The 72,089-nt window shown below is 35.6% G+C and overlaps 3 protein-coding genes across 3 annotated transcripts; 2 read left to right on the top strand and 1 right to left on the bottom strand.

The window, feature by feature from the left end:
- Positions 1-37,851: 37,851 nt before the first annotated feature.
- LOC116115975 (coiled-coil domain-containing protein SCD2-like) lies at positions 37,852-50,416 on the top strand. The gene is made up of 21 exons (XM_031402096.1): positions 37,852-38,194; positions 38,572-38,715; positions 39,127-39,264; positions 39,663-39,779; positions 40,169-40,318; positions 41,248-41,397; positions 42,175-42,330; positions 42,939-43,216; positions 43,815-43,890; positions 44,135-44,176; positions 44,536-44,598; positions 45,817-45,858; positions 45,953-46,063; positions 46,157-46,217; positions 47,324-47,437; positions 47,583-47,704; positions 48,112-48,172; positions 48,496-48,537; positions 48,806-48,846; positions 49,689-49,815; positions 50,304-50,416. Exons 1-21 carry the CDS (start codon positions 37,898-37,900, stop codon positions 50,414-50,416), a joined length of 2,445 nt encoding a protein of 814 aa, XP_031257956.1. The 5' UTR covers positions 37,852-37,897.
- A 2,989-nt stretch (positions 50,417-53,405) lies between these two features.
- Positions 53,406-56,034, top strand: LOC116115977 (protein CANDIDATE G-PROTEIN COUPLED RECEPTOR 2-like). The gene is made up of 6 exons (XM_031402097.1): positions 53,406-53,800; positions 54,401-54,592; positions 54,941-55,103; positions 55,190-55,292; positions 55,389-55,470; positions 55,626-56,034. The coding sequence occupies exons 1-6, from the start codon at positions 53,483-53,485 to the stop codon at positions 55,701-55,703; spliced, it is 936 nt and encodes a 311-aa protein (XP_031257957.1). The 5' UTR covers positions 53,406-53,482; the 3' UTR covers positions 55,704-56,034.
- Positions 56,035-57,057: 1,023 nt separating this feature from the next.
- Positions 57,058-59,015, bottom strand: LOC116115978 (acyl carrier protein 1, chloroplastic-like). Its single transcript, XM_031402098.1, has 4 exons — positions 58,859-59,015; positions 58,188-58,298; positions 57,587-57,709; positions 57,058-57,399 (listed from the first exon to the last, which is right to left on the bottom strand). The coding sequence occupies exons 1-4, from the start codon at positions 58,901-58,903 to the stop codon at positions 57,271-57,273; spliced, it is 408 nt and encodes a 135-aa protein (XP_031257958.1). The 5' UTR covers positions 58,904-59,015; the 3' UTR covers positions 57,058-57,270.
- Positions 59,016-72,089: the final 13,074 nt, after the last annotated feature.

Here is a 72,089-nt window from a genome sequence, read left to right as displayed (position 1 = left end):
TGAGGATCTATCTGAGGTGTCGGTTGACCAGAGCGAGCCGAGCAGAGTGTTAAGGATTACGAGCAATCTCAACCCCCAACTTGCCACCGAACTGACCAGTTTCCTTAGAGAGAATATTAATGTGTTCGCATGGTCGCATGCAGATATGGTTGGGATCAACTCGAATATTATTTGCCATGCCTTGAACATCGATAATGAAGCCAAGCCAGTTTGCCAGAAGAGAACAGCATTGCATTTGGAGCGATATGCTGCCTTGAAAATTAAGGTAGATAATCTCATTTGGAACGGATCCATCCAAGAAGCGCTCTATTCGAGCTGGTTTCCCAACCTAGTTCTAGTAAAGAAGCCCAACGGCAAATGGCGGACCTGTGTCGACTTCACCGACCTCAACAAAGTATGCCCAAAAGATAGTTTTCCCCTTCCCAAGATTGACCAGCTCGTAGATGCCACCTCCGAGCACGAGCTGTTGAGTTTTATAAATGCATACTCGGGATACAATTAAATCCTGATGTACGCGCCAAATAAAGAGCATGCCTCCTTTGTGACAGATCAGGGGCTATATTGCTACAGGGTTATGCCTTTCGGCCTCAAGAACGCTGGTGCAACTTACCAGCAGCTAGTTAACCGAATGTTCTCAAAGCAGATCGGGAAGTCGATGGAGGTCTATGTAGATGACATGTTGGTCAAGTCGCATGTTGCTTCAGATCACATAGTGTATCTCGCTGAGATGTTCGACATCCTCTGGAAATATAGAATGAAGCTAAGCCCTCTCAAGTGCTTATTCGGAGTGTCCTCACGAAAATTCCTGGGATACATGGTTAGCTAGAGGGGAATAAAGATCAACCCTGAGAAAATCCAAGCTCTCCTCGATATGAAAAGCCGGACCAACAAAACACAGGTTATGAGCCTCAATAGGCGAATAGCGGCACTCAGTCGCTTCATATCGAGGGCAACAGATCGCTGCTTGTCATTCTTCAATGTACTAAGGGCCAACAAGAAGTTTGAGTGGACTCCCGAGTGCAAATAGGCGTTCCAAAGTATTAAAAAACACCTCGGGAAGCCACCTCTTCTGTCTAAACCTCTCCCGCAAGAGATCATCCTCTTGTATCTGTCCATCTCTTAGTTCGTGGTTAGTGCAGCCTTAGTTCGGGAAGAAAACATAGTCCAATGGCCAATGTATTACACAAGCAAGCATCTGTCAGATGCCGAGATGTGGTATCCAGAAATGGAACTATTAGCTTATGCCCTACTAATCGCTTCTACAAAGTTGCGACCTTACTTCCACGCCCATACGATCCATGTAATGACCAATTACCCGCTCAGGCAAGTCCTCCAGAAACTAGAGGCATCGGGTAAGTTGCTTAAATGGGCTATAGAACTAAGTCAGTTCGATCTGAAGTACAGACCGAAAGCAACCATTAAAGGGCAGGCCATTGCTGACTTCATATAAGAATTCTCATACCATCCGACGAATTAGTCAGAGCAATAGCCCAAGAAAGTCATTCAGGAAATTGCCCAAAATCTATCGACCTGGAGCCTCTACGTCGATGGATCATCGAACAAAAAAAGGGCCGAGGCAGGTCTTCTCCTTTTGAGTCCCGAAGGGATTCGCATTCATGGCATTCTCCGACTCGGTTTCAAGGCGACCAATAATGAGGCCGAGTATGAAGCTCTGCTCGCTGGACTACAGTTGGCCAGAGAAATGGGTTCAACCGTGATCAGCATCCATAGCAACGCCATGCTGGTCGTTAACCAGATTTTGAGGGAGTACCAAGCCAAAAAAGAAAACATGATCAACTATCTGAAGAAAGCTAAGGCCGTACTCGAGCCGATCAAGCACTTCACGATCACACAGATTTCTAGAGATAACAACTATGTGGCAGATGCCTTGGCAAGGATAGCCTCGTCGTTGGATTCAGATGCACCAGAAAGCATTCCTGTTCGGTTCATCGAGACCCTTAGTATTAGCTTGATCGAACAGGCCATGAATGTAACAGAATCAGTTTCCTGGATGACCCCTATCATTCAGTATCTCAGAGATGGGACCTTGCCCAACGACAATGTTGAGGCAAGGACCCTGCGAACAAGATCTGCTTGTTACACCCTCATTAGAGACTAGTTGTACAGGCAAAGGTTTAGCGCCCCTCTCATCTGATGTGTAACCAGCGAAGAGGCAGATTACATCATGAGGGAGATACATGAAGAGATCTGTGGTAATCACACCGCCGCACGATCTCTCGCCAACAAAGTTGTTCGTCAAGGGTACTACTGGCCCCTAATCCAAGAGGACACATACAACTTTGCCAAAAGGTGTGACAAGTGCCAACAGTTCGCAAACATACCGTGAGCTCCTTCCCACCAACTGATAACCATGACCAGCCCTTGACCATTCTCCATGTGGGGCATCGACCTCATTGGTCCCATGCCAATTTGTAAAAAGGGAGTCAAGTATGCCGTGGTCGTAGTGGATTACTTCACCAAGTGGGTCAAAGTAGAACCGTTAGCTGCGATCACGACCAGAAAGCTCAAGGACTTCGTCTTCAAGAACATTGTGTGCCGCTATGGGATTCCTCATACTCTCATCTTAGACAATGGTAAACAGTTAGATAATGAAGAGTTCAAGCAGTTTTGCAATGAGCTGGGTATTCATAAAAAATTTGCCTCAGTTGTAAGACCGCAAGCAAATGGCCAAGTTGAAGCTGTCAACAAAACCATCAAGCACACTTTGAAAGCAAAACTTGGCGCAGCCAAGGGGAATTAGGCCGATGACCTTCCCAAAGTCCTATGGGCATACAGGACAACTCCGAGAACCTCTACCTCAGAAACCACTTTTTTGCTAGCATATGGCCGCGAAGTGATGATCCCTATGGAGGTAGGAACCAGTTCACTTCAGAGAGACCCGTACAACGAAGCCGACAATGAAGTGCTTATGCACGCAAGTCTAGACCTAATTGAAGAACGTCGCAGCAAAGCTCAACTAAGAATAACAGCCTATCAGCAATGCACGAAAAGGTTCTTCGACTCTAAGGTCAGAAGAAGAGACTTCCAGGTCGACGACCTTGTTTTGAAGAAAGTTCTTCTCGGTACTAGAGAACCAAGTACGGGAGTTTTGGGACCAAACTAGGAAGGCCTAGACCGCATCGCCAAAGTAATAAGACCGGGGACTTACCATCTCAAAAGGCTGAATGGTTCCAAAGTACCCCGAGCTTTGAATGTTGAGCATCTCCAACCTTATTATCAGTAATTACGAACTCGATTATGTCCTTGTAAAGGTCAGTCTTAATTTTTGCAATCTTCGTAGTAGCAAGTGTACAATTCTGATAATTTGTAATCATTTTCCCATATATACAATTATGTTCCTATAAACTTGTACCAATATTATTGAAAACAGTTAGAATACGATCTCATATGTAAAGAACGCGGAAATTGTAAATACTCATGAAAAATTGTGAAAAGCAATATCTTTATTTATGAAAAAGGGAAGTACATAAGCATAAAAGAAGAAAACAAGAGAAGCATATCACTGATCCTCGTCCCCAGGCTGGTCGTCAGCCGTCTGATTGGACGTAGGCTCCTTTGGAATGAACTTTGGGTATTCCCCTTCCACGTCAGGTCCCCGAGTCGCTTTTTTAGCTTCGGCTTGCTCCGTGGAAGCAAGCTTGTTTTGGTACGCATCAGGGAGGTCGGACAAATCCATCTCAAGATTCCTCAAAAGAAGGGCAAAGATGGACTGAATCGTCCATTTTGTAACCCTATTCTCGATCTTCGCCTCTTGCTGTTGCATCTTCGCAGTTAGCAAAGTGACGCGACCTCGAGTAAAGTGGAGCTCGGCCTCAAGCGTTGACCACTGCTTCTCAGTATTCTCCCACAGCTTGCCCCTTTCCTGCTCTGCTCGCGAGGCCTACTCAGAGGCCGCTTTTAGCTCCTAGTCTTTCTCACCAGCCTCTCTAATGAGTCTGGCCACCGTCCTCCAAAGCTCATTCATCTCCTCCCCATGCCTCTTCAACTCGACCTTCTGAAAGTCCACCGTGCGAAGAGCAACATTCCTCTCGTTCAAGCATTGGTTCGTCGAGATGGTGGATAAATCTTTCTCTATTTCAGCGATCACCAAGTCCCGCTTAAACCGCACATTCTCTTCTGTCATCTCCACCAATCCCTCAACAGCCCCGAGCTGGACCTTCTGTAGGGACAGGTGCATGGAGAGCAAGGCTTACATAGTGAAGAGAATGAAATTATTTATATCGCATAAGAAAATATCCTCGCCAAGGGCAGCTCGTTTAACTGGCTTAGGTGGTGAAAGGACGTGGTCATCAGGTCCATGGTAACGGAAGCCACGAACTGCTCGAAAGCCTTCACGAGCCCGCATTCAAGCAATACGAAGACTACCGACTGCAGATGGTCCAGTAGATGTCCCATTGACTCCAGGACGGGGGTGCCAATGCCAACAGCTGGTAAAGTCCCCCCTATCGGATCTTTTCACCAATGTGCTCCCACCGGAGGGACCGTTGGGAGCCGCTCTAACTGGTCCAGTGGTACCCCTTCGGGGGAAGGAAAATTGCCTTGGTCGTGGTGACTTGGGCACTCTAGGAGGCATGGTCGCTGCATATGAACACTGTTAGTAAAACAGTTTGCTATGCGAAGAGTCGAAAAGAAGTCAAGAAACTTACTTGGCGGGGTCTCTAAGGCCGCGTCTCGGTTGAAGAAACTGTATTTCCACAAATTCATGGTTGTCACGAGCAACCTCACATCGTGACTTGCTTCGGGCAGAAAACCGAAGGTTGTGATTCTGTCCGGGTCCTCGAGCAGCTCTAAACTGGTCATTTTGTTAACTACCAGAAAAATAAACAACTCGTTAGTGAAGGACAAATAAAGTCAATAAATTCGAAAGGAAAAAGAACCTACTCAGCTCCTAGAAGCGGCAAAGGCCGTCGTGATGAAATAAAAAGAACTTCATCTCATACAGTCCTACATTACTCAGGTAACTGTGTATCCCCGCTTCTAAGATAGTTCGCCTGGACAAGTAGTAGGAATCCTTGTCTTTGCTCTTTTTTAGAATATATGAGCAACCGAGCTCTACTGCGGTCAGCTCACCCAACCTATTCTCACGGCACGCGATGTACATGGCAACGACAATCATGTACTCGTTCGGTGTGAGCTGTATTGGCGCGATCCCGAAGTGATCGAGGACCGACCTGACAAAGGGGTGGAAATGGATCAACCCCCACCCTTGAAAATGTCCTCAGAGATCGCGGCCAACCCTCGTGGCAGATACCAAGCTGTGTGTGTTCTATCGCGGAAGACCTCCACGCTGATAGCGTATTGGTCTACCACCCTTTCAAGCTCTTCCTCGGTAAGTACCGAGAAGATCTCTTGAATGGGACCTGTAAGAGCATCCTGCGTGGGTGAACTGGTCCCTTTCTCGACTCTAGTCGTTGAGGGGTCCATTCTCATGCGGTCTGTAAAAGCGACAAGTAGGGAACCATTCAGTCCTCGTACACTACCTCGTACGATGACGTGGAGGAGAAAATAAATATTTCCTCCCTAAACCCTAGGAAAACCCTAACAGAATACTTAAAGGGCCACCACCAATGGACCTGACCCAACGGAGGATATTTCATCTTCGATGAGCTACCAACAGACAATCGTCACATGGCGACTGTCGAAAGCAAAATCAAACCAAAAATAGGAGAAGGGAATCGTTTTTACCTCTTGAAATGAGAAAGATTGGCTCTTCTGCTCCGAATATCAGACAAACACAACTCTAGAAAGCAAAGAACCATGATTCACGAAAGTTTGTTGCTCTCTCTGAGAATGAAAGTACTGTGACTTTGCCTGAAGAGAGCTTGGGGTTTATATAGCTGAGGAAGTGGCGCTTTGATTTCTTGAAGTCAAACGATGTTTGGGCGGAAAATGCATCTGACCTTTGATTGTGACCACGTGTCACAAATCAGCGAGGAAGAGTGACCGTCATCCCTTTCCGTTGAAACGCCCAAGTGATGACACGTTTTCCCTCCTCCACATTTAATGCGCCCACGTCCGCATTTAATGCTCCGATAAGAAATGTTGTTTCAGCATGGCTCGCATTTAATGCACATGGCTGGCACTTATTACGCTTAAGACACGTCTGTCAGAGCAAAGGGTGCTTCATTTAATGCATCTGCTGCAAAATTGTAACGGATAACATCTGAGGAGGTCGTTATGAAAAACACTCTTCGTTTTGTAGGTTGCGAGGCGACACAACTCTTCAACCTTGTCTCACGTCGTTACGAAGCGATGTGATTCTTTGACCTTGATGGACATCAGCCACGAGGCAGCGACCATTTATTCTTTTGAAAGCTGCTAAGTGTAAACAGGTCGAGGATTCCATCCAGGTCGGAGTCATCATTATAGCACTAGATACCCAAATCCAGGTCGCTAACTGTAAGGGCAAAGATCACCCCAGGTCGCATGCTAGGAGATGCCCCCTCGACCTCCTTCGCAATCAAGTCGCTTTGAATAGCATCTCTTCAAACACGTTAGATCAAGGCATTTATAATTTCCAAGGTTCGATTCCCAAACCTTAAAAATTAGGGGACTTCTGTTATGTCTGAAAAAGTAGGGTTGACGCAGAACCCAGTCAGCACAAGTGGTCAAAGTCTAGGCAAATCCTACAGCCATTCAGGCACGGCCACGTTGCATGCTAGCATGAGCAGCATGCTCCTGCCAGTGTAGTGGGTGCGCACCAGACTGTTCAGAGGCTGGAGGCCGTCCACGTGTCCAATCCCTATATGAAACTAGGAAATCACGCGAGTAGGTGAATAACGGGAACCAAAGAAGGATTTGCATGGTACCTGGCCCCTTTTTACGGATTTAGTAATCATTACCTCAATGTATCCACTATAAATAGAAAGTCTCTCTCCCGTTTGGGGCATTTGCTCATTTTTACTCTTGATTATCTATCTTCTCTCTGTAATAGTTCATTCTCTCTCTCTCTCATTTGTATTCTCAATACTCTAAAGTCGGCTCACTAAGCTGCGACCTGATCCTTCAAACATAAATACAATCAGTGGACGTAGGATTCGCTTGTTTAAGCATCCGAACCACTTTAAACATTGTCTTGCACCCATTTACATTCTCAATCCCCCATTCACGTGTGTCTTCTGGGCCAGCTCAGTATTTCACAGTGTGTTTAGTTGGTATCAAAATCACGCATCAACATATTGAAAGAAAAAAAAAGACCATGGTAGAACAAGAAAAAGAAAGACATATATAAGTTAAAATGGGAAAGAAGTAATAAAAGACGAAACAGAGACAAAGAGTTATTATACGTCTACTATTCTTTTCTAGTTTATATAAAGTATTAAAATTTCAAAAATATCCTTATATTTTTTCATAAATTTAATTTATCCTTTCTTGTTATATTAAAGTTTTTTTGGTAATTTAAAACTGCAAAACTCTTTTGCATTTTTTTAAACAAACAATTAACAAAAAAATTTATGAAAGTTCTACTCTTATAAGCACTATTCTAATAAGCTGTATTTCCACAAATTCTACTCGAATAAGCATACCAAACGGGCTTGACCCTTAGCCATCAAGAGTTAGATAGGTCTTATATTTTACTTATTTGATTGACGTTAGAATTTCAAATTTAAGTGGAATTAAGAAATTAGCTTTATAGAATTATTCTTGATGTGTTTTCATAATTTGAATGAATTATCATGATAATTCATAATAAATATTATCATTTTTTTATTATACATAAAATATGAATTTTTTATTTTTACTTATATTAAGACACTTAAAGCGTAGCTATCTCTCATGGATTGAATGAAATTAACTTGTATTTTTGTGGCCAAACTTGCTTTGAGTTGGACATGTTGATTTGAACAAGTTAGGAACCAACCATTAATGATTAATCGTGGTTGATTGATTCTCTCTCTCTCTCTTTTATATTACAAAAAAAAAATCTGCGGTTGAGATATATTTCTTATATTTATCTTTTTTTTTTTTATAAATCAATCATCATAATTTTATAATCTGCAAAATTTTAATAAGACCTTTGAGGCGAGGGTTAAGCTGTCGAATATGGGCCAACATAAAAAGATTTATAAAAGATACATGCATTGAAATGGATGAAAGAAGACATATATAAGACACATTTTCGTTTAAAATGGATAAACAAAAATGTGTGATAAAAAAAGAGGAATTTATCTTAAAAGACTTTTAATTATTTTATAACACACATTAAGAGCCAATTCACACGTTACTTCTTTATTTTGACATTTGTTGATACTTGATTTTAACACTAACGACTCACACGTGTAAAGTGTTAAGTGGACTTAGAAATGACACGTGATAAGGAAATATCAAATGAAACAATGAATGAGAAGTGATATTTAAAGTGGTTCGGATGCTCAAAAGCAAATTTTACATCAATTGTTATTGTATTAATAGATGGGTAAAATCAGGCTGCGTGCGGCAAACTGAGTTATAATCTAGAAAGAATACAAAAAGAGAGAAAATGTGTAAGCTATTTTAGACTAAGATTAGAATGAGAGGGGTGTCATCGGGAGAGTTCAAGGTAATGATTATAAGTCTGCAAGTGGGTAAGTGCCGTGCAAATCCTTCTTTCCGTTCCATTGGTTATCTGCACAAGAAATATCCTCAAATTGCATAGGGCCTGGGTGGGTGGATAATCCTTGACCACTTGCAAGTCTAGCATTCACCTGCTGCACTAACAAGAACCATACCTCTTCCGTCACCGCGCGACATGGCAGCCTCTGGACGGCACAAAACCTTCCCGAATCTTGATTGACTCTTGCTAACGAAAGTCCACGTCAGCCTTAACTTTACGGGCATAACAACATTCAAAATACATATTATGAGATAATTGATACAAAATACACGTTAAGAGTTCATATGTTACTTTTTTTATTAGACATCCGAGATACACGTTAAGATGTGATTCACATGCTACTTTTCGATTCTTAGACGAAAGATAAGAAGTCAAGGGTTAGTAATGAGACATTGGCACATCTTCTTGAAATATCTTAGAAAATAATTTATAATCGATTGAAAGAAAAAATAAAAGACCATGGAAGAACAAGAAAAAGAAAGACATATATAACTTAAAATGGGAGAGAGGTAATAAAAGAAGAAACAGAGACAAAGAGTTATTATAAGAGTTATTACAAGAGTTATTAAACGTCTACTATTCTTTTCTAGTTCATATAAAGTATTAAAATTTCAAAAATATCCTTATATTTTTTCATAAATTTAATTTATCCTTTCTTGTTATATTAAAGTTTTTTTTTGGTAATTTAAAACTGCAAAACTCTTTTGCATTTTTTTAAACAAACAATTAACAAAAAATTTATGAAAGTTCTACTCTTATAAGCACTATTTTAATAAGCTCTATTTCCATAAATTCTATTCAAATAAGCATACCAAACGGGCTTGACCCTTAGGGGGTGTTTGTCTAAGCTTATAAGCTGGTCAAACTTGCTTATAAGCTCTAAAATTTAGCTGACCTGTTTGTTTATAACTTTTTTGAGCTTATAAGCAAANTAAAAAAAATGGTCATATTTGAGAAATGAGCCAATATCTTTTGTCAGTTAGTAATGGAATCTTCTAGGCTCTACCGTTCTAGCATTCTATTGGCCATTTGGCCTTCACAGCTTCACCTACCTACCCCCGTTTTGTAGTAATCAATGAAAATTAACAGCCTCACGGCCCTCACCTTACCAATGGGAATCAACGGTTTTATTGGGCCTGGATTTGGGTGTTCGGATTTTGTGCTGGGCTCAACATATGGGCCTCCTTTAGCCCAATGATTGTTCATTCAGAATAATAAATTTTGTTATATTTTTATCAATCTATAAAACTATAAATAATTTATTTTACCGATCACCATTAAAATAAATGACAAATTTTAAATTATTTTTCATGGAGAACTTTTTTTTTTAACCAAGCAGATTATTTTTATAAAAATATTTATAAATTTAATTTATTAAAATCGACCAAAATATATATTGATATAATTTGCAGTCTGATTTAGATTTTAAGAAGTTATACCACCCAATCACATTCTCCATACTCTTAATATATTTTAGTACATAAAATCTTTGAATTAATCACCACTTATTTGTCTATAGTAAAAAAGCAATAAAAAAATTTAACATAATCTTTTGAGTTCGAGTCCCCACAATATTTAATAGAGTGGTTATGAGAGTTCTTATACGTGTAAGTTTAAGTTGGTCTAGACATTTCAATTATTTAAAAAAAAAAAAAAATCCTTTAGTATTCTATAAGGTTTTATCATTTTGATTAATGAATTAAGTGTAAAAATGTGTCAATCAAACAACATAAATATTATCAACATGATAATTAAAAGCGGTAAATTATTATTTCAGATAAACGATAAATTAAGGAAATCAATTAACTCTTTAATGTTTTTTTTTTTTTTTTCATATTTTCAGAGTCATTTACTGGCAATGTGTAAAATGGCAGTTGAATTGGACTTTTGGTCTGCCACCTACCCACACAAACGTGAAAAGCCGAAATTATTGGTTGCACATTTAGATTATAAATAAGTGGTGATTAAAAGATGAAGTTGATTTCTCATAAATTATTCACCACTCACAACCACACCATTTTAAACAATTCAATAAATTGCCACATGTCTAAATAATATCAGCTAATTTCTGAACAGTGTATCAAAGTCTAAAGGAAAAAATTTTAATATATAATTATATTATGATTGTGTTTTAATATCGTTGGATCCATTCTTTAGATTGAAATAATACTTTACATATAAGGATTCAAGGGTAAATATGTATGTTCTTGATATAATTATATCAGGACGTTTATTAATGGGATTGGTTTATTTCTCTGTCTTTATAGAGAATTGAATTTTAAAAATATTTTTCTTTTCTTTTGATTTAAAATTTTGGGATATTACATTATAGAATAACCTTATTTTCTTAGTGTGAGTCGAGATTAGACCAAAATACCATTTCTTAGCTTAAAAACCCAAAATGACCAACTGATATATCTGAGAAGTACGGAACACTGATCACTAGACAAGGATAAAAATATTCAATTTCATAATGTATATTAGTTTGTAAATTGAAAAATTCATAGTGATTTCATCTTTGTATCCTTAAGAATACAAGAAAACTATAATATGCGGTTCCGTGCATTATGGTTGATTTGGGTTTTGATTAGGAAAATCTAGTATTTATAATTAAGTCAATTATATTTAGCATTTATATTTGGGCCAATTTCTTTTTCTTTGGATATCTTGGGTCCGTTTGGTTTGTTATTTTGGATAGAATTTTAGAAATAGTATTGGGTAGTTGAGTAGTGTGATTATTACGAAGTAAAATTTAAAATACAAAAAAAAAATCTGCGGTTGAGATATATTTCTTATATTTATCTTTTTTTTTTTTATAAATCAATCATCATAATTTTATAATTTGCAAAATTTTAATAAGACCTTTGAGGCGAGGGTTAAGCTGTCGAATATGGGCCAACATAAAAAGATTTATAAAAGATGCATGCATTAAAATGGATGAAAGAAGACATATATAAGACACATTTTCGTTTAAAATGGATAAACAAAAATGTGTGATAAAAAAAGAGGAAGTTATCTTAAAAGACTTTTAATATTATTAACATATACGTACATGATTTTGTAACACACATTAAGAGCCAATTCACACGTTACTTTTTTATTTTGACATTCAAAATACATGTTATGAGATAATTGATATAAAATACACATTAAGAGGTGGTTCATATGTTACTTTTTTTATTTAGACATCCGAGATACACATTAAGATGTGGTTCACATGCTACTTTTCGATTGTTAGACGAAAGATAAGAAGTCAAGGGTTAGTAATGAAACGTTGGCACATCTTCTCGAAATGTCTTAGAAAAAAATTTATAATTGACTGAAAGAAAAAGTAAAAGACCATGGTAGAACAAGAAAAACAAAGACATACATAAGTTAAAATGGGAAAGAGGTAATAAAAGACGAAACAGAGACAAAGAGTTACTACAAGAGATAAGGGGTCCGTTTGGATTGTTATTTTGGATAGGATTTTGAAAATAGTATTGGGTAGTTGAGTAGGGTGATTATTACGAGGTAAAATTTAAAAATTAACCAAAATAAACCCTAGGTTTGCTAATTTAACTAAACACCCCCATATATAAAATTTTTGTAAAATGACAAAAACACCTCCACCCACCCATAGTGCCAGATTCCAGCCACCACCACCGAAATCTGGTTAGAATCTGACGTTACGATATAGACAGGTTGGATCTAACCGGTCGTGCATCGATCTAGCCTTCGACGGCTGCAAAAGGCTAGATCTGGCCATCAGCAACGGCCAAAGATATGGCCGTCATTGACTGTCAACGACGACCATTTCTTTGGCCGTCACTGACAGCCAAATTGGTGAATTACCGGCCAGTTTCAATCGTTTGTACTCCGTTGTGACAAATTTCAGCTACCACCGACGGTGCCGGAATCTGCCAACTATGGGTGGGTGGGGGTGTATTTGTTAATTTTTAAACTTTTTTTGGGGTGTTTAATTAAATTAATAAACTTAAGGGGTCTAAAAGTAATTGAATAAAATATACTAGTATTTCCTAAATAATGAAACAAATAGTTATTTTGAGAATAGGATTAGGAATAAGGTATGAAATAACAAACCAAACGGACCCTTTCATATCTACATTTTTAAATCTGGAGAAACACACTGGACTAAATTATGTATTATGGTTATTGTGCAATGCTGACTCATGAGTCATACTAAAATTATTGGGGCAAATGATTAAAAGGTCATATTGGCCTTAAATTTAACTAAAAGGTCATGCAGTTTTTTAGTCTTTACTAAATGACCTTATTTTTTATTAAAACAAACTAATAACAATTAAAAACTAATCATAGCTTAATTAGGATTAATAAAGTATTGTGTAATTTTTTAAAAATTATAATATGTCTCTAAAAACCTGAAATTCTTGCAAACAAACCCAAATATAACATCTTCTTCTTCTTCCTCCCGCCATTAACGCATCCTTCCCCTGGTTGCTGTTTATTCTAAGCTTCGTCTATATCTTCTTCTTCCTCTGCATCTTCTTCTTCCTCCTTCCTGTACATCTTCTTCTTCCCGCCATTAACACTATCCTCTTTCTCCGCCATTAACATCTTCTCTGCCACAAATCCTCATCCTCCTCCTCCTTTTGACATTTCTTCCAGGTATGTGTATCTCCCCTTTCCATTTTATATTTCGATTTACAAAGATTTACTGATGGATTGGGTTTGGGTTATGATTTTGATTTAGTTGTTTAGGTTGTTGGGTTGTGTTTGATGTAATGCAAGTTGAAATGAGTGAATTTTGTTGAATATTTTCTTGCATTATGGGTAGCTAGGGGTGGTAGCACCAACTATAGGTGGAGATGACTGAAAATGTGTTCTGGATATGATGGATCGCTTAAGCGATTTGGTATGTCTAGTATAATGCAGCAGATCATAGATCGCTTAAGCGATCAGGTATATGGCAGAAGATCGCTTAAGCACTCTGCTATAAGTCTAGTATATGGTAACAGATTGCTTAAGCGATCAGATAAATAACAGAAGATCGCTTAAGCGATTTAGTAAGCGATATACCAGATCGCTCAAGCGACTCTGCAGATGTTTTTTAAAATTGGTCAACCCTTAATACATCAGTTAAAAAAAAAAATTCTTGCATTATAGGTACTTGGCTATTATTAGACATTGGACAAGTTGTTTTGGATGTTGAATATTTTGGTGAGTGGATGAAGGAAGAAAGTTGCTGGAAGTGGATTAGGAAGAGCAAAGAACTTATACCAATTGTTGTGAGCACAGAGATTAGTTTTGATGAGTTGATTGAAGAAATAATTAGAAGAGGTGATTCGAGTTGCTTACGTAGTGATATAATTGTGAAGTGTGTTTTGAGCAGAGTTCTTGAACATTGTAAGGTACCTCCTGCTATATTAAAGTCGGATGAAGGTGTGAAGTTATATATGATTGATGTTGCCGATAATGGTTTGAGGTCGATTTTAAGGGTTTCTTTTGTAGATAAACTGTTGGAAGCTGGTTCAAAGGAAGGGGATAACGAGGAAGTTGGTGGAGAGAATGTTGGTTTTAATTTGAACTACGAGGGCATTGATTTCTTAGTTTAAAAATTAAGAGTTGGCAGTGATTTAGTGGTGACAAGGACACTGTAGAAGAGGTTGGTCATGTGCGGCAGAATGAAAATGTTAACGAGGAGGACCGCGTACATGTTCGTGCAAATGTAGAGATTCCTTTAAATACAGATTATGCAGAATGTGTAGTTTGTGAGGAAGAGAACACTATGGTCCTTTATGCAAGTTCAAAGGCGGCAATTGTAGGTAATAGTGAATCAGCTCATGTTTTTACTGATGGATTAGATTTACGCATAGGTTATTTATTTGACAACAAAAATGAAGTAGTGAGAAGCTAAAATTGGTTGCCGTGAGAGGTAATTTTGAGTTTATCACCAAAAAATCTAATTCATCGGTAGTGACGGTTGCATGTCATGACCGAAAGTGCAAGTGACTAGTTTATTGTAGAAGGTTGGCAGAGTCTGAAAAATTTATTGTTAGCACATATACCTGTGAGCACACATGTGGGTTGGGACATATTTTAGGTGAGCATCGACAAGCTTTCGATGATGTTATTGGACAATTTGTCAAAAGTCAGTTTATTGAAAGGAAAGGTTTATCTCCCAAGAACATTCAGAGACTTGTACGTACAGAGTTGTGATGCATTGTTAGTTACTAGAAATGCTAGAAAGGGAGACAACATGCATAAGATTTTGTGAGGGGCACGCCAGAGCACCAGTATACAGTATTAGAAGCGTACCGTTATATGCTTGAGTTGACAAACCAAGGTGGCAAGACGACTTTGAAGTGGGACAAGAATATGAGGTTTAATTATTTTTTTGTTGCTTATGGTGCTACTATAAGCGGTTTTGTGAACATGAGAAATGTGTTTTCTGTTGATGGTTGCTTTTTGACGGGAAAGTATGGAGGTACATTGTTGGTAGCCACTGCACAGGACAGCGAGAATCACACATATCCCATTGCATAGTGTGTGGTTGACTCTGAGAATGACAAGTCGTGGACTTGGTTTTTTCAGCAATTACGTACGATAATGCCTGACAGTGACAAGTTGTGCATAATATCTTATAGGCACAACCCTATAAAAAAAAAAAGGGATTGCCACTATTTTCCCTAAAGCACATCACAGATTCTGTATGAGGCACCTTGGTTAGAACTAAAACAAAAGTTTAAGTGTGCTGGCCTCCTTTAGACATACTACATGGCAACAAAAGCTTATCGAGTTGATGAGTTCGAGGAGAACTTTCGGCAAATCCGAATCAAAGATGATAGAATTGCTAAGTATCTTGAGCATGATGTTGGTTTCGACCGATAGAGTAGAGCTTACTTTCTTGGAAGAAGGTTTGATGTAATGACCATGAACATAGCCGAGTCCATAAATTCGAAGTTGTTAATAGAAAGAGAGTTTCCAATAGTTGCTCTTTTTGATGCAATCCAAAAGACATTGTCACGATGGTTTCATAAGTGTCGTACGAAGTTAGATAATTTTACCACAACCCTTGTTCCATCAACTAAAAAATTATTGCGAGAATATATAGAACTATCAAATGCATTGTTTGCCTATCCTGCTCATGCTCAAGAGTTCATCGTGCACGGCTATGGTCCAAATGCCCTAGTTAACCTTCTCAGTAAACTTGCAGCTGTAAAGGCTTGACATTCAACGTTTACCTTGTCTTCATGCACTTGCAGCACTAAAACACCAGCGGAAGTCGAATTTTGGTTCAAGAATTTACATGGAACTTAGCTCTCCTCTTTATATGGCAAATCACTACATGTTGGCTTATTCAAAAACGATATATCCAGCTTTTCCAGAAGAGCAGTGGCTGGTGATGGCAGAGTTGTTGATATTATCATCCATCTGCCATTCAAGAAGACAGAAAAGGGGAGAAAAAGAGTTAAGCGTATTCCATCAGCCTGTGAGATTCCCAAAAGGATGAATAACTGCTCAATTTGCAAGCAACCTAGACATAAGAGAAGCAGTTGTCAGAATCGATCACATACAAATCCAGAAAATTAGGTTCAAATTTATCAATAGCAAGAAAGCAAGCAATCTGTAGATAAGATCAAATCGCTTAAGTGACAAAAGATCACTTAAGGGATTGGCTATTATCTGTAGATCTAAACAGTAGACCGTTTAAGCGATATTAGGTCACTTAAGCGATCTAATATTCAGATCTGCAGATAACAAACGATCACTTAAGGGATTTGCTATTATCTGCAGATCTGAAGATTAGGTCACTTAAGCGACCTAAGATCACTTAAATGATCTGCTGCTTAGATCATATCTGAACACTAGATCGCTTAAGCGATCCTTGGTCGCTTAAGCAATCTGCTACTCAGATTAGATCTGGTGACCACTAGATCGCTTAAGCGACGTAAGGTCGCTTAAGCGATCTTTTCTTATATGCAGATCTGACAAGCAGATCGCTTAAGCAATCTGATGAAGTTATTATATTTATCTTTTGTGTTGCATGAAAATGATTTTAAATCCCTGTATTTCCAGGTATGTCATCAAGAAGAAGGATGAAATTGAGAGAGTTGCCAAGGCCAATCGTTGAAGAGTTGTTGTCTTTAATTTTTTATGTTTTAAATTTTATTGTTACCTTGAATAAATCATCCTTTATAACGTATTAAATCAAATTAATTATTTTTCGTTTTCATCCATTTTAAAAAGGGTTTAAGTAAATAAAATTTCACATATTACCTATATACGACATTAATTGCTGCCTAAAGAAGTAAGACATGCAAAATAAATATTATCAACATAATTGTCGTATCAAGTCAATCAATGAATCAATTTACTGAATTAGTCACGAGTTTGGGAACTTAGTAGAAATGTACCTCATTCCACAAATATGGATGGTTATGATTGAATATAGAGCTCACCCACAATACGGAATATAATTTCTCACTCAAACATGCATAATATCAAAAGATCGGCGAGATAAGAAGCAAAATGGCCTTGGTCGCTCAAGCGATCATTAATCGCTCAAGCAACCAAAGCCAAAATTGAAGAATCGCTTAAGTGATCTTGGTTCTGCTTGGACATGATTGCTTAAGCTATCTGCAATTGCTTAAGCGATCAAAGGTAAAAGTGAAGAATCGCTTAAGCGATCGTGCACCTAAGGTAACTTGATTCTACCTTGGACATGATCGCTTAAGTGACTAAGGGTCAAAGTGAAGAATCGCTTAAGCGATTGTGAACCTAGGGTAACTTGATTCTACCTTGGACATGATCGCTTAAGCGACCAAGGGTAAAAGTGAAACATCGCTTAAGTGATCTTGATCTTGGCTTGCACGTGATCGCTTAAGCGACTGAAAGTGATCGCTTAAGCGACTAAGGCTAAATATGTTGGATCACTTAAGAGAGGCCTAAAATCGCTTAAGCGATCCAGTATAGTTGATGACCTTTATTCGGCCTTTGACAAGATCGCGTAAGCAATTTATTAGCGATTAAGTGACCAAGGCTAAATAGACAAGATCACTTAAGCGAAACCATATATCGCTTAAACGATTAAGGGTAATTTACTTTGGTATTTTAAAAACATTAAAATGTGTATTATATAGAATCGTTATATACTTTAATATTCATTTTCCATGTTTATGTACAAAATAAAAGAATTAATTTGATTAAAATATAATTTTGAATAATAGTCCACTAAACTAATCGTGGACAGATCATGGTTCACTAAACTAATCGTACAGTCAAAATTGAAGCTTACTTCAATCTAATTATTCTCAAATACATCATCTATTTATGAAATGAGGTATGTTTCTACTAACGTGTCACGCTAGTGCGCTATGACATTCATCCATATATCATACGGTTTTAACCTTAATATGTGTTGATGGAATTAAGTTCCAAATAATCCTTCTTAATTGGCCTTAATAAGTGTTACTAACCGATGTCACTTAATATTAACGTTAATAATCATGTGATGTTGTGAACGTCTGAAGTTCACATTAACGTCACTTAATATGGGGTTAACAACCTACTCAAAAAAAAAAAGGAATCGTTTAAGCGATCTTATCATCACTTAAGCGATCAAGTGTTTATAAGCTTTCATCGCTTAAGCAATAATGTTAATCGCTTAAGCGATCTTGTGAAAGGCATAATAAAAATAATCTGAATACACTGGATCGCTTAAGAGATTTCATTTCTCACTTAAGCAATCCTGTATATTTAGCCTTATTCGCTTAAGCGATCACGTACAAGCAAGAATCAAGATCACTTAAGCGATGCTTCACTTTCACCCTTGGTCGCTTAAGCAATCATGCCCAGGGCAGAATCAAGATCACTTAAGCGATACTTCACTTTTACCCTTAGTCGCTTAAGTGATCTTCGATCACGTAAAAGGTAGAATCAAGATCTGCCCAGATGCATGATCGCTTAAGCGATTTACTGTCTCGCTTAAGCGATTCTTCGCTTTTACCCTTGGTCGCTTAAGCGATTTGGGATCACTTAAACAATCAAGTCGAAGGCATAATCAATATCTGCCCAGATGCAGGATCGCTTAATCGATTCTTCGCTTTTATCTTTGGTCACTTAAGCGATTTGGTCCTAGGCAGAATCAAGATCTGCCAAGATGCACGATCGCTTAAGCGATTTATAGTCTTGCTTAAGCGATTCTTCACTTTTACCCTTGGTCGCTTAAGCGATCAAGTCCAAAGCAGAATCAAGATCTGCCCAGATGCTCGATCGCTTAAGCAATTTATGGTCTTGCTTAAGCGATTCTTCACTTTTACCCTTGGTTGCTTAAGCGATTTGGTATCGCTTAAGCGATCAACTCTGAAGCAGAATCAAGATCTGCCCAGATGCAAGATCGCTTAAGCAATTTATGGTCTTGCTTAAGCGATTCTTCACTTTTACCTTTGATCACTTAAGCAATTTGGTGTCGCTTAAATGATCAAGTCCGAAGTACAATCAAGATCTACCTAGATGCATGATCGCTTAAGCGATTTATGGTCTCACTTAAACGATTCTTCACTTTTAACCTTGGTTGCTTAAGCGATTTTGGATCGCTTAAGCGATCAAGTCCATGGCAAAAAAAAGATCTGCATAGATACACGATCGCTTAAGTGATTTATTGTCTCGCTTAAGCGATCCTGTATAGAAAACCCTTGGTCGCTTAATCGATATATGTAGTCACTTATATATCGCTTAAGCGATCATGGGCAATACATATTTTTTCCAACTTTGCTCCTGAATTTTGACAAACTAAAATCACCCACATATTAATTCCATATTTTCTCCTGAATTTGACAACCTAATTGTATCAACACATCAATGCCATGTAACAAGAATACTAAATAAACTCAAACTCAAACTCAAAAGAGAGAAAGAAATACTTAATTGCTTTTGTACAAATCTAAAATGTGTCAATTACATTAAATTACAGCATTATATACAACAAATAAATGTCCTGTATACACCCAAAACAAAAGAAGGGTTGACAGTTTCCATCCCCCCTCTTCATCATTCTTTTCAGCCACTTCCCCATCCTCCAAAATTATCTAGCATACCTTCAGCATTAGCAACATTAGCAACAACTTATTTGTCTTCTTCTACAACACCCCTTTTAACATTATCTAGTCTGGGCCTTGGCCACAAAGTAAACATAACACCACAACCCAAATATCAACAGCCTGACGCCTAACAACACCAGTTGATCCAATTCAAGACAATCCAATTATTCAAGATAACCCAATAAGACAACATCACATAAACTATAAAGTGCTAAGTCCAACTTCCATACCTTTTGATGACAGCATTAACAATGACTTGGATTAGGTTTTGATCAGTCAAAAGGGATCCATATGCCCATGGAAGCACTCAACAGCCTAGCACTCCCTATAGTTGCTCATTATTTCATCATTCAAGCCGTCCATCGGGGTGTTGGTCATGTCGAACTCAATAAATTTTAGTGCATATGCGCCACAATTAGCGCTATAATAGGAGGAAGACATTAGCATTAGAATCAGCTTAGAGAATAATTGTATTATGTAAGTTTTATACAAAATTTACCTTGGGTCATTTGTCGGGACGAGAAGGCGCTTGAGTGGCCACTTTCCCATCAGCACTTCATCACCCAAGTGCTGAAACATCTCGCTATCGTGCAACAGCCGCAGGAACAATATACACAGTGGTTGCAACTCTGTCTCCAACTACCTCTCTCGACAAATACTTGGGTTACAGTCAAGGATCTGCAGCAAGCCCTCCTCTAGTAGCTCGACAACGGTTATCCAATGCATATCCTTGATGTTCGTGTTGCAGTATACTCTTTTAACGTTTGCCCAACTGTTCCCATATTTGGGCCTTTCCCCTAGTACGTATTGCATCATCTTGTCATCAAACTAAAAATCATCAAAGACACTGTCAAAGTCATCTATGGCCAATCTTTTCTGCTTGCCTCCCCTTGTTGCACCTCTACCATTGGCCTTTTTCATTAAAGTGTCATATGTAGTTACTAGCATTTGGCCAAAAGCCACATTGGTGATGGCATAGTGCAGATACAAAATATTACCATTACAGCTCTGTCATGGCCTCTTAAGTGCCAATAACTCATCGATGTGCTGCATCAAATAAAAACAACATGATAAGTATACAATACCACATGGAAAACATAAGCAAAAATAAGGAAAAATAAGAGAAAATAACTCACCGAGTCGTTGAGCCACCTGCCCATCGTTAACATCTTTCCAAACCATTCCTGGGGATAATCCTCAATCTTGCACTTCACATGCCCATCACTTCCAGAATCATTGTAATAGGCATAGAAGAGTTTTTTCTTTTCCTTATCTATTAGCCTATACAAGTCGACCTTTAACTCCTCCGTTTTCACTTGCCTACTTCCTCTTCCATTTTCACTTCCCGCCTTCCTCCGCCTTCCTCCATTTTCACTTCCCCACTTCCTCCGCCTTCCTCCTTACCTTCCTCCATTTTCACGGACTTCCTCATTTTTTTCTTTGTTTTTCTCTTCTTTCCATACGTTACTGCCGTGTAAGGAGAAATTACATGCTTACTCTTTCGGCTCTCTCTTTCATGCTCAAGTTGCACTTCAACCACTTTCAATACCCTACCAACTTCCTCCTCCACCCTACCAATTTTCTCCGCCACCCTATCAACTTTCTCTTCCACCCTTTTCATCCCCTCTTCCATCTTCTCAAACCTCTCATAAATGGCTATTATAAAACTCTCAAACAGACCATTTATGAGGTCAACCACCTCATTCTCTTGACCCTGACACCTCGACAAAGCGGTACTTGTTGTACCGGTTTGCCAATTGGGTAGAGGCGTACAAACCTCTTCATCCTCCTCCCTTCTACCGATTAGAGCTTCATTATTCTCGACGTCAACAACATTCTTAAGCAGTGGCCTTGTAACTACACTCACATGCATGACCCCTTCTAGTTCCCACATTAGGCGGTCTATCCCTTCATCTACTGTATCGTCCAGTGCTTTGAACGATGTAATATACTCCTTTCCCGCTTCACCTTAGTAGAGGTGAAGAAAGGACGGACGACTCCCTATAACAAGAAAAAAAATAAATCAAATTTAAGCAATATTTAAAAGCAAGTGCATATTCAAGAGATTAATCCTTTAATCTTACCCGAGCCGCTTGAATTTCCATGTCTATTTTGTCGTAATCCCAATAGGTACACTTCTCAATATGCCACCGCAACATCCTAGGAAATCATGTCCCGTAATAGATGTTTTCCCCCCCAAAACCTTTTTAGCCAAGTTATCGGCTACCCTACTCTTCTTTATTCTCTCTTACTCTTCCGCATCTAGAAATGCCCCACATCTTAAGCCTGTCATCAGGGCATATTTCATCATCCCAAAACGTAGTGGCTTCCCATCCACCACAAACCACATTTCATTTTTTGTTTTTTTTGGCTTTTAATTGAGTTCAGCAACATATAATGCACTCCGTGCCCCTAGAACGCCTTTTTCCAATTTTCTCCGATGTTCACAAAATAACCGAAACAACTCTCTTTAAATTGGTCCACACCCTTCTTTTGTTCCTATAAAATCTCCGTTATTCTCGTAAAAACTTGCCAACTCGACCTAACAATCACCCTTACGGGGAAGTACCCCTTATCACTTATAACTCTAACCTATAGTCTTTATAATTTATGCTTCAAAAAATCTGCACAATCGATATAACCTAAATATCAACAAAAAAAAGAAACCAAAACAACTAATAGGCTACCAATTTGGGGGATAGAGGGCACCAAGGAGTGGGTGTTTTTGGCCTCCAGAGGATCGAGGAACCCAATGCAAGCCCTATAGAGGCTGTTGTGGCAGGTTCCATGAGGTTGGAGGGCTGAGGATGACAAGAGGTGGTGGAATAGGGGGACTAGGGGGTTGCCCTGCAATAACCTCCCACAAACAACCTCCTCCCCCATCCTCTGGAACCCAAACAAAGCCACTCCCCCGATGTTCGCTAACTGCCCGACAAAACACCACAACCACCATAACAATAAAACCAATTACATATCCCCCAAATTCGCACAAATCAATCAAATTTCTCATCAAATTCAAAACAATAAGTAAAAAACGTACCCTTTCTTCATCGACGTCCTCCTCCTCACCTGAATTCTTGTCGGCGTCCTCCTCTTCAGAACCATTTTTCGATTCTTCTCTCTATTCTTGTGTTGTCGTTGTCTCCTCTACCTTTAGACCACCTTGACTCATCGGATGATCCACTGGAGCGTCTTCTTCGATAGCCTTTGAACAGTCGCTGCCGCCTCCAGAGTTTAGGATTTAGAGTGGGGTTGGATTTTCCTCCTCTTTGTGAATTCAGCCATGATTTTGTGTAAGGAAGCTTTAGGATCGAATATTTGCTATAAATAGGGCACTTTCATCACCGGAAATCGCAAAGAGATCAAAGGTGTTCGTCAGTCATTTTTTGGGTATATGGCTCAATTAAGCGATTTTGAAGGGTGGGGGTTGTTTTTAATTTTCAAAATTTAAACAAACTTCCGTTAATTATAATATAACCCATATATGTTTAAATATTTTTAGTTGAACCCGTTTTACATGTTTAATAAATCCTAAGTGTGCCACATCAGTTTTTCTAACTTTAAAAAAATTGCAAAATATTTTCATGGTTATTTTTTTAAATGTAAACTTGGGAGGTTTGGCCAATTAAATTTCCTCTAAAATTATTCTCAAACTATGAGATCGAATTTAAGACACTTTCTCCTAAATTATGATCACATCACAGTCAAACAATACAAAAAAACATTGTGAAGTTTTAAGTAAACAACATATTCCTACTCGCAGTTTAGGGAAATCTCAAGTTAATACCTCTGGTTTCATTTATTTTAAATATCCACCCTTAAAGTAACATCGTTAATGACTATTAGGTTATGCGGGTACTATTATCAAACTGTCCTTTACCCCATTCCAAACCACCACCACAATTGGCCAAACCACCACCACACCTGACAGTTTTAGCCATTTTCCAACTACGTTTCCACCTAAAATAGGTCCCTCACTCTTCCCTGCACCCTTATTACCTTTCCCTAACCTTCCCTACCACCATTGCTTTGGTCGTTTGTCAGAAAACAGTGACCATTCGTCTTTGCAACCCCCCTTCTTTGCAGCCACTTTCAGATCGACTGCCTCTTCAGAAATCCACCAAAACACCACCATTCGAACCCCCATTCCCTCCTCTTCAAAGCCCACCCTCACACCACCTTCCCTTACTCACCATTTGTTGTCCACTAGCCTTTCTTTTGTTGCCCTCAAGCTATTTGAGGAAAGTCCCTAACCAACCCCCTACAACTCACTTCCAACCACCAAAAACACTTCAATTAATCCCTCAAACAAAACCCAAACTTTGATTTCATCAAACAACAATCTCAACAACCAATTTAAAAAAAAATGCAATAAACCTTAGGTTGAGTGGTGGATGGCAAACAGTGGGTTGCCAGGGCTGGGAAGGTTAGGGATTTTGCAGGGGGAAGTCGATGAGCCAAAGTGTGGTGGTGGTGGTGGATAAGGCTGTCGAAACTGGGATCGACCAAAAAAAGGCTAGAATCACGCGAGTCAACTGTGCACGGTGATTGACGGTAGGGAGTGGAATCACTCGAGAAAGAGAGAGGTTTTGTTAAGGGGGTTGTGGGAAGTTTATTGGTGGTGGTGGTGGTGGGGATGCTCAACAGCATTGGATTCAGTCCGATTTGGCTGGAATATGGCGAGTGCATGGTAGGAGTGGGTTGCAAAAAGGCAACGCAAATCCAACCAATTTTGGAAAAAAAAGGGGGGGGGGGGGGGGGGGCTAATTTTATAGAAAGGAGAGGATGGGGATTCTGGTGGTGGTTTAGGTGGATTTTTGACACTGAAAATGATCGAAAACCAGCCCGAAAGTTGAAAGGTCATGCGATGCATGGCCAGCGATCAGCGAGCAAGGGTCAATGAAAAAGTTAAGGGTTTTGTAGAATAGGTTATGGGGAGTGTGATGGTCGTGTCTGAGGGAATTTCTGGCAAAGAAATCAACCAAAATTCATCTTGAAAAGTCAGTCATGAGAATGGAGGGTTGGTTAGGGACTTTCCACAAATAGCTTGAGGGCGGCAAAAGAAGGGCTAATGGATGACAAACAATAAGTGAGGGAAGGTGGTGTGAGGGTGGATTTTCTAGAGAAGGGAATGGGGGTTTGAATGGTGGTGGTTGGGTGGATTTCCTATTAGGAAGTCGATCGAGAAGTGGCTACAAAGAAAGGAGGTTGAGAAGATAGACGATCGTTGTTTTCCCACAAACAATCAAAGCAACGGTGGCGAGGAAGGCTGGGGAAAGGTAAGGAGGGTGTAGGGAAGAGTGAAGGACCTATTTTAGGTGGAAAAGCAGCCGAAAAATGATTAAAACCACCAGTTATGGTGGTGGTTTGAAATGGGGTGAATGGCAGTTTGGTAATAGCACCCGTTAAAACCCAACAGTCACTAACAATGTCACTTTAAGGGTGGATATTTGGAATAAATAAAACCAGGGATATTAACTTATGATTTCCCTAAACCTCGCGTGGTAATATTGTTAGTAAACGGTCCCGTATACGCAGCGGAAACAAAAAAAAAAAATAATATAATAGGATCGTTTACATGAGCCAAGATCAAGGGTATGATTTTACAATTTATATTAAATAAAATCTGCATAAATATTCAACATGAGTTAAGAGAAACAAACGCACGTTGAAGGCTCCTCCAAATTTGTCGACGAACGTTTTGCTACCGATCCAAGTGTAGGATCGAACCTGCGTAGTCCACACGAAGACAATCTTAAAAGAACCAAAGAGGGATTTGCTAGATCCTCTTTGGCTTCAAGATTAAGAAGAAGACAAAATCAATTGAATTGAGTCAGGCTCAAGATGTCACTGCCGTGGAGAAGCAAAGGGCTGCGTGTGTATTTTGGTTTTTCAAAGAAAAAAAACACCTTAATAAAAATCACACACTTTTCCTTTTATATTTAAAAAACAATTTGCCCTAATCCCATACGGAATAGCTTGGGCTCCAACCCAAATGCCCCATGTTGCCAAACACTCCCAATTGATTTATTTTAATTTCATCATTATCTCAATTAAAATCAATTAGTGTATATATATATAATATATATATATATATTAACATTTAACAATAATGATATATATTTAATATGTGCGAACACATATTTAACGTAATTTCACTTATTTAATTTTCTAACAAATTAAATAAAGGCTACGACCTCAGCAAATTTAATTTGCACTGTGAAATTACCAAAATACCCTTTCGCCTTAAAAGACGAAAATGCCCTTCTTTCTTCTTGCATCTTAAATTGTCTTCTATGTGTGTGACCCTTAGGCTCCTCATCATATCGGCAGTGTATAGTATTGTGATTAACACCCATTAATCGCTCACTAATACACAGACCAAGATTGGCCCCTAGCAAGGCATCATGGCCACCCGATAGATTCGGATTCGCAAAGTAGCTACCTGTCAATGATATGGTTACCGTGCAATTCGATCCTTCATCATTCGTTATCTCGACGAGACGAAGGCATAGAATAGTGTCAACCTTCGGTTACTCTCGATATTATTTATTCAGTTTCTGGACCAATGACCCTATTATAAACTGGATAGGCAACAACTCAATCCCATTGTGGCCACAGTTTTAGTGTCATTGCCATATACTGAATTACGCCGTGAGATAACTTTCTTTCGTACCCGAGATTGATAAATCCTCTGTCAATCCACCATAGTCTTGATACACCCTTGATGCACCAATCACCACCGTATTGACAGCTCTGAAAAGAACTGCGTTAGGCTAGTGTCAAACTACACCAATCGGTGCACAAGGCGCTCCGGTGCCTCAAGTCTAAGGATCACATGCACCACCATTCATTAGAGGATTTGTTCCATAGACACTGGGGTTACCATCCATATGAATCCTCTAGTGGGTCAGTCCAGTGAACTTGCTGTGGTGTAATCGCCTACAACAAACACCCATGTGTTGCACCAGGTTGTCACCAAACAACCTTGACAAGTGAGATCAGTTACTGCCTTTCGACAGGGTCATTCAACACTATGATAGCCTTACCGTATTATCTGTGCCCTTAGTTCAATAATACTGGGGCTACGGACGTTTCTAGAATGGCCATCATATGGCTCATAGGGTTCTCACTATCAAGATTTGAAACCCTGATACCCTCGTCACGGCTCTACATTCTAAGACATATACAATACTATTGCAATAATAATGATTTACGCGATATAGAATAAATGCCTTTTATTGATTAATGAACATTATTATAAAGAGTCAATTCTACAATAATTGATTGGCTCTAGGGCATCTACTCTAACAATATGTCGTTTACTCTAAAGTTTTGTATGAAAATTTTGACACACATGTGATATATATTGTATGTATGTATGTTGTATGTATGTATGTTGTATGTATATGTACATAATGCACAGACACCAATTAATCTCACCGAATTGTTGTACTACTTACGTGCATCTGAGTCAGATGCGACCATGTTGGACACTATAACACGTCTTCCATGATGAACGATCGTCCAACAATTATGGATGCTTGTCCATATTTTGGATGGCCACGCATTACAAATAATGTACGTCCACCAATCTGGACAAATTTTGAACGAAAATAACAATGGACTCCTCGTCCATATTATAGGATGAGAGTCCATTTCCTATGGAATGGTGTCACCCTCGATAGATGCCATCCATAATGAGTTGCAGTATTGTTAAAATAAGGAGGAATAATATTTAGAAGATTAGAATGGACGCCCGTCCATATTATATGGAGGAGTAGCCATTTTCAATGGACGATCTTTCGTATCAGATGGACGATTGTCCATTGAATAGCAAGGCAAATATAATATATATATATATAATATATATATATATATATATATATATATATATATATTTTTTTTTTTTTAAATTTACGAATTTTTTTCAATCATGCAAATAAAAAAGATATAGGCTGTCTAATATGCTTCTGAAATAAGCACCAAAATTTTTAGATGAAATAAAAAATAAGACTATATTTGTAGCTTCATTTTAAGGCTAATACCTTTCGCTTCATGTGTGTTCTTGCCATAGCTTGTTAGTCTCCACGCAATATTGGCAGTTTCTTCCTCAACACCCACCAACCAACTACCATGACAAGAAAGTCACTAAATTTTCACAGAAAGCCACCAATTTTTACAGAGAGAATTGTTTTGGTATATTCATAGGAAAGCCACCAATTTTTTACAAAGAGAACCGTTTAAGACAGAAAGGGAGATCAAACTTTTTTGAGGTTAGAAATCTTGTTGAGGTACTTAAGAATTTTTTATTTAATTTTAGTATTTATTAGTTTCATATTCTATTTTGGATTGAATATATGTTTGATAGATAATATTTGTTGGCGACTGTTGTGAACTAGATTCGTGAACGCGAAAACTGGTATTAGTTGTGCATGAAATAACGGAATATGGAAGAGTCTAGTTTGCCTTGTTTCAATGATGTTGAGGTAAATTGTGTTTGAAACTTTTTTAAATGTGCTGTATTGTATTGTTTATTATGATGTGTTGACGTGTTGTATTAGCACATTCTAATTTTGTTTATTATAAAACCATTGAATCGGGAAAATGAATGTGATGAATTAGAAGATACGGGATGTGGAGAGGAAGAAGTGGAGCCTTATATTGGAATGGTGTTTGATTCAGTTGATAGTTTGGTGAAGTATTACAGAAGGTATGAGAATAAAATGGGTTTTGAAGCAATGATACGCACGTCAAAGAAAGGAGATGATGGGGGGATGAGATACATGACAGTGGCATGTTCTTGTTCTGGGAAGGAGATAAGTAAATGTAGAAATACCTTGAAAAAACAACCTGTTGCCAAAAAAAATTGTAAGAGTCAGATTAGTGCAGCTTTGAATGGTGGATGCAAATGGGAAATTAAATAAGTTGTCTTGAACATAACCATGATCTTACAAGTCTAAAGAAAAGAAGATATTTCAAGGTAAACTGAACAATACAACCTTATGTGAAAATGGGGCTTAAAGTTAATGATCTAGCTGAGGTTAGACCGTGTAAAAGATTTCAATCATGTTCAGTTGAGGCAGGAGGTATAGAAAATTTGACGTTTCTACAAAAAGATTGTAGGAACTACATTGAAAAAGTTAGAAGGCTACGACTTGGAGTTGGAGATGCTTTGGCAATACTTAGGTATTTTATGAAAATACAAAAGGAGAATTCAAATTTCTGGTACATGATTGATGTAGATGAAGAGAGTCGATTACAGAATGTACTATAGGTTGATGCTAGATGCAGGGCCACATATAAAGAATTTGGTGACGCTGTGACCTTCAACGCAACGTATCTAACAAACAAGTATGATATGCCATTTGTTGCTTTTGTGGGGGTTAATAATCATGGACATTCGACATTGTTAGGTTGTGGGTTAATTTCCAACGAGGACATGCACTAAGACATTTGTATGGTTATTTTATTCTTGGCCTGAATGCATGGATTTTGCTCATAATGAAATTATCACTGATCAAGATAAGGCCATACAAAATGAGATTGTTTTCCCAGTGAAAGACATAGGTGGTGTTTATTGAAAGATGGAATGCATGGAGAATTATGCATGTGATACTATAACATGTATACTCTTATCTTGCAAAAAATTTCAATCAAATTGAAAACAAGTAAGGTATAACTTGTTACCTTAAGTCCTTAGCAATCTTGGAGAGTTTTAATTTCAAGAGAAATTAAACAAAAGAGTATCCACACTAAGGTAAAAGAATAATTAGCGAAGAGAGACATTTAGGGTTCTTAGAAAATTTTTTTTATCTCTATCTTAAAATTGGTATATCATTTTCTTTATATATGTAGCCTTATAAGCAATTCAATAATTGTTTTGGACTTCCTTAAACAATTCCATAATTTTTTTGGAGTTGTAAATAATTCCATAATTATTATGAAGTTATTAAACTTCTTTAAATAATAACATTGGATAAACATTTAATCACAATTAACAATTTATCTCTTAAATTGTTTACATAACAATTTAATCCTTAAATTGTTCATATGTTTACAATTACAACCCATTGTTAAATTCAATTTAATATAAAGAAAATGATTAATTATGAATTGGAATTCCATTTAATTCCAACTAGCAATTTAACTCTTAAATTATTCATAATAACTAATATAACCTTCCATTGAATCTAATTCAATGATAATAATATAAATAACTTTATTACCCTTGGTAGGTGCTAGCCAACCTTAGATAATCAACTCTCTTTGGCTATTTCTCCATTCTCCTTGGTTTTTATGTGTGACCTCTTAGGTTCACTGTGCCCTAGCCGTGGGCCCAATATCATAGTCTATTCTGATATGTTTTGTCATAACTCTTTATAAACAAAACTCCAACTGATTATGGTAGGCATCTAGCAATGCTTCATAACCCCTAAGTCACAATGAAGATATACTCCAACAGACCCTTTTATAATCATATGCGTTGTATAATCAAATCCTTCTGTTGTCTAATCCCATTAAGAATGGATTCATGGTATGTCAAAATCCTTATCTTAATTTTATATCTAATTATCAATCAACACATATGGAATGTGTCACCATGAAACAACCTTTCAGGTAACATTTTATATACCCCGGTCGGAGATTTTCGTTTTCCAACGTATCTTGACATTTGTCTTGGAACTTGATATCAATCTATACCAAGTCAACGGATCCCATCTTGACTATCACTTGTCCTCACATATAACAACACATGACCAAATCGGCTTATTAACACATGACATGAATAAGATTAGCCTCGTGTTTATATACCATATGAACCATATGCATTTATGCAGAATCCAACCATGATATCTTAGGTCTAAGGATTAATAATACACTAGTACGATCTTATGATACATCATTGACTACATTTTAAATGTCCATGTGATTTATCATAAATGGCCATATTCGATAAACAGTTCACTAACCGCTTATCCATGCTAATGCCCTAGTGATATAACTTTTATAATCACTCACACTAATACCATCACATGATATTCTACGAAGGCATTCAGCATGCCTACTATGTAATATTATTGCCCAATTAATATCACCTATATAGGGAATACTTTGATGATTTTGATCTTCTAAAGATTTGTATCATCCGAACATTTCACATGTAATACATATATATAAATGAAGCAATAAACCACATGTGAAATAAGAACACTTTCTTCTATTAATAAGATAAAAATGTATATACAAAATATATACATTAACATATATATACAAAACATAATACCTTGGAACCGACAACACGATTGGTTCCTAGGGCATACACTAACATTTGTGGCATATAATGAAGTACCTACCTGAAAAGTTAAGTGCGTATAAGGAATATGAAACTATAAAGTTAAAGTTACAAAATATTGTGTATGATTCCTTTACACGTGAAGAGTTTGAAGAACGGTGAAACAAATTCATTGATGTGCACAACCTTCACAAGAATGAATGGTTATATGGATTGTACAAAGAAATAGTACGTTGAGTACCTGCATTTGTTAAAGATACTTTCTGAGTAGGTATTTCTACTACCCAACATAGTAAAAGTATGCATGCATTTTTTGATGGATATGTAAATTTCAAAAGAACGTTGAAACAATTTGTGGAACAATATGATAATGCATTGCAAGATAAGGTGGAAAAAGAAAGGGAGGCTAATTTTAGATATTTCAAATCTTTGATACCATGCATAACTAATTATCCTATTGAGAAACAACACAATTGCAAAATTTAAAGAGTTTCAAGAAGAGATTGTGAGGAAGATTTATTGAGAATTATTTTTTCTGAAAAAGTATGATTTGTATGAGGAGTATCAAGTTTTAAAAAATGTTTGGTTTGGAGACAGTAATTGGTGTGTTCCCTTTATGGTATACTTTGAAGAAAGTTCATGTGATATTCATTGTAATTGTCATTTGTTTGAGTTCAAAGGGATTTTATGCAGACATGCCATTATTGTGTTGATTCATAAAGGGATTCACACGTACCAAATAAGTACATTTTACGGCATTGGAGGAAAGATATAAACAGATGTCATACGAAAATTAAAGTAAGTTATAATAGGTGGAGCACCAACGTTGAAGGACAACGTTTTGATAAGTTTTCTAATATGATGCTGACAGTAGCCGATATGACATCAAACAATGAGGAAGACTGTAATATGTTGATGAAATTTATGATTGACATGAGAAAAAAGTTGGAGCAAAAGGAAAGTGAGGGAGGGCTTGGTAGAATAGTAAACATCTCTTCTACAACCGACTTGAGTAGTAAAGATGGCGATAGTCCGCCCAAAGAGGAGAATAGTCTAATTATTAGTCCATAGGTAGTTCGCAGCAAAGGTCATCCTCCACGCAGAAGAAAGCAATCGAATGTTGAAGAAATTGTACATAGAAGTAAAAATAAAAAATTACTAAAACAAAGAATTGGTATGAGTTATACATTTATTCGTACATGATATTTGTTTTTGAAACATTATGTACTTATTTGAAGTTTATAATAATATCGACTTGATTATTAATGTGTTATGCTACTTTTTAGGGAAAGAATCATTAGTAGAGCGAGAAAAGGAATAATTTATTTCATCTACTTCCATGGCCGATGCCCTCACATATGATTACATCAACATAATTGAAAGTATACTAGAAACTTAGGTGTTGTCAAATGATGTTGTTGCTACCCAGGTATGTGTTATGTATGTTGTATAACTATAACTAGCTTAAGTTTTCTATAATGGTACTAAATTGTGGTTGTTAAAGATTGACAGTTATCCATTGGTTTGATTTAGAATCTCGCAGGAAAAAGTAATTTATGTACTATACAGGAGTCTGTAAATGATGAACATGTTTCGTTGGGAGAGATTTGATGTTGTTGACAGGTTGAAGCATATAGAATTGTATTTGGTAGAAATTATTCGTCCTTTGGTTAATTTCTGACGAATGCAGTTAAGTTGTATGCTGATTTAGTTGTTTTGTTTTTGTTATTTTGGTCGTTAGTTAGGTATGAGTAGGATGTCTGTTGTAGGTTGTGAATTCATAATAATAACATTAATGTAACTTATTCTAAATGTTTTCAGTATATATTATCGTCACATTGCGGACTGTTTGTTAACTGGTGTATAACAAATTTTAGATATGCATTTCATTTGAGATTTGAATTTTGATATGTATATGTCTTTTGGTATGTTTAGTATCACATATACATATGCATTTAAAAAAGTAGTTGAAATATTTATAGAACAATAATTAATAAAGTATCTCTTTCATTATGGAATTGTTGGCAGTCTATGAAAACTTGTCATTAAAAAAAATAAATAAATAAATAAATAAATAAATAAATCAATTGGCGAAGTTCAAATAATCAAGAACATCTGGTGAAACTAATCTTTATCAATTAACATATTTATAAACAAAAGGACAATATAATCTTCATATATAAAGTTTAGTATTGGAACCACACATAATGACAATTAACATTCAAATTGACTCAAGTTGTATCACATGCTAAACAAATTAACTATACTACTACGATAACAACTAGCTATACATCATAGTGCAGGAGGAGGAGGTTGTTGAGAAGTTCTTCATCATAGTGAAAATTTTTGTCATGCGTTCCCCCAAGGATGTCAACCATTTCTTCTATTCTTGATACGAACAAGTTAAAATCACTTTGCAGCTGATCATGTTGATCTTGCATTCTCCTCTCAATACGTGAAAAACTCTCCTCTTGAAACCTTCAAATCTACTCAAATCTGCTTACTATTTCATCTATAGTATGATAATACTTTTCTTGTTCATTCTGAGAAGATCCAAGTTCAGTACCCGTTCTTCTTCTTTTGTGCAAATAGACTCATCCTTGATTTATTTTTCTAGAACAGGGACACCTTCCTAAACCATTGCATCTTCCTCCATTTCATCCGTAATCAGAAACCATTCTCCTGCCATATTCTTTCTAACCAAACCCATTTTACATAATGTTACATCCCCCAACAAATTATTTGCAGAAAACTTAATCTTATTTGCTTCATCATTAGTAAGTGATCTGAAGACCCAACTTCTCACAAATTAATGTAACAAGGATCCCCCAATATATTTGTCCTTTTTCTGCCTGAATCTCTCAAAACTTCTTAATAAAAAACTTTGTTGAATTTACTTGCCTCCCTACTATTGCTGCTTCCATGAACAATAAATCCTTATCACATTTCCATTTCTCTCTTTTCTGCCATTAAATGTGAAAGTCAAAAATCTATGAGGGTGCCTTTGGCTCCCTATTTTTATCCATATTCCCAATCCTATTCTCCAAATAATGTTTGGCACACTATTCCAGAAATATTACCCTATTTTTTAATTACTTTTAGACCCCATAAGGTTATTAATTTCACTAAATGCCCCCTGAATTTTTTTTTTTAAATTAACAAAACCCCCCCATCAACCCAATTTGTCAGATTCCGGCAACCACCGCCGGTGATAGCCAGAATCTGTACAACGGCCTAAATTCGGACCATAAATGACCGGAATTACACCGATCTGGCCTTTTCCGGCAAGATCCACCACGGATCTGGCCGGAAAAGGCCAGATCTGGCCGTCAACGACGGCCAAAGAAATGGCCATCTTTGGCCTTTCTGACCGTCGACGGCCATAACAGGCCCTTAGATCTGGCCTTTTCCGGCCAGATCCGTGGTGGATCTGGCCGGAAAAGGCCATAATGATGCGTTACGGCACAGATCCGATCGGTCTGTGCCGTAACGAAATTTTCCGGCCAGATTCCGGCGGTGGCGGCCGGAATCTGACACTACAGGTGGTAGGGGTGTTTTTGTCATTTTATATAGTAGGGTCTTTAATTAAATTAGTAAACCTATGGGCTTTTTCATAAATTTTTCAAATTTACCTCGTAATACTCCCCTATCCAACAATCCAATATTATCCTCAAAATCCTATCCAAAATACTACACCAAACGCACCCTGAAATACTCTTATAGTAAGATTCTTTAACTTTGTAGACTTACACCTATGTGGATGGTAAATCCTTATTCCAGAAACATCTAGAAATATCCGTGTAAGCTTGCTTGGAATCCCATGTTCTAGATACGTTATCCAAACCTTCAAAATCAAATCCTATCTAGGTTGCTAACTCTTGTGGTCTCACTACAAAATTATGATTCTTTAATCTAAAAAACATTGTATAGGCCAGAAAATCATCAATATCCGTCTCCACAACTTCCAAACTACTAAAAAACTCATAGATCAAATTCTTATGTCCATCATATCTAATACTCACCAACTGTTCCCATTTCAAATTACAAATCCAACCATTAAATTCATCAAATAAACCCAAACTTGTCATAAATTATAAATCCAAACTTCTTCCAAGGCAAATATCTCTTTTCACCATCTCCTTGTATTGCTTTTTAGGTTGCAAGTCTCGAAATTGGACTCCAAATGACGATGTGCCTCCATGAGGAATGGTTGTATTTTTTGCTCTTACCATTTTCTGCTTTATTCTAAAATTTGTATAAATAAAAAATTCATCATCATAATCAGTGCGTACAGCACATTGAAAACAAATCAGTGCATACAACACAAATCAGTGAATTAAAAAAAAAAAAAAACTTGCACATGATCCTGAACTATGTTAAGTGTCACTAATTCATAAACATTCCTACAATAGGAGGAAATAGAAAACTAACTGGTGAGGAAATTGTAAGTCAAGTGATACGGGTAGAAATTGAACTTGAACTAGTTGAAAAAAAAAGTCTAATTCAAATATTCATTTACTTTCAATCTATAGAAATATGAGTGTTTGAAATCCAATACTGTCAACATATGAAAATAGTATCAAATTCAATTTCTATTCATGAAGGCAAAATTTTCAAAAATTAATGGCTTTAAAAAACAAGAACTTCATTAAGATTTGAACATATATCATGTCAATCTTGGAATTTAATTGTTATGAACAGAGCATCAGATAGGTCATTTACAACACAGTTAACTGTTTTGATGGTTTGATATGCCAAATTTGTGGCTGATGGGATCGAATCCTAAGCAAATGAAGATCTAATCAAGTACTAAATATCTCATTTAACCCCTCGAGGTTTTCTTTTATTTTCACTTGTGTTGAATTGGGTACCCAAATATGTACATATATAAACAAACTAGTTCACTTTCATATATAATAGATTCAAGCAAATCCCACCTTATCAATTATCAGAATTTCATTCGAATCTTACTCATATTCTAGTGAGAATCCACCAAACAAGTGTTTGAAAGTAACATGCAAATTAACATTTGAAACTGACATAATTCATCTACCCACCTTACAGCTCAATCAAGCGAAATCATCAATCACAACCAATAAAATCATAAAAATTCACATGATGAATAGAAACAAAATAAACACAATAACTTACAAGAAGAACGGCAGATGGCCTCAATGAAGAAGAAGAACGGCAGATGCAGTTATTTTTCGATGAAGAACTTGGAGTTGGATGTAGCTTTTTTCTTTCAATAATCCCAAGAAAATGGACAACCGTCCATTTATTTATTGCTTATTTTGTTTTTTAAAACTTTTTCTGGGATCGCAAATTTTTAAACCCTAAAAATTGAAATTAAAAAAAAAAAATTTGTCTCGTTGTTCAATGGATGGTCATCCATCTGATACAGATGGCCGTCCATTAAAAATAGTCGTACGTCCATATAACATGGAATGGGCATCCATTCTTATTCTTTTAAAAAATCATTCCTCCCCATTTTAAAAATATTGCAAGTCATTGTGGACAGCCTACCATTCGAGATGGACGCCTATCCGTAGGAAATGGACTCATATCCATATAATATGGATGAGAGTCCATTGTTATTTTCGTTCAAAATTTTGTCCAGACTGGTGGACGGTCGTCCATTTGTAATGTGCAGCTGTCCATCAAATATGGACAATCGTTCATAATTGTTTGACGACCGTTCATTCACGGAAGGTATGTTATAGTGTCCAACGTGGCCGCATTTAACTCAGATGCCACATAAGTCAGTATAATAATTCTGTGAAATTAATTATATATATAAACATACACACACATGAGGAATTATGTTTGCGGGTCAAAGTATAGTATTTAATTGATGAGAGGACAGAACTTAATAATTGTAATTAAAGAAATTTCATTTGAGGGGGTTAAAGTGTAAAATATTGTGATTGGGTGACAAATTTATTCAAGTTCAAACTAAGAACAGGGGTGTTTTTGTTATATATATAGACACACACACGAGGAATTATGTTTGCGGGTCAAAGTATAGTATTTAATTGATGAGAGGACAAAACTTAATAATTGTAATTAAAGATTGCACTTGAGGGGGTTACAGTGTAAAATATTGTGATTGGGTGACAAATTTATTCAAGTTCAACTAAGAATATCGGTGTTTTTGTTATATATATATATATATATATAGAGAGAGAGAGAGAGAGAGAGAGAGAGAGAAACAAGAGGAATTATGTTTGCGGGTCAAAGTATAGTATTGAATTGATGAGAGGACAAAACTTAATAATTGTAATTAAAGAAATTGCATTTGAGGGGGTTAAAGTGTAAAATATTGTGATTGGGTGACAAATTTATTCAAGTTCAACTAAGAACAGGGGTGTTTTATATATATACAAACACACACGACGAATTATGTTTGCGGGTCACAGTATAGTATTTAATTGATGAGAGGACAAAACTTAATAATTGTAATTAAAGAAATTGCATTTGAGGGGGTTAAAGTGTAAAATATTGTGATTGGGTGACAAATTTATTCAAGTCCAACGAAGAACAGGGGTGTTTTTGTTTATTTTCAAAACAAGGTTGGGAAATTCATTATTTAAGGAAAAATCGAGACATAAATTACAATAACTCCAATTAAAGTGACCTATATACTCAATACTGAATAGTTGTAGAATCTTCAAAGATTCAGACCGTTAAAAGACCTCCTCATTTCTTTCCCTCCTTTGAGCCTTCACCATCGGATCGCCTTCTTTCGTTTTCCTCATATAATCATCTTTCATCCATCTCTAACAAAAACAAAAGAAATTATAATAATAATTAAATTAAATTAAATTAAAACACATTTCATTTGTTGTGATTTGATTTTACCGATTCTTTGTATTTCAAATTCCTTTCACTTTCCTTTCAGTTGCAAAGTTTAATTAATTGGCTATGGACCGTAGAATGAGGCCGGCGGCGTACATGCGGCAAAAGAGCGTAGCGGCGCCGTCGTCGCCAGTGTCGCCACACCGGCACACACGCTCAGGATCAGCTGGCGTGTCGAATGTGAGAAAAGCGCAAACGAAAGCCGCGGCACAACGATTGGCTGCCGTGATGGCACACAAACCATCTGATCATCATGAGAATGACGACGAAGACGACGAAGACGATCATTCTCATGATTATAGCGGCATTGGCCTTGCCGTCACTGGTGGTAGAGCAATGCAGTCGGGCTCGCGGTCTCCTTTGGTAAAATAATTAGCACATTTCTTTTAGATCAGATGGATATTCAAAATTTCGCAAAAATTACTATAAAGTTCAATATAAGAATTATACCAGATTGAGATGTAATGCAAAATGTTAGCAGTTTCAAGATTCAAGTTTGTCGAAGATTGGATCTCTTGGATTCGAAATTTGGCTCACATCAAGGGGAAATTTATAAATTTGATAATAATAATTAAAAAAAAAATTATTAGAAAAAGCTTCAAATGAAGCAATAAGAACAGAGTTTAGAGATGCAATGTTTAGTGTGTTTCTATCAGCCATGTGTTATGAATTCTACCTGTAGAAATTATAGTTGTTTTTTGGCTGAAATTTCCCTTGATTTGAAGATAAAATGACTGCAGACCAGACCCATGCCTCAAAGGCGTAATCAGGTGATGAACCAACCAGCTGAAGATGACAATGGTGAGGCCTATGATTATGGCTTGGTCACTAGTGCGAACATTGGGCTGGGTGGGGGAAGAGCAATGCGAACTCGCTTGCCTATGGTAATTAAAATTTATAATTGTTACGAATATTGTTCTGCATTCCTAGCTTTTACTATTGTAAGCTAATTTTATGAAGCAAAATGAAATTTTATTCCACAAACAATTCTGTAGATACCAGTCTCGGGATGAAATTCAAAGAAACATAGTAACTATATATAATAACAGTTAAAATACTGTTATATTCACATTGAAACATATTTGTGATACATTATATTATAATTTGACATGCAAGGCCCCATTTAGTACTGGACTAGTAGATTGAATGAATTCAAATATTGTCAGAGATTTAGTGAGTGCCAATTCTAAAATTTGCATGGCTGTACATTTTAATTCCTCTATGCTCTTTTAATATGCTTGCTTGAAAATTATATTACATTATAGTTCTTTTTTTCTTTAATAAATGTAATGCAGACCCAAACTACGCCTCAAAGGCATAGACAAGAATCAACCAATGAAGACAATAACGAGAACTATGATTATAGTAGGGTGAGCGGTGGAGCGAGTAGTGGACTTGCTGCTAGAAGGTCAATGTGGGCACCTCCTGCTATGGTATCTGTTACAGATATTGCTTAAGATTCTTTGCTTTTTGTTGTGTTTATTAAGCTAATCCTATAGAAAGGCATGCATTTCAATTGACAAAAAATATAGTCAATACAGGAGTTTAATGATTCAAAGAACTAGTGTTGAAGCTGAAAGACTCTATTTCAGTAATGGTTAGTAATTCATAATATTGCTTAATACGGATACATTCTGTTACAATTGAACACACGTGGGCTCCTTTAGGTTGAATTAATTCATATGTTGTTATGAGGTTTACAATCACTACTAAATTCTAAAGTTTACATTGATGAGTGTTTCAATCCCTTTGCGCTCATTTAGTTTGCATGCCTGGAAATGGATATTACATTCATATTGGTTCTTATATTGACTTACATAGTAAAGTACAGACCAAACCTACACCTCAAAGGCATAAACAAGTGATAGAGGATGACGACTCTGATGACAACAACAGTCCGCCAATTTCTGCATTCGCTAGAAGGGGCCTGCGGTCACCCCCTCCTAAGGTAACCATCATGAATATATATTTAGATTCTTATACTGTGTTGCTAAGGTTATTTGTACACGAAGCATTTTCTAAATTTCAGTCAACAAGCAATTTTGATTATCTTTCAGTCTACTATTACTAGTGCAAAGAAGTATAGTTGAAGTTAAATTGTTCTTTTATACTAATAGTACTTATGGTATCGTTACAATTACATATAAGCTGGTTGGTGATGTAACGTGTTATAATTTTATGTACATCACTTGATTTAGTAGTGAACTCATAGGCTGAACTAATGCTGGAATTGATATGTATTGCATTTTAACCATTTATTCTCCTATAGGTCGCATGCTTGGAAATCAATATTGTTTGCATATATGCTCTTACATTGATTTACACTATGAAGTGCAGTCCAAAATTTCTAAGCAAGAGGCAGCAAATGAAGATCATGATGAGGACAATGATTATAGTAGGTTGAGCAGTAAAGGAAGTATTGGGGTTGCTGGTGGAAAGTCTAAGCAGTCGCCCACACCTTTGTGGTCACCCATACCTATGGCAACTGTATGTGAATATTAATTTAGATTATTGGCTTATATTATGTTTGATAAGCTAATGTTGTTGAGGAAGCATAAATTTCAGTTAGCAAACAATATTTTTTGAATACCAGAGTCTTGTGATGAAAAGAAATAAAGTTCAACCTCAAATAATTAAATTTAAGAGTGAAGATAGTATTACATCGGTATTGAATATTTTATGTGAGAATCTCTTTTGTGATGAACTTTTTTGGCCCTGTAACATTGGTGCTATGGATCAAATGGATCCACATATCATTATAAACTTTTTTATCACTATTTTAAAGTTTAAATCACTGCACATTTTTCACCCCTTTATGCTCCTTTAGTCTGCATGTGTTGAAATTAATACCATATTCGTATAAGTTTCCATGTTAACTTACATGATAAGGTGCATACCCAGACTAAACCTCAAAAGAATAAGCAGGAGATTAGAAACCAAACAATTAAGGAAAATAATGTGTGGATTATGATTATAGCCAGATAAGTGGCATTGAGAGCATTGAGTTTACTAGTGGAAGATCCACACAATCACCTTCACCATAGTAACTGTATATAAAGCTACAGAAGACACATAATTATTAATCAACATACAATTTAATCCAAGACTTTAGTGATGCAAAGAACTGTGGTTGAAGATTAAAAAAAATAATAAAAAATAAAAAAAAATCCTATCCTATATAGTAATGATTCTTTCAAATTCATATTGAAGCTTGTTGATGATGTATTGTTATAATTTAATTCATAAAGTCATTTGAAGTGGACCAATAGACTAAATCGATTTGCATAAGTTTTGTTATCACCCTTTCATTCTAAAACTTATATTGCAGGGCATTATAACCCCTTTATACTTCAATTGCTTGCATAGAAATTTCACATCTTTATAGGTTCTTATATTGACTTAATAATGAAGTGCAGACCAAAAGTACACCTCAAAAGCTTAAAGAGGAGATAATGAACCAACATATCAACAGGGAAAATAATGAGAAGTATGATTATAATTTGGTGAGCAGCACGACAAGAATTGGACTTACTGGTGGAAGGGCACTACGGTCACCCTCTCCTGTGGTAAATGTCTATAAATGTTGATATGGATTCTTAGCTTGAATTATGTTTGTTATGCCTTTTTTTTTTATTGGTGGTGGGGGGGTGGGCTGTTATAATATGCATAACTTTGCTTTCATGAATTTGAGAGCCTGTGATGCAAATAAATATAAAAGTTGAAGGCTTGAAGCTGAAAAGATTATGCTTTATAAATAAAATATACAGTTTCATCCATGGTGATGCTAGTCAATGACTTTGGAGTTTGGNGCACGACAAGAATTGGACTTACTGGTGGAAGGGCACTACGGTCACCCTCTCCTGTGGTAAATGTCTATAAATGTTGATATGGATTCTTAGCTTGAATTATGTTTGTTATGCCTTTTTTCTTTATTGGTGGTGGGGGGGTGGGCTGTTATAATATGCATAACTTTGCTTTCATGAATTTGAGAGCCTGTGATTCAAATAAATATAGAAGTTGAAGGCTTGAAGCTGAAAAGATTATGCTTTATAAATAAAGTATACAGTTTCATCCATAGTGATGCTAGTCAATGACTTTGGAGTTTGGAAGTAGTTGTAGCGAATCCCATTGATCAAGGTGCACCATAGAACAAAAGTGTTCTGGTCAGAAATGTAGAAATACTACATAAAAACATGTTTATTGAACTATTTTTTTTTTTCTTTTATCATCTTGATTCTTCTACTAGTTTTTATTGTGTTTTAAAACTTATGTTTTTGCATGCACGGAAAATGATTTCATGAGCATAAAAATGGTCATATGTTCTCTTATGTTATAAACTGCAGAGCAGAACTGTAGCTCAAAAACATGCACATATGGTAGCAAACCAAGTGTTGGATGAAAATAATGATGATAACCACTCTTATGCTTCTAGCTTGGCAAGTGGCAAGGAAAGCATTGGTCATGCTGGTGGAACGGCAGTGTGGTCGCCTTCTCCTACGGTAGAGACTCTATTCTTGTTTAATTTGTGTTCTGTCAAGTTACTATTACAAAAGAATAATTTCGGGAAATTTAAACTGTTTCTATGAGAATCCATCTATTGACCCTTATTACATGAATTCTTGGAACAGAAATACAGTAGCTGTAGCTTAAGGCTTTCCTGAGTTATATTTTAAATTTGGATCTATGACAGTTTAATAGTTAATAATTCTTATACCAGAAGCTTGTAGGATAATGTGGTGTCAATAAGCAATTCAAGTACATGATATATATCAATGTTGTCCGGTCTATTGGTCAAATTCAAAAATCTTGTTTTTCTAAGGCCATGTGCACAGCATTATGATAATTTAGCATTGGCAAAATTAGGATACTGTATAATCTGAAGTTGGTCAATTTAGGATTCTATGACCACCTTTGTTTACTTAGTATCCAATGTTTATCATTTAACTACTACGTGCTTTCATGAACATTTCTATGAATGATGTGGAACTGGCACTTGGTGTGTTCCTGGAGTTGGCTTCTTGTACAATTTTTAGATTGTCTTTTAACTTTTTAGAAGTTCACATTACTAGAGTAAATCTTACTTTCAGATTTGTGTTGTTTCTACTAGTCTGTTGGCACCAATCAAGAAGAACATGCTGCCGCACATTCAACATCAAGTGCACAATCATATTTATCCATGAATTCTGTGGAACAACCATCACTGGCTCATTCAGTTGAACGACCATTGGAGTCCATCAACTCTGTAGAACAACCTCTACCTGCACATTCCACAATGACTAGTCAATCATCTCAATCAACCAATTCCATTGATCAATCTCCTTCCAAAGTCAAAACAATCCCTTCTGGCACCAACAATGTACCTGAGGATAACCAAAGGGTTAAAAGGTATCTTGTTGTTCTAAACTTTTTTTTAATTTTACAAGAGTGATTATATTGTTAACATCATTATATCCCTTTTCCTTTGGGTAAGGTTTGAATCTAGTAATGTTTTGGTTTTCACTAATATTTATGCATCATGTTGATTTTTCCCTTCATCTTTTTATTGAAGTTTAGATAATATGATAAAAAAATAAAAGTAATTAGTATTTTTCCCTCAATTTGAAGTTACTAATTTTGCTTCATAAGATATTCTATTCATAAATGCTAGAGTAATGTTTTCAGAAAGAATACATTCTGTAAAGAATCCATACATTTGTTTGGGATTCTTTAGCTACAGATATGAGCAGTCCATGTCTTCATATTTTATTAATATAACCTTTAAGGGCAGTGCTGTTCCTCGGTTAATAATTATGCATGTAATAATATACTTCTTTTTCTGTAAGTGATAGCCACAGTTTCCTGTTATTAGTTGCAATTCATGTAATATTAAAGGTTAAGATGTTCTAGCTGATTTTAATTACACATGATCTCCAGTTTGGGTTCTTTAGGCATTTTAGTAAATACTTTTTCTATCTATACTTTTTCGTGGTTTGTCAATAAGCAGATATTCAATAGATTTTGGAAGTACAAATTTGAAGGAAGCTTTTCCTGAGCATTCTGCTTCTGCCCTAGAAGATGAGGTATGCCCTTTTCAACTTATAGAATATGGGCTTAATAGGTTCAAAGTTTGCTGGTTCTTTAATTATAGTATTATGTAGTTGCTCACAGAATTTCAATCTTTATCTCTTCCTTTTTAAGATTATTTTTATTTAATTTAATTTGATACCCCGCATATTTTACTTAACAGGTTTTGCATTCGGGAGCCCTGAGAATAGTATAATTTTTTAGAATATTGCACTAATGAGGTCTGAAATTTTTTGGCAGGTGGATATTCTACAGGGAGAAAATGAAAGTTTACTTCAAAAGGTGATTCCATTTTTATTTTCTAGTTGATATTATTGTGCAAGTGTTTGAATTTGGTTTGGTTGTATAAAAAGTTAAATTGTTAAGAAGAATCATATTTTGCTTGTGGACGTTAATTTTGTCCTTTGTGTCTTGAAGAACTGAGTGAAGGTGTTGCAACAATTATCTCCAAATGAATAGACATACTCAAAAAGAGTAGTAATGTTGATATTCCTGTTGCAGCACCATTCAGTAACTCAGTCAATAAAAGATGCTATCCGGAATGGCAGAAAATATTATTTTTTCGTGGAGTAATATTGGTGCTTAATTTTTTATAATGTTTTGGCAGTCCATCCTGATATAACTGATTTGTACCTCCTCAGCTTCAACATGCAGAGGAGAGATGCGAGGAAGCAGAGGCAAGAGCTCGGCTGCTTGAGACACAGGTAATCTTTTTATGTAAAACTGAAATTCCTTAGGGTCTGTTCGGATACCTTTTTGTCTGTTTTATTTTCATTTTATTGCATAGGAAATCATAAAATCTGCGTTCGTATATTGTTTTGTAAAATTGTATCCGGCAAAAAGGGAGAGTTTGGTGGCCTGCAGAGAGAACAGAGAAGACAATGCCTGCTATTGAATTAAAAAATCATTTATTTTGTTTTTCTTTTCACTTCTATTTATTACTTCCAACCAAAATTTTGCTTTCAAAATAAGATATTTAGCAAAAATTATAAACGGAAACTAATGATTGACATATTTAATACAAGTTCTTCGAACAAAATAAGTGATAATTTGAAAGGGCTTTCATCAGTTATGGAAGTAATAAATTTTGTATTTTTCATTCTTCTTTTTCTATATTTTCAAATAAACATGTCAAATGTGTTTTTTTTTTTTTTTTTTTTTGGGTCTTTCCCAATCATTTTTAATATTTTCAAAAATATAGGAAATAAATACACAAAATTAATAAAAGAACACGCCCTTAACTTCTTTACTGTGTTTAGTGGGATATATGGTTTTATTTGTTCCATTAAAATAGTCTTTGCTGAAAGTGTGGGTAATTGAGTTTTTAAATTCATGATGGTAACAAGGCTCCTAAGTGGTATGTTCCATTGTTGCTTTAAAATGGAAGCAGACTGAAGAAAAGGTTTAGCATATTTTTTTAATAATTTTGCAATGGTATTAATCACTTATAATTCCAGAAGTAATTACGTTATTTCCAAAGAATAAGGGTATTCCTTCCTAATACTTTCAAACTCTGTGTTACAGTCAAGGCCTTCATTTTTTGGTTTGTGGTTTTTCTATGCCTCAAATTTTCATTGATGGGTTCTATTTCAACAGTTTAGTTCCTTTGATTTTCATATTATCATTTATTTAGTTTATTTTTAAGGTTGCTACTCTTGGAGAAGGTGTAACGTTAGTGAAATAGTTAACATAAGATTTATACTCAGCTAAAATCTGCTCTTAACATGTTTCAGTATGCTCAAGTATATTTTTAGTGAGTCAATGTATATTTAATAGTGCGAACCTATATGCATGTGTTGTGAATCAAGCTCAAGAATCATATGTCCAGATATATGATTACTAATGCATTATTATTTGTAATTTATATGTTCATGTTGAAGTTACACTTGAGAATGGCTTGCCAACATGGTTTCTTTTTACAGGCTGGTTCGAAAGCTGCTGTGCAGACTCATGGTGGTAACATTGTATGGTTTTCCTTTTATTTCAATTTTCCCCATTATTTGATGTTTCATACCAATTTATCACTGTACTTACAGTAAAGTTATTGAATTGTGTTAGAATGCTAGGAGTGAGGCAACATATGCTCTGGAGCAGCTCCGTGATGCTGAGGATGAAATTAGATCACTACGGGCCATGACTCAGAGACTGACACTGACGCAGGAAGAGATGGTTTTGATATTACTCCAATATAGCATGTCTAATTTCGTTTCATTCTTGTACTTCTTTATGTCATAGTTTTGTGATATCTAGTTCATATATTAGGAAGAGGTGGTTTTAAAGAGGTGTTGGCTTGCCCGCTATTGGAATTTATGTGTTCAACACGGTATATTCATTTTCTCAAAATTTCTAATCTTTTAGATATGTGTTTTACATGTGTTGCTTATTTGTTTGTCTATACACAGAATATTACATTAGGTACATGCATAAGTCATATGCTAGCTTTGGTTGATACCAATTTAATGTTCCCATTTAGTTCCACAGACCTATATATCTTCAATTTTGGATTGAACTGAATTATTGTCTGAGCTCAATGATATCAACATTGTATAGTATATTCAACTTCAGAAAAGCTGAGAGCTTAAAATCAGGTTCCTACTTGTTGACCAATTCTAAGTGTGCACGCATATTCACACTGCCTCTCACATGCCTCTGGTACATGACTAGTTCTAAGCTAAAAGTTCATTCCAAAGGAATTGGAAGCCATTTCTCCCGGAAGTTGCTTTCAACAACACCTAATTTAGTAATGAAGGAAACATGCTACCATGATAGTAATATTCTGTGTATTAGCAGTAAGTTGAGAAAGTGGAATGAGTTCATTTGAAGTTGTTAGAAGCTTCCAGATTTCCCTTTTGGATGAAATGATAATAAACTAACCATGTCCTTAAAAATATGGTTGAACTTATTCTGAAGACTTCACTTTCAAAATTATTTCCAGTTAAAAGCTCTTTTAAATATTGCCGATGTCTGAGTCCGTGCAAATTAACGGTCTTGTGAGTCTGGATTTTGGAGTATCTGAGTCTCACTTACCTTTTTTTTTTTTTTTTTTTTTCCTTTTAATTAAGAAAATTTACACTTTGATTAGATTAGTAAAAAAGTTTGGAGATACAATTGTGGACTAGGTGTCTAGAGAGAATCAAAATTTCAGTGGAGGGAAAACAAATCTGGACACCTATTGCTTTACATGGGTGGTAACATACAATTGTTTATATTGATAAAGTGGGCTTAGATAGAACTCACTCCCAAACGCTAGTTCAAGGGAGGAGAGAGCTCAATCACTTATGTACACCATAACAACCCACTATTGAGGCGATGTGAGACAAATTCAACTTCTAACATATATCACATACGAGTATTAATAAGTTGGATTGCTTTGGACGACTAAAATTTTCTTTTACAACTTGTTTTAAGGTCAATACAATTTCTTGACAGGCATCCTTGCGGACTTTGCTAGTGAGAAGTATGAATACTGGTCTTCATTTGCACCTCTTCCTGATGAAGTTGTAATGGCTGCTGGGCAAAGAGCTAAAGAGGAAAAGTCATCAGGTAAGAATTGCTCCAGATATATGCAATTTAATTTTTTTTAGTACCTTTGTTCCTTTCCAAGGGGGTGGGGGTGGGGGTGGCAGTAATAGGATTGTGAAGACCTCAGGTATACTTACATTCTTTCTTTTGTTTCCTTGCTGAGCAGAGGCCAGTAATGCAGAGGAAAGAGAAAAAATTCCACAGGACTTGAAAGAACAGTCTGTAGAAGGAAATATTGAAAGTATGCTTTTAGTGGAGAAAGGTCTGCGGGAACTGGCCTCATTAAAGGTTTCCGTCTTATCCTTGCATTTGAAAACACTGTAGACATTAATGTATAGGAATATCGGATCATATGTCTTTCCATTGATGCCATTATGCATTTAGCTGTAGTCTCTTGGAAATCTTTCAGATGATGAGGGCATAAATACTCTGTTTTGTGTTGCCATTCATGCTTTGACTTAATGCAGTGTCCGACACATATTTTTTGTGTATTGATTCTTTTATCACATGCGATTTTGTCTCTTCTCTCAGTCAACCAAGGAGAGTTATATATGCTTTTCTGAAATATGAATCTTGCTCCAGAGCTCATTTTTAAAAAAGCAGTTAAAGGAATGACAAGATGCAATTGATGTGATTTGATATATATTAACGAGTTGTTCCTTCTAACTAGTTCTTGATGAAATCATTTTATGAAGGTAGAGGATGCCGTAGCACTTGCCATGGCACTCCATCGACACCCAAATCAGCTGAAACTTGGTATGGATTAACTATCTGTCTTAACTTCTATTTCTCTCATAAGTTAGCCCATTGCTATGATTACAGTCTGGAAAGATTCTCCATCAATTTACTTGCATACCTTGGATATTAGAATTATATACAGTGTATTATGAAATTGTAGCGAAGGTTTCTTTGCTTGGAGCTGCATACTGGTTTGGATACTTTTCTTCTAAGATGATGTTAATCTATTAATCCGCTTGCAGTTACTTAGATTTTGATTCTATGTTTTTCTTTTATCATGATTAACAACTCAAATCCGGTGGCTTGACAATTTCATTCTTCTCTTGTAATTCCATGTGTAGATGAAGTGAAACTACCAACTGAGGGACAGTTTGAGGCATTTGGTAAGTTCATCATTATCTAAGAAATTTTTTTTACTGTTATCAGTTGTCTTCACATATGTTTTATGATTTAGAATCAGTTGGAGTAATCACTGTAAGAAGTACTTGAGTTTGTCTAGTAGCACGGTTGCTGTTTTTTATTTTTCCTATGCGCTTTTATATAATTTTATTTACTAGCCACTATCAACTTTCTTTCTCATATTACACAATAAAGTGTTATCTTTGGACGATGGTTATATGAACTTATAAAAGGATATACCTTTATTTTCAGCATTGAGTCAAGAGGAGTCTGAAGATACGCGCTTTAAGCAGGTATGGATAATTTTTCTTCTCCAATTTTTCAGAAATTTCTTGGGTAAAAATTAAATTGATCGTTTACATTTTCTCTCTTATGAGTAGCTTCTATTCCTGTGATCTCTAGCTCTGGTCTTTCCCTTAAAGAGTATCTTAGAAAGCAGTTCTATAAAATTTATATCAAGTGCTTTACAAATCAGTAAAACTAAAGGAATTTCAATGATCTTGCTGGTTAAGGTCCTTGAAGTATCCTAATGTAGACTTGATAGTGTAGGTAATGATCAGTAAAGTCTATTTGTTCATGTTCCAACAAGATCTTATGTCAAATGACTGGTGAACTGACGTTTAGCACCCATCTGTGCAAATGCAAGTACATTTTGCCAGCTTTTTGTTATTAGCAGGCTTCTGATTCTCAAAGCATGTCGATTGGTATATCCTGATTGTTAAAAAAAAAATGTGATGTTATAGAAGCATAAAAAATTGGCTCTAGTTTTTCCTACGAGGCAACTTATGTGAAATTATGGTCCTTGTGGAGAAAGATACATTACATTTCTGTCATGTTTGCTACTGTAATATATCTTAAGAATTAGACAATACAAAAGGGTTGTAGTAACGTAAAAGGTTATCAAATAGATCTGTCTAGATTAGGACTGGTACTGGGAACCTACAACTCATATAATTTTTTTTCGAAGTAAAATGATTGGAGAAGTAGGGATCTTTTACATGTTTCTTGGCATGCAAAAGAGGTCTGTGTTGAGCTTGTATCTTTTCGAGTTTAATCTGTTTTTGTGGATGAAAAGTCTTAAGACAGTGTTTATGCTTAATAACTTCATGGATGCTTGTTTGATATGCTCATGCAGGCTTGGCTTACATATTTTTGGAGAAGAGCTAAAAACCATGGGGTGGAACCAGACATAGCAGATGATCAACTGCAGTTCTGGATCGAGCACAGCAATTGTTATTCCAGCTCCCATGATGCAGTTGATGGTACTCCCTCTCTCTTTCTTTCTGTATTTCTTGCCACAACACACCAGCTTTTACATACGCAACAATCTTCTTCCCAACTTAAAAAGACTATTTCTTTCAAGCCCGACAATCTGCAGAGTTGTCTTTCTTGTTGTTGACAAACAAATTTTCCAATTAACATTGTCTACTTGGAATGCGAAGTAGTTCTAGCTGACATCTACTCTTTGCTAGAAGTTAGAAAGTCTTATTAAACTAGCTGATCTTGAGGTCTATGATTGTTAAAATTCAGAAACAATTCCTCAAATTGTTATCAAAGGTTTTTCTTATCATGCTTTCAAAATTTCCGTATGAAAATTTTGCTTCCTACGACTATAACATTAAGAAATGTTACCTTCACACACAAACAATATAAACACTTCTTTTGGTATAGTGAAACCATTACACTTGGCATACAGCATAATTTGTAAGTTAAATTATTACTATTCATGATGGTTTCTTGTTATTTACAGTTGAACGAGGTCTTACGGAGCTCAAGAAGTTAGGCCTTGAGAGCAAACTATGGCTTGCAACTCGCAAAGGGCTTGAGCAAGACTTGAAATCACAGGAAGGGTCGGAATTCTAATGTGCGGTTAATATTTATTAAAATTAATTTGATCTTGTGAGAACCTCTCTCTCTCTCTCTCTCTCTCTCTCTCTCTCTCTCTCTCTCTATATATATATATATATATATATACCTTTTATGCGTGTAAGTTTGCTTGGTATGGTACCAAGTATCAAGCAAACATGAATGAACTTACTACATTTGTGCAAATATGTTTTATAGAGGTTGGAATTTGAGTAACTATTTTTTATTGCTTCCTCTGCTCATTATTATTGTTTTCCTTTTCCTGCCCAAGTGCTTTTATATCATAAGTACTTCTTCCAAAGGTATGATGGGTGCTTTTCCATTGAGCAGTGGAAATACTTCTCAGTTCCTACAAAATTATTTTTTCTATTTAAGCTCCTTAACACACGCTCACTCTCTTTCAGGTTAGGACATCTGTCCACTCTGTAGCAAAGCTTTTTCTTTTGTTATCCAATATCTTGCATTATATTACTACTGTAATAAAGCAAATAATATTTTAATTCAATGAATTTTACAAAGTTTAACCAATATCAATATTAATTATAAAAATAATATTAGAATAATATCATAAAAAATGTAATTAATATTATAATCTACCTCACAAAAGATGGATGAAAATATTTGACAAAATATTGTTATAATGGCAATTTGGTAATACAANCCTTTTTATGCGTGTAAGTTTGCTTGGTATGGTACCAAGTATCAAGCAAACATGAATGAACTTACTACATTTGTGCAAATATGTTTTATAGAGGTTGGAATTTGAGTAACTATTTTTTATTGCTTCCTCTGCTCATTATTATTGTTTTCCTTTTCCTGCCCAAATGCTTTTATATCATAAGTTCTTCCGAAGGTATGATGGGTGCTTTTCCATTGAGGAGTGGAAATGCTTCTCAGTTCCTACAAAATTATTTTTTCTATTTAAGCTCCTTAACACACGCTCACTCTCTTTCAGGTTAGGACATCTGTCCACTCTGTAGCAAAGCTTCTTCTTTTTTCTTGTTATCCAATATCTTGCATTATATTACCACTGTAATAAAGCAAATAATATTTTAATTCAATGAATTTTACAAAGTTTAACCAATATCAATATTAATTATAAAAATAATATTAGAATAATATCATAAAAAATGTAATTAATATTATAATCTACCTCACAAAAGATGGATGAAAATATTTGACAAAATATTGTTATAATGGCAATTTGGTAATACAATGTAAACCATTGGATTAAAAAAATAGAGAGATGAACTTTTGGTACACTCAACTCTCGAGTGGACAGATGTCCTAACTTGAAACTTGAAAGTGAGAGTGAGAGAGCGAGTCTTAGGGAGTGTCCCTCCCTAGCACTGCTCTTTAAGCCACATCCTATAAATAAAGGCAGATTTGGAGAAACGATAGATTGGTACTCAAAAGATTTTAAAAAGACAAACAAGTATCTTTCATTAGAGAAAAGACTAGAATGCCCTTTCAGAAAATTAGTTTATTTTTTTAATTATTTTTAGACCCGTTAAGTTTATTAATTCCATCAAATACCCCCAAAAAAAAGTTTAAAAATTAACAAAAACACCCCCATCCACCCATACTTGCCAGATTCTGACAGCCACCATCAGTGGTAGCCGGAATCTATTACAACGGTCTACGCCATCACCGAAAATGGCCAGTAGTTCACCGATCTAGCCTTTTTTCGGCCAGATCCATCACGGATATAGCCGGAAAAGGCCAGATCTAGCCGTCGATGACCGCAACACTCCATCTTTGGCAGTCAGCGACGGCCAAAGATGTGGCCGTCGTTGACTGTCAACGTTGGCCACATCTTTGGCCGTCACTTTCAGGCTAGATCTAACATTTTTCGACCAAATCCACTGTAGATCTGCCCGAAAAAGGCCAAATAGGTGAAATACTGGCCATTTCTGGTGGTGGCCGTCGGAATCTGGCAAGTATGGGTGAGTGGGGGTGTTTTTGTTAATTTTTAAACTTTTTTCTGGGGGTATTTAATGGAATTAATAAACTTAAGGGGACTAAAAGTAATTAAAAAAATAGACTAATATTTCTCAAAGGGCATCCTAGTCTTTTCCCTAATGGAAGGTACCTATTTGTCTTTTTAAAACATTTTGGGTACCAATCTGTCGTTTCTCCAACCTTGGGTAGGTGTAAGTTGTTTCCCCATAAATAAATAAATAAAATAAAATAAATAGATAAAAACTACTATTAATCTACCTCATGACTAAAGGCTTCGAAATCACCCAATTATATTTATATATATTTTTTTTTTGACCAAGATATGTGAACTAGTTTATGTGAATCTCAACTCTACGAGATTTATTAAACACTTTGCATTTAATGAAACTCAAATACAAGACCTCTAAAATAATTTAAAGTCTTATCATCCGATCACAAATCAAGTGATTACCCAATTTACTGTACTTTTAATCAAGAACAAAAATTGGCTGTTATGTTATGAGGATAAACAATGTATTGTCCTTTGTGATAAGGATCATAGATTCATAAAGGATAAGAGGAAACATAAAAGTGAATCTTTGGCCAAGAACCATGGCATTTCGCCCATTGTTTCACTCTAATCAAATTAAGGCCGTTGCAAAACCTAAAGAACTCTCCAAATTGAAACTCCTGAATATAAGACATGAATAGGATTTAACTTCTATTTTAATATAGAGAAAGAAAAAAGAAATAATTCGGCCGTCGTTAAGATAAAACATTAATTAAAATGATAATATTATATAATCAATAATCTTATATATAAAATTGAAATCCTAATTTTATAAATATAATAATCAAATGTTCAAACACCTCAAACTAACTCTCTAAGTTTACTTATATACTATACACAAACTGTCAAATTGTCCATCGTGGGTTTTTATTCTTAACTTAAACTTTAATAATGTAATAAAATTATATTAAAATAAAATTAAGTGCTTGTGGTTCACTATTAAACGACGTGTCGTTCTTAAACTCAAAATACAAACCATTCCGTTTATAATCTGAAAGACAGTTTGTTCACCAACTCTTCAAGGATTAGGTTTTCTGTGATCAATCGCAAAAATGCGAGCTCTTGAGGAAATTTCAAAACTCCCAATTTCTGCAATTACTCAATTACAAAACCCTAATTCCAATTCTTCTTCAACTTTCCAACACGGTCCGGTTCTTGGCCCACAACTCTACAATTGGCTATTTCAGTGTCATGGGTTCTTACACAACGTCTTTTTGATTGTATCTTCGCTTCTATTTGTACTCTACTTGGCGTTTCAAGCCAAAAGGAGCTTCTTTAAATTATCCAATGGGCGATCCTCTATTATGATTGCTTATTATGGCTGTCTTTGGATTGTTAGCTTGCTCAATCTGGCTTGGTGTTGCTTTCAGGTTCGTAGGTTTCAATCACGTTTCCACATTTTCTTTTTCACTCTGTGGGTTTATGTATTTTATATATCAAATATTGAAACTTTTTTGTATTTGCCTCAGTTAAATAAAATAACATTTTGGAACTTGTATGCTTAAGATTCGAGTTGTGAGCTTTATTTTGTTTGATGGAGAGACTTGAGAAATCAGGAATGGTTACACTTTTGAATTGCATTTGCAGGGAATTTCTAGCTTTTGTGTGCTCTTATCTTGCTTGATGTCCAATTCTGTTTTAAACAATATAGTTGCTTTTCCATTTTGAAATATATTCAGCATGTCATTATGTTTTCATTCAATCTGCTGATAGGATAAGAGGGAAGTGTTAATATTAATAGACTTTGTTTGTCTAGTGTGTGTCTGCTTATTATGTGTCTTGAAAAATGAGACTGGCCTAGTCAGTGCCCATTTTCTCGGCCTATTGTCTCAGTTAAGATTAATGTAAATTGGTCTTACATGCTCTAAGGATGCTAAATCCCATGGCTGGTTGAAAGTTTATTATTTGAGTTTGATGCTGGAGTGCTTTATAGTCTATACCTTCTGCTTAAATTTTCTTTGCTGATGCAGGCATGGGAGTGCACTGCTGGGAAGGAAGTTCCATGGAATATCTTATCTTTGTTTACAACATCTGGAATGCTGTTTTTGGAAGTAAGCTTGCTGGCCTTTTTATTCCAAGGGAATTATGCCAGTGGGTCGGAAGCCTTAACACGGACTTTTGTTGTCTCAGGACTCATTTTAGGGTTGGATATACTTCTGAAGGTATTTCTTTTACTCCAAACCATTTCACCTTTCTTGTACCAAGATTTATCTATTGCTGACCATAGGGATACAGTAGAAGAAATATGATGACTTCTTTTATCATTAGGCTGTACTAAGTGCATACGCTTTAATATCCCAGGGTCCAGATTGTTGGGCCTCATGGAAATCCTAAGCATATTGGGTTGTATGTATGATGCATACGTGCTGAACCTTTTTATTTTATTTTATGTTTTTTGGTTGAAGAAACAAAGTTAAAACTTTTCTTTTTCATCTAATAATTATTTTATTGATGCATTGATATAATTTACCCTGGAAGTGATCTTTTTATTCACACAATTTCTCTTTCAGGCAATTTACCTTTTCGGGTTCGGGGTCCCTCTTTTCATTGACAGCTCTGATCATCCTCACCATGTGAAATGGGGTTTGTGGGTTGTCCATAGGCTAGTGCTTACTGCAGTGTATGGCCTCATATTGTTCATGTACCACTCTAAGTGGAGAGAAAGATTACCTGGTAAGTATGTTATATAGATGCATGTTTCGATTTTCATATGCCAATCTAATGCCCACATATGTTCGTGGTGTCTCCCTTTTATGCAGCAAGACCTGCATTCTACAAGTATATCATTATCATGTTTACCTTGAATGCGATGTCACTGTTTGCTTGCGGGCTTCTTGGGAATGGAGCTAGTTTTGGATTCTGGTAACTCTGCTTAATATTTATTAAAAAAAAAAATTTTTTTTTTGATACAATAGAAACATATCAGATGGCCTTATTAATGTGTAAAATCTTTTACAGGTTGTATGGTGCCACAATTGTTTGTTATCATGCCTTCTATCTTCCTCTTATCTACTTAACATTCTTGGCGGACTTTTTCCAGGTAATAAACATCATGCTAAATTGCAATTTTTTTTCTTTTTTAAACTTTGATTCTTTTTGGATTTGTGGTCATCCATGTTGTTCAGCACTTTTTTGAAATCAACTTACAATGTATTAGTATGATCATGATTGTTGGTTCTACTCTTGACAATGTAGGAGGAAGATTTGCATTTGGAGAATGTATATTACTCAGAGATGAAAGATGCTGGATTTTTTGATGGAGACTGGGAATGATGCAGAAGCAACTTTTTGAATCATGAGACAATCAGGTTATTAGAGTCTGTAAATAGAAGTAAGTAGATCTTAAAGGCAAAATGCCTGGATTGAAGAGATGCTTCATTAACTTTGTATGTACTTATGTTGCTTTTGGCAATCACAAATCTTATAATGTAGATTAGGTCTTGGATGTCCTATTATATATCATGGTGCCCGACTCTATTATTTGTGCTATGCATCAGTTCCGGGTCTCTCAGCTATGGTTTTTATTGATTTTTCTAAATGTGTAATTACTAATTAATAAATGAGGCTTGAAAAGTTCTTGAAAGCCTTAAAATAGTAGGAGTCATTTGTGCAATTGATATCATTGTGTCTGAATGCCATTTCCAGGTCTTATCTACTTTCTATGCCCTCTGGATTTAGTAACTTGGCTGTACATTGTCTTACTGTCCTTAATTTGGTCAAATCTCAAATGGTCAAAATCGCCAGTCTGATGCTACAACTTGAACTGGGAAAAGCTGGAATTTAGAATCTGCAGTGCTAGAGTTGCCTTCAAATATTTTGGCTGTGTTTGTTTTATTATTCAAAATACTATTCTATTTAATCTTATTCAAAATATATATTTGTTTCAATATTCTCAAAATCTAATTTTATTCTATTGACTCAAAAGGTTTAGATTTTTTTAACTTCTTAAGTTTGTTAATTTAACAAAATACCTTTAACAATAAAAGTTCATAAATTGACAAAAATACTCCCACTCACCCACATATTCCTGGCAATCGACCACCAATGTCAGAAGGCGGTCAGAATTTGTCAGAATAGAGCACAATCGGCTGGATGTGATTGATCGTGCGTTGGTCTAGTCTTTTCTGACCAAATCTATGGCCAAAGATCTAACTGTTAACGACCAAATCTGGCCATATCTGATCGTCAACGACGGCTTAGATATGGTCGGTCAGAAAATACCAGATCAATGTACTACCAGCTAGATCCAATCAATCATGCGTCATTCCAAATACTTTCATCTAACGATAATGACCGGTTGTCGACATTTAATGGGTGGGTGAAAGTAATTTTATTAATTTCAAAAGTTTAATGGTAAAAAATGTTTAACTAAATTAACAAATATTAAAGATTAAAAAATAATCTAAATATTTTTAAAAATGGTTTTAAAAAATTTACCGAACATATTTTCAAATTCAAATCATATCCTCGTAATAACAATTCAATTCAATTTTTTCAAAAATACTATTCTAAATACCATATCAAACACAGCCAAATTATTTTTAAATAATATTATATTTTTAATGTGTAATTAGTATTTGATTAGATGGTCCTGAATAACTAAATTAGGAAGAGTGACATCTATAAAAACAAAAAAAAATGAGAACTCTGCATAACTGATCTTCTTGACAGTAGGCATGTAAATATTAGCAAAAGCAGGTTTCAACTCTAAGCACAGCTTCATAATTTAAGTAAAATCCCAACCTAACTCCTGAATTTAGATTCAATTAACAAAGAACACGAGTTCACAAAATTGCAAATTACTTCATCTACGAGAGCCTCTTTCAACTAATAATTTATTCTAAGCTCCGTTGTTCTCAATGAGCTTCTCAATAAGATCTGCGGCATCCTGAACAGTTGCAATGGTCTGTGCGCTATCCTCCTCCACGCTGATACCAAATTCCTCCTCAAGTCCCATCACAATCTCAACCTAAAAAGTGGTTGAATTGGATCAAGTTACAGCACAAAACGCCCAAAAATACACTGTTGACCAATCCAAAGGCAATATAATACATGGAATATGTATCAAAAGGCAAAACTTTTTGCAGAAACCACTATAACACAGAGTTCGGGGCATAAGTTAACATGCAGAAACTTCATGGATAATAATTAGTTACCGTATCAAGAGAATCAGCTCCGAGCTCAGCAAATTTTGAATCACCAGCAACTAAAGAGTCCTCCGGTAGCGCCAGTTGTTTCTTTACTATTTTGCACACCTTATCCACTGTCTCTGGTTTGGCCTGTTCAATGGCAATGAATATACATGTCAATGTTTTTGTTTATAAACAAGAAACTAAATGCCACATGTGAATACTGAGAACTTGATATTCAAATAAGAATCACAAGGGTTTTGAAACATTGAGATGAACGAGTATCCACATATGGTGGGTAAAAGAACCAGAAAAAAAGTTTCTAAGGTTGGTGGATCTAACAAGAGAAACAAACCAGTGGCGATTTGAAGATATTTAGATAACATACTATGATACCATCGAAAAGATTTGAGAATTAACAGCATGATTGGAATCAAATATATTTAAGATGCTCCTTGTGATCACCATAAGCTAGGACGGAACCAACAATCAAATTATGAAATTACATAAAGAAAACAATCCACAATTCATATTATGCAAAATTATGTCCAAAATTAATCTCTTGTACAAAACTAATTCAGCACCCATAAAAGACAAGTAAAAAAATCAAGGATAAGGAGAAACATACAGCACAGGAAATCTGCAAGCGAGAAGGCAGTGGACGCAACTGAAATGAAAGGCTGCTTCTTCCTTGACTAGAAAGTGAAGCCAACTTCACACCAGATATCCTGCTTGTTGCCTGTCCCAATTGTTCAATGAAAAGACATTAACGATGGAATTGATACAAAGAATTACTAGGAGACCAATCCAATAGTGTAATTAAACTTTGTAATAAAAAATATACCATTCAACAAATTCAAACCAGTAATGAATTAACAATGACATGTACCCATTAAAATAATCATCTTTACTAATTCATTTTATTTTTTCTAGGGTAGTGATCATATTTACATGTTATGAAGCTGTGAAAATCTAAATAAAACAACACAAATTCAATTATTCAGAAAAATAATTTCCGATTCTCCAGAGAGGTAAAGACCAATTATTTCCTAAGAAGATAATCATTTAACATGCATATCACACTTAATTTGAGATTATGGAGTACCCAGATGAGAAACAACTGATACTACAGCAAACATATTAACCCATACGAGGTTTTTACACATAACAGCTAAATTGATCAAATCTCAACAAAAATGAAAAACCGCAGCTTTGAAATGGCTTAATAAGCAGAAATGACTTCAAAATGAGCAGAACCAAAAAAATAATAATAATAATAATAATAATTAGGGAAAGTACCAGGCGAGAGCGCATGGAGATCGAAGAACCAGTAGTGGCCGCCATTTCCAGAATTGGGTAAAGAGAGCGACGAAGAAAACAAAGTTGGCCAAGTTAAAGCGAAGATGTTGAAGTATTTATAGGCAGGTGGTTTTTCATATCGACAAGAATGTATTTTAGGGATTTATGGATTTACATGGGAGAATGGCTTCGTTACACCACCGGTAACGTAATAGCACATCATTCACCATTGGATTAAAATCTTTAGATAGCAAATAATGATTCAAAATTTCAATATAAATTATGATTAATACTAACGCTAAGCTTGTCATGTGTTCTAAAATATGAGATGTTCCTTGGCAGCTTTTTTTTTTTTTTTTTTTTCTTCAATTGAGTTATAGAATATGGGCCGAATGACATCCTCTCACCTGAAGTTCGCCCCAAATACAACGTGTATCCAAATGTTTCAAATGACAATTATCTACTTCTGTTAATATCTATCGTTAAGTTTAACTGAAGAATGATAGATGGAAAATTCAAAAATAATCTAAAGGTAATATGTCACTTTATCTCCTATGTAAAAAAAAAAAAAAAAAAAAAAAAAAAAAACCTACTCTCATCTTCGTCTCATTTCCCCCCTCCCCCTCTTCCTCCCATCATCATCTTCTTCATCTCTCGGTCAAAACAGCAGGGTGTGTTGATGATGGGGTCGAAAACAAGGAGTCGCCGAACATACATAACACGCAAAATTCGGTCAACTTTAAAGTATGTCAGAGGATCAACTAAAATGAGTTCTTTAAACTAGATGTGTGAATATTTGTTATCTTCCAATGAAGTGAACCTTCCTAAGGTATATCTAAAGCTTTCTAAGCGTAACGAGTGGGGGCTGACCCTTCTGAAACACTTTCCGAGCTAGTATGTGTGAATCCTTTACAAATTTGTGTTTAAAAGTAATTTTAACACCAAAACAAAAGAAATGAAAGCAAGAAGGCTCGGCCATGGAGGAGAGAATTTTAAGATCAAAATTTTGATCTAAAATTCAAAAGATGCATCTAATAGTGTTTCTGATTTCTTTATATAGTTAGTGGAATTTGGACAATTTTATTTTAGTCCAAAATTTCACATATACTCTGCAAGTATTCCTCCACTAGCCATATCATATTTTAGCTCACTATTACTAAATATTTAACATGACAATCATGTAAGATTTTCTCCACAAATGTGTTAATATATTTAATGCATGTCTCCGAATACCTTATGTAACTAGTCTAATTTAATTTCCCAAACTATTCTAAATAGTTCAAATTAAATTAGACTAAATTATTTTTCGCACACATTGTCCAGGATAACTTTTATCGGCTACCTAGGGGACCCATATGGAAATGTTGAATAACATGCTTCAACGTATTCGGCATCGTACCCCTTTATCTCACAAACGTAAGGTATCGAATGCGTTAGCATTGTCCGACTCCACTATAGGGACAACATTGCACTCTTGAATTAAAAATTATGTTTATCAGAAACTTTAATAATTTAATCCGATTAAATTATCTTATTAAAGTCTTTCCATTTAGTGATAGCTACATATATACCCTCATGGAACACCGACAACTGGAACTAGGACCCTATACCGATATACCCTTCCAGTTACATATTTTCCTTGCGACCAGTTTTACTGCCACTGAATTATAAATGTTTAATGAACACTTATCAAACGTTTGGCCAAGTCTCATCATTCAGGACCCTATAAAACCCACAAGACCTTTCGGAGTTATAAATTCCATATCTATGGAATAGTGTTCTCAGACTTATAAAGCTACAATCCTAATCAGCCAAGGTATTGATCCATTAAACAACAGAATCTCACCTTCTACTCTAATCAAAGACTATAGTCTACAAATCAAAGGTACATTACCCACTCAAGATTAAGATACATATGCCAAAGTTGCTAAGGTGTGAAGTTTATGTTTTCCATTACAGTAGTCACACAGAATTATAAACTTCACTTGGTCTAGTTCAATGTATATTGTATGCACAAGTGTCTCTGCCCTAAAATCCTCATTTTAATGATTCGAGATTCATCACCTCCATGGAGGCAAACAACACACCAACCTTGTTTGTCTAAACTGAGTGCCCAGTGTCGAACCAGTCATCAAGGTCACAAAATAGTTAGCGATAAGAAGGGTCGAATCCATAGGGAGCAAGACTATCGACCTAATGCATATTCGAGTTGAACAAAAGGGAAATTGACAAATTGATTAATTAAACTAAGGAAACTAACTAATTGCAAGAAATCAAAATTACCAACTAAAACACTATAATAACGGCGTTGTGCCTTCGGGTTTGGTTTGACCCAAGACTAACTCCCACAATTCCTTTCCTCACTCTTAGACTTCCTAAACCTATAAGGCTATGCAAATCACATAAAATGCCACTGGTTAAAGACTATCATGTCTCCCTGTCGTCTTATTCACAATCAATTAATTAAAGACTATCATGTCTCCCTGTCGTCTTATTCACAATCAATTAATTAAAGACTATCATTGACGAACCGAAAGCTCTAACAATTAAATACCACTAGTTGGTACAAAGCCAACAAGTACAACCTATCAACTTTGTATCATCTAATCAACCTATTACACAACGAATGTATTCATAGTAGAAATGATATTAAATGCTAATACAACTTGATTGCAATTAATATCGAAGCAATTTAAAGTCATAATCAATATTCAATAATCTCAAACCGACATTCATTTATGCAACAAGTTCAATTTCAATAAACGTTCTCCATGGACATACTCAATTTAACACATCAAGCATCAAAATAATATTAAAGCATCGCAAACAAACTGAAACAAAAGCAAATATAATCTGAATACAAGAAACTTAGCCGATTGTCCGATTGTCCAGGCTCAATCCAACTAGTCAAGAGTTGCCATGAGGAACTGTGGTCGCTGATCGAGGTCTGGCTGTCATCGTAATAGGCAACCGGGAGCTCAGCCACTCATGGTGGTGTTGACGATGGCTAGAAACAATGAAATGGTGTAGGTCATGGTGGAAAATAGGTAACCGGTATCTGGAAGATGTGGATTGTGGCCAAGGAAGACTAAGAGGTGCTGGGAAGATGAACGGTTGCCGGTAGTGGCGGTTCATTGCGATTGGTGGCGAAATGGCAAACGAAACTATTAGGAGGTAGAACAGGTGATACGAAAGATGGATTGGTAGCTAGGGAGACCAAAAGTCATCGGAAAATGAGCAAAACTGCCTAGAAGCCGAAGCCTGAGTGAAAACGAAGCGTCGTTAGTCGTTCTTTGCCAGAATCAGTGTGTGAATGCTTGTGAGAGATAGATCGACACAAAGGGAGGTGGATCGACGCCGAAAAAGGGGGAAACACCATTAGGAGTCGGAACATCGTTGGTGTGGGGTGAACGACAATGGAGAGTGGCTAGTCGGCGTGAGAAGGTGAAGGGTCGCTGACTTGGAAGATGAAAGGTCACTGTTCGGTGACCAAATGAAGTGAGGTTCTGTTTTGGAGGTGGCTGGCTACTCCATTTTTCGATTTCATTTTCTTTTTATAGTCAAAATGGTAAATATCATTTCAATCCCTGAATGATTAAAAAGTGACAAAATCAACCCTTGAAAATATGACATTTTACCCCCTGAAAAACATAAATGAGACAGATTCAACCTTAATCAATAAACCACAACTTAATATCGACTCACACACTCTCAAAAATCATTCCAAATATGCAACACTCGTAAGAAAACATTATAATGTGATTTTTCATGAATAAAATCATAATTTCATAAATTGTCTCAATATAAATTCAAATTAAATCATAACAAGGGTATTTTAATCATATTAATGGAGTCATTTTCATGACTCTTAACACTGAGCTCGTGTTTCATGATTGTGAACATAGTTTCAAGCTACCATAAAATCTCGTATCTCCCATATATGATTGTTTCATATAAATGAGGATTTTTGTTTCATATAAATGAGGATTTTATCTTATTCACTAGCTAAGGAACCTTTGACCATTGATGTATATACATATTCACATGTATTATAAAAGGAGATATAAGATGGCAATAAAACAATTTTATTTATATATATCAATTGTTTACAATATTTCAAAAAAACATGTACTCTTAAGGCGTAACCCCAATAGTTGGTTGCTTGGCCAGAAGCACAAGAAATGCTTCTAACCCAATCTCACAGTGAAGTGGCGATGGTGCGAAGACAGGTGCGGTAGATGAATATCCAATGTGCAGCTAACTAGAATGCGCTTACACAGTCACAAATTGCACGATTGTCGCGAAGATTAAGGAACGACAGTCACGCAATCAATCAATCCACAAGGCAAGCTCGGTACCACGTGACATGAAGCAAAATCAGCAAAAGAAAGCATTGTGACGACAAAGAGACGTAGCACAATCGAAAGCAAACACGATCTGTTCTACACAAGTGGCGGCAATGACCAGATGGTGTTGCAATGGCGTGATGCAAAAGAATACGAGGGCGACACAACTGTTTGTGGGGCTGATGGAAATCGTGTTAGCATAACAAGGAGCGGGTTGGGAGGGTGAGGGCTACAGTTGGGGATTGGAAAAGTGGCGAAAACCACCGACGGCAGTGCCCACTGTAGCCAATTGAGAGAAAATTCTCTCCAAAAAATTTTTCCTTCAGTTTTTAATTTTTTTTTTCTAACTTTTTACAATTTGGGTATGAAGTGTTTGAAATTTGCGGTGGTTTGTGGCAATGGTGATAGCTGTATTTAGTGATTCTACAGGCAAGTTTGGACTGGTGGAGGTCCAAGTGTAGGTAATGCAATTCGGATGGATGCGATTCCAGTAGAATAAGATATGGGATTTGGATTCAAAGAGAGAAATAGCATTTTTGTCTTTACAGTAGCTATCAATGTTAGATAACAGATTTTATTAATATATATTAACGAAAAGTGGGTAATTGTTGTTTTGAAACTTTTCGGATATAAAATTATCTTTAGGGCAAATTTCGAGTGGGAAGATGTCGCTCAACCTAGTATATTAGATGTTTGTTTTTTTAATATAGGAAAGAAAATGGTGTTATGTTTGTTTGATTAAATATGGATAATTTTCAAATATAAGATGTGTGTTTTAATTTTTTTTTTTTTTTTTTTTTGTCTTATTTGCAAGGTAACTTTGTCTTTTGACATATTATTTCATTTCATCCAACTGAAAACACTAAAGTCTGTTACTTAAAAGGATCAAAATGAAAGTGAAAAATAAAAGTGTCCTAAATTTAATAAAGCCTTTCATCTTTTTTTCTCGTTTACAGAGAGGAAAGAGAAGATAAAAAGAAAAATTGAATATTTTATTAAAATTTTCTCCCTTTTTAAATTATGTGTTTTGTGAAATGCATATTACCTCTCCTCCCCTAGGTTTGCATTTTTAAGCGATACTCCACAAGTTTAAAATAGCGTGTCTAACATTCCTTTAGATTTCAAAAATTCTCTCAAACCTCTCTTCTTCACTGTTTGCTAACAAAATTTGTTAAGTTTGGTGCAACGGCTAATCTAGAAATTTCTATTAGGATGAGCCAAAATAAAAACTAACTGCACATAACATTCTTGTTATGTTTCTCTAGTCAAAATTGTCACAAAAAGAAAAAAAAAATTACATTTAATATTGTCTTCAGCGGGGCTTCATATTAAGGAATCGTTGCATGACCATCTCCTTATCAACACTGTCAAATATATATTTCTCAAAATATGGAGTTAGGCTATCATTCAAGAATTGATCTCCAATCCGATTGCGTAAATGTGTCTTCACAATTTTCATAGCAAAAAATGCCCTTTCTACACTTACAATTGCAATTGGTAAGGTTAAAGTCAATGTGATAAGCAAAGATACCAATGAGTAAGTAAGATGCTTCTTCTTTTCAACCATTTTCTAAGCAAGATTGGTAATATCATTTAGTTCTGAAAAATCACTATCCGAGTGCATATCATCAATGTAATTATCAAGTTGAAGTTCAAGTGTCATACGATTAGTAGAAGAAAATTCAATTGGATAAAATTGAGCAAAACCAACAAATTTTCCCTTATCAAATGCTTGAAAGCAATCACTTGGATTTAGAGAGGCTATGCAAATAAGTAATTATGTATTACCTTCATTTAAACGCCTGTTAAGCTTTAATAGTTGCAAATCTGTTATGGCATAGAACAACTTGACACAATAATGAAATAAATTTGTCATCTCTTAAAGATCACGCCGCGATCTCCCTTGTGCAACAAATTTCTCTTCCATATTTGGCACATTTATATTATGAGCAATGCAAAAATGAGAAACTTCATTAAGTAGATTATCCCATCTATTATTTCTTACAAACAATAATCTTCTTTTCAACAAGTGAATCAAAGACATAGCATTTATAATATCTCGATGCTTTCTTTGCAATGCTTGTGAGGTTCAAATGTGATTCCCAAAATGTTTTTCATCATGTGCAAGTTAAAAGTAAAATCAAAAGAAGTCATATAATCCACCAAATCACTTGCTTCAACTCTATTATCAGAATTTTCAATAAGATCCTCAAGCACTTCAGTAACAAATTAATCAAGCTCAGTCTAGTCCCATAATGTGAACCCCACCGTGTTTCCCTTGGCCACTAAAGACTAGTATCTTGATTAAGGCCTTGCCCTATTGAAAGCTCACCACTTTCAATAGCTTTTTTCACCTTCAAAGCTCGTTTCTCATTAAGAAGATCCTGACGTCTAGGTGACCATCCAACAATATTTATCACACAAGAAACTTTCAAAAAGTCTCTCAATATTTGTATCCTTTTTTGCCACAACCATTGTGATCCATTTCCAACCAATACTACACAACAAGATACCAGAAATCCAAGCAAAATTCGGCCAACACAAATATTAGAGTTCAAAACACTTACTTCCAATTTTCGGACCAAGACAAGTAATAGCACTTCAAGCCTAAAGGATTGCTCCACCAACTTGAATTAATTCACCACCAAATCCTTTACCAAGACTTGGATAAAGAATTCACACTCAAGAACACAAAAGTTCTCTCAAATGGATAAACCAATTTCATATATTTCAAAAGCTACTTGTTACAATGAAATAATTGCCCTTATATACGAAAATACAAGGATAAATAAGTAATTGACAAATACAATAACATGAAATAAACTTAACTAATATTACAAGCCATTCATTCAAAAAGCAAGGCCATACCTATTTAATGCAAAAGAGACATAATTCCCTAATTCTAGGATCTATGTATTTAACCACCCCATTAGTTGAAATAAGCTTACTTCCATTAGATCAAATCTTGATCAATGATCCTAATTAAGTCTACTAATAAGGGTGTAAAAATGTGGGCCGTGAGAATCATGCAAATGGATCCAATAAGGGTTCATGTGGATCTTCCCCTTTGGAATGAGACTCGAGCCGGATTGGATCTTTTCAACAGTTTGACTTCTTTCTTGGTGGGCTTGAGCTTCCCTTGTTGAGCTTGGACTTGGAGTGGCTTGGGATGAAATATTTGGACTCTCTCCCTCCTTGGAAATTGGTTAGGCCGAATATCCTCCATTGCCTTCCACATTCCACAATCTAAGTGTTTTAGGACTTTGAGTGAAATTCTTCAATTCAACCGAATTAGCAAGTGTTTTAGGACTTGCAATTCCTTGTCCACTCATGTTTAAAAGTGTTTTAGGATTTGTAAACGTATCAGATTGTTTTAAAAACCGGACCAAACTAGCCGGTCCAACCGGTTTAATTGAAACCTGGTCGCATGTTTGGTCCGAGTTAATATAAAACCCGGTTATACTCGAAAACCTGCTATAAACTGCTATTAAACTAGACAAACAGTAACAACCATCGGTCCAACTGGACCGCTTCATAAACCGGTTCAATATTTCAAAAGTATAAACCGGTTCAATATTTCAAAAGTTAAAAAAAAAAAAAAAAAAAAAAAAAAAATCCCTAAAATTATTCTTTGTTTAGTTTCTCTACTTTCTTTATGCAAAAGCACCTTTGAATTTCTGAAATCGTAGCCACCCACTCAAATCACCACTCAAACCGCCACTCAATCTCAATAAACTCCACTCTTTGAAGTCTGAAATAGCAACTTCACTCTCTGAAATTGATGGCGATGCCTCCCTGCCTCATTGGAAATCGATGACAATAACTCCATTCCTCGTTGGAAATCGATGACAACTCCCTTTTAGAAACTGTAAGTTTTTCATGACCCTTTCAATTTTTGCAGATCCAATTTCTTGTTGTCAATGGGGAAAATATAGGTTGAGATAAAACACTATGTATTGTTGTTCTTTAAGAGTGGCAGGAGTAGCGAACCCTTAATTTACAAATTTGTTATGAAATTGATTGTTGAAATCTAGGTTTTAAGATATTCAATTTGCTTGTGTCTGACCAAGCTATTATTTCTAGCATGTTTCTGTTTTACACATTTAATCTTTGATTGATACTAGAATATTTTGCTGGTGAAAAGAATTTTCTACAATACTAAAGAGAGATACATGAATGTACGTGTATACTGAAGAGCGTCTTGCAAGTGTGTGTTGTAAAACTTGTATTATACGCATTTTGCAAATGTGAAGGCAAATATGTGCATAAATTCAGAGTAGGCATGTTTTTTATTCAACTTATTTGTATCTTTTTTAATTTGTTTTTTGTTTTCCATAGAATCAAAAATATATTTGGGTAATGATATTGTTAGTGGGTGGTTGAGAAACAAATAAAAGAAACTAGTTTTACAAGAGAATCTTAGACGAATTCTATAATTTTGATATACTTATTTGTGGTTTGCCACTATTTGGCAACTCTAGATATTATAGTTACATGTTTGTTGCTTTTGTATCATCTCACAAAAGATATGTTTTTCACTTCATAGGCTATTGTAAAGCCTCCCTGAATGCATACATAATATGCTGGTGTTTTAATATGCCAAGTATTACTAAATTATTGTTGTTATTTCTCGTGTGACAAGCAGATAAAGATTAAAAACAAACAATGTCAACATCTGGCTCTGGGTCTTCTTCACAATCTTGTAAAGGTATGATTGAATACCATGGGCACATGTTATTGAGGGTGTAGATCCAAATGGAAGGAGGACATTAAAATGTCTTCACTGTGGAAAAGTAACTAGAGGAGGAGGTATTTTTAGAATGAAACAACATCTAACTGGAACAAAAGGGGATGTTGGTGCTTGTTTAAAAGTTCCCTTTGATGTTCAATATTTGATGAGAGATGCACTAAAAGACATTGGGATAAAGAATAAAGAGAATGTTGATTCTAGTAAGTATACAACTCCTTACGATGCTACCGTACATGGATTTGAGGGAGATATGTTAAATGAAGATAGTGAAGATTTTCATCCATCAGAAATTCACATAAATGAAGGTAGGTTTGGCAGTCAAAAACAAAATACAATGCTAGACCAATCAAAAAGCAAAAAACCTACTGGGATTGGTGACTATTTTGCTTCAAGGACAATTGTTGGATCTCAACCATCAATTAGGATTTGTTTAGTTGGAAAAGATGCAATATGGAGAGCAGACATGGCGTTTGCAAGATTCTTTTATGATGTTTGCATCCCAATTAATGCTATAAATTCAATTTATCTTCAACCTTTGGTGGATGCTATAGTTGCAATTGGGTTTGGGTATAAACACCCAAATTATCATGGTTTGCGTGTCAATTTGTTGAGAGATGCTAAAAAGGAAGTGCCACTTCTTGTTGATAGTTACAGGAAGATTTGGAAAAATGTTAGATGTACCTTAATTGCTGATGGTCAAACTAATAATTCACATAGGTCATTGATCAATTTTATGGTGTATTGTCCTAAAGGAGTTTGTTTTGTGAAATCAATTGATGCTTCAGATGTTGTGAAAGATGTTGGGACATTGTTGAAGATGTTTGAGGAGGTAGCTTTATGGATTGGACCAAGTAATATTTTCCATTTTGTCTCAGACAATGGATCCAATAATAAAGCTGCGAAAGAATGTTGTTTGAGAAATATCCGAGTATTACTTGGTCACCCTATGTAGCACATAGCATAAATTTGGTGTTAAAGGACATAGTTGAGATGGATCACATAGTTTATCTTGCGAAATGTGCTTCTGAGTTGACAAAGTTTGTATATAATCATACATTCTTGATAGCTTGGTTGAGGAAAAGACAGGTAATATACCTTCAGTTCATGTTCTTATCAAGTCATAACATAATATGCATTTTTTATAATTGACTAACATCTATTATTTATCAATTGTACGAGGTTGGAAAGAAATTGTCCATCCGGGCGCCACCTGTTTTGCTACAACTTTCATTGCAATAAGAAGCTTTCATGAGCACAAACATGACTTGCAAGCCATGGTGACTGATAAGTCATTTGTCGATTCTCGATATGCAAAAAGTAATAAAGGCAAACATGTTATTGGCATAATTCTTGATAACGATTTTTGGGATGATATGGGTAAGGTGTCCAAAGTTATGAGTCCATTGCTGCACTTGCTACAGATTGTTGACTCATAAGAGATGTCTACAATAGGATATGTGTATGATGGCATATATAAAGCAAAAAATACAATTAAGAAATTGTTTAAGAATAAAAAAAAGATCGTACAAGCCTTATACAAGAATCATTAAGCTATGCTGGGATAGGACATTGCGCCATGATATCTATGGTACGACTTATTATTTGAATCCTACCTTTAAATATGACAAAGCATCTTTTTGTGCCAAGCTAGAAGTCATGAGTGGTTTCCTTGATAGTATTAATAGTAAAGCAAATGCATTCAATTTGAACAAGACAAAGTTAATGGATGAGAGTATATTATATTCAAACCAGGAGGAAACTTTTCTCGTGGGCTTGCTCTTGAAACCACCAAAACCACACATCTTGGTATGTAACAGTTATAAAATTTATGAGTTCTTTTGTTTTTTAAGTTTGATTTATTTATTATGTTTAATTTTCAATTAGATGAATGGGGGAGATCATTTAGGTACAGTACTCCAAATTTGCAAAAGTTTTGCAATAAAAATTCTTAGCCAAACCTCAAGCTCTTCGGGATGTGAATGAAATTGGAGTGTTTTTTAGCACATACATACTAAAAAGAGGAATAAATTGGAGCATCAAAGGTTGAATGATCTTGTTTTTGTTCACTATAACTTGAGTTTGCAAAATAGGTATAAAACATTGTCAATCACTCAATTATGCATCACTCTTATTGTTATTATCTATTATTTTCCTTGATATTTTTACTTGTCATGCTTTTAATATTTCATTATGGTATTTTAGGAGGTGTTACAAGAACATAAGTTTCGATTCTATTGATTATGAAAGTATCGACAAAACTAAAGGTTTGATAGTTGACGATAAAAATGAGGTCAATGAACTTAATTATGAGGAATTGGAACAAATGTTATATGGAGAATAATCTATTCCTGCTGGAGTTGCTGATCACCCTTTTTCTTATGATTCAACAAATGGTTCATAAGGTTGGTTTTAAATATTTAAGCAACTTAGTATCTATTTTAAATTATATTACAAGTTTTAACTTATGATTTCTATTTTTTACTAAAATTTATGTAGATGATGGTGATGGTTATGATGATGACGATAATGATGATGATGATGATGATAGTGATGGTGATGGTTATGATGATGATGGTGATGGTGATGATAACAACGAATTCTGATGCTAGTGTGTGAAGTTCAATCAACATGGAGACTGGTCAAAGAAAAAACATTTGCACCAAACGTTTTGTTATAAATTATTATGTATTTTATCATTTAATTTATAATGGATAAACACAACATCATGTTGGGATTGTTGTTAAATCATGTTGGGATTGTTATTGAGTTTGAATCATATTAGGCTAGTAACTAAGTTGTTATTGAAAATCTGAATTATTTTCAAAAATCAAGACTTTTTTTTTTTTGCAGTGCTGACATCATCATGCTATCACCGGTCCAACCGGTTGGACTGGTTGACCTGTGATCAGGGCAACAGAACGGGTTTCCCTCCGGTTCAGGTTTTAAAACAGTGAGCACAACTACAAGTGCTAGTTGAAGTTGGTGAGCAGAACAATGAACATAGAAAGCATATTCATTATCTTTCAATATAAGAGCTTTTAACCCATTAAACTAACCTCTCATATTACTCGCACCATCATAACCTTGTCCATATAATCTTTATATGCTCAAATTGTATTTAGAGAATAATATTTCAATTTCCATCTTTCGTGATAAAGCAATTGTATTCGTGACATGCATAATGTTCACTAGACACTCAACAACACACCCTCTTTTTACATAACATAAGATAATTGCCATCTGCTCTTTGTTGGATCCTTCATGAGCTTCATCAACTAATATAGAAAAAAAAAAAAAAAAAAAGAAGCATCTCCAAGATCACTAATTAATTTTTTGATGGTTTCAACTGCAAATGCATTCATTATGTCTTTTTGGATACTAGGAGCAATCAATTTATCATGTCCAGGATCATTCTCCAATGCTACTAATTCATATTCTTCATTTTGCTCAGCTATATAATGTAAAAGTTCAAGAAAGTTTCCCCAATTAATTGAATTATCAAACTCATCATGGCCATAAAAAGGCAATCCTTGCTGAAGAAGAAGCTGACTAGCAAAAATTGATCCTTTCAACCGAATACGATAATCTTCTCACTGTTGGTCAAATTTCTTATTAATAATTGTACTCACATACTGCTTTTGGTTCATCAAAGTTTTGACAATTTTTCAAAGCTTGGTTATGATAGTTGTTAAGACCTCCAATATGATATTTAAAATTTTCAAATCTCTTCCAATTGTGAAACCCATCAAGAACAAAAGAATCACTGCCACCTTGCTCACCTTTATCTGGTTTGAAAAGATAACAACATAACAATATACAACATCATTCTCAACACTATATTCCATCCAGTAAGGATATTTTTCAAACCAAGAACGTTGGAAACTCTGTTCATGATCACTAGATTTTGATTTGGGAAACTTATGATCGCGAGGTTGACAAAGACCCTCTTGTAGATAATGCACTCTAACTTGGTCTCGAACATTAGGATGATAAAATGTAATTCTTGGTTGAAATCCAAGATCAGAATAAAGATTTTTCAAACCAACTTCAAAGCAATTTTTCTTTAAAGAATATTGGTTTTCATTATCATTGATACCAAAAGAAAGTTGAGATGTCTTAACAATTGACTTTTTTT

This window comes from Pistacia vera, unplaced genomic scaffold (genome assembly GCF_008641045.1).
Source record: "Pistacia vera cultivar Batoury unplaced genomic scaffold, PisVer_v2 Contig758, whole genome shotgun sequence".
Lineage (NCBI taxonomy): Eukaryota > Viridiplantae > Streptophyta > Magnoliopsida > Sapindales > Anacardiaceae > Pistacia > Pistacia vera.
This window is presented reverse-complemented; position numbering and strand designations above follow the sequence as displayed.

Excerpts from the sequence above, each read along its gene's own strand:
- LOC116115975 (XM_031402096.1), top strand. The coding sequence starts at position 37,898 with ATGGACCGTAGAATGAGGCCGGCGGCGTACATGCGGCAAAAGAGCGTA. Across the intron at positions 41,398-42,174 it reads TACGGTCACCCTCTCCTGTG|AGCAGAACTGTAGCTCAAAA; the intron begins GTAAATGTCTAT and ends TATAAACTGCAG. Across the intron at positions 48,847-49,688 it reads AAGATACGCGCTTTAAGCAG|GCTTGGCTTACATATTTTTG; the intron begins GTATGGATAATT and ends ATGCTCATGCAG.
- LOC116115977 (XM_031402097.1), top strand. The coding sequence starts at position 53,483 with ATGCGAGCTCTTGAGGAAATTTCAAAACTCCCAATTTCTGCAATTACT. Across the intron at positions 54,593-54,940 it reads GGTTGGATATACTTCTGAAG|GCAATTTACCTTTTCGGGTT; the intron begins GTATTTCTTTTA and ends TTTCTCTTTCAG. Across the intron at positions 55,293-55,388 it reads GGAGCTAGTTTTGGATTCTG|GTTGTATGGTGCCACAATTG; the intron begins GTAACTCTGCTT and ends AATCTTTTACAG.
- LOC116115978 (XM_031402098.1), bottom strand. The coding sequence starts at position 58,903 with ATGGCGGCCACTACTGGTTCTTCGATCTCCATGCGCTCTCGCCTG. Across the intron at positions 58,299-58,858 it reads TCTCCATGCGCTCTCGCCTG|GCAACAAGCAGGATATCTGG; the intron begins GTACTTTCCCTA and ends CAATTGGGACAG. Across the intron at positions 57,710-58,187 it reads GCTTGCAGATTTCCTGTGCT|GCCAAACCAGAGACAGTGGA; the intron begins GTATGTTTCTCC and ends GCCATTGAACAG.